The 71854-nt window shown below is 42.5% G+C and overlaps 2 protein-coding genes across 2 annotated transcripts; one reads left to right on the top strand and one right to left on the bottom strand.

The window, feature by feature from the left end:
* Positions 1-17024: 17024 nt before the first annotated feature.
* On the top strand, positions 17025-21945 carry CT47C1 (cancer/testis antigen family 47 member C1). The gene is made up of 6 exons (XM_074391586.1): positions 17025-17159; positions 17253-17447; positions 17481-17880; positions 18997-19152; positions 19991-20135; positions 21574-21945. The coding sequence occupies exons 1-6, from the start codon at positions 17025-17027 to the stop codon at positions 21581-21583; spliced, it is 1041 nt and encodes a 346-aa protein (XP_074247687.1). The 3' UTR covers positions 21584-21945.
* Positions 21946-25808: 3863 nt separating this feature from the next.
* On the bottom strand, positions 25809-68751 carry KIAA1210 (KIAA1210 ortholog). Its single transcript, XM_074392133.1, has 13 exons — positions 68691-68751; positions 62069-62237; positions 54757-54883; positions 53993-54127; positions 49761-49916; positions 41216-41416; positions 38373-38481; positions 33653-35001; positions 32923-33331; positions 30919-32376; positions 29751-29914; positions 27449-27554; positions 25809-25984 (listed from the first exon to the last, which is right to left on the bottom strand). The coding sequence occupies exons 1-13, from the start codon at positions 68749-68751 to the stop codon at positions 25809-25811; spliced, it is 4620 nt and encodes a 1539-aa protein (XP_074248234.1).
* Positions 68752-71854: the final 3103 nt, after the last annotated feature.

Genomic DNA, 71854 nt, shown 5'->3' with positions numbered 1-71854 from the left:
AGAGATTACACAACTGCACTCCAGCCTGGACGACGGGCCTTTTTTTTTTTATCTCAAAAAATAAACAAGTTAAAAAAGATCACTCTTGTCACTGTATAGAGAATGGAATGTGTGTGTTGGGGGGTGGGGAGTGTATGTGAAAATTAAAGCAAAGGGACTAGTTTGGAGGCCATTGTAGTCACCTGGCAAAGAAATAATAGAATACATTTTAATAACAGATTCATCTTAGGGTTGGCCTAAGGTGGTGGTGGTTGAGATGGGTGGATTTGAGATATATTTTGGAACTACAGGAAATACTACTTGTTAGGATATTGCAGGTGAGTGGTAAAATAATAAAAACAATTAAAGATGACCTTTAGGTTTTTGGCTTGAGCAACTAGGAACTAAGGTGGGAAACACTGTAATTAGAGGTGAAAAGAATCAAGAGTACTGTTTGGGATATATTAAATTTAAGATGCCATGCAAGTGGAGAGCTGGATATATGTTTGGAGTTCTTGGAAAAAGTCAGGCCTGGAGATGAAAATTAGCATGTCAACATAATTGACAATATTTAAAGCCATGGGACTGGATAGGATTGCTAGAGAGAGAGGGGATGGAGAACAAGAGTCCCAGGGCAGAGCCATAGTCATTCTAAGACTTAAAGATTAAGCAGAGTGGTAGGATCCAGCAAAGGAAACTTAGAAGAGGTTGGTGAAATAGGAAGAAAAATCCCTCGAGTGGTTTCCCAGAAGTCTAGAGAGGAAAGTGTTTCATGAAGGAGAGTGTGGTAAAGCATCTTGAATGTTGCTAAAAAGTAAAGGAAAAATATAGAGAAATGGACACTATTTTTTCTTTCTCTTTAGCTCTAACCTCTCACTTTTGCTTCAAACTTATGGAGCAAAATTTTGCTCCAAACTTATGGAGCAAAATCTGTAAATGACAACCATTTACAGATTTTGCAACATATCAGATCTATGTTCAAAAGATCACTCTAATAACAGCATGGATAAAGGGTTTGGGTGGGAGGGAGATGGTGGCAAGAATGGTAAGAGGGTGATAACAGTTAAAAGATCAGAGTTAATGCAACCACAAGAGAAAGATCACAAGGACCTGGATTGAGGTAGTGATAGTGATGGTGGAGAGAAGATACACACAGAAAAATCTCTAAAATATAAAACCAAAGTTCTCTCATAAACACTTCTTCCTTTATATTTCAATTGTTCCTATTTCAGGACCTCATTATCTCTAAAAGCACAGGGCTTGGAAAAAACAAACAAACAAACAAAAAACCTAAAGATTACCCAGACTAAGCTCTAATGTAATGATTCCTCAATTAAATATTAAGCAAATCATGCCCTAGTGAAAAACCTTCCATGGCAAAAATAAGATTAATACACAAAAAGCAGCTATATTTATCTATACTAGCAATGAACATTTCAAAAATGAAATTAAGAAAACAATTCTATTTATAATAGTATAACAAATATTATTAATACTTAGGGGTAAATTTAGCCAAGGAGGCACATGACTTATACACTGAAAATTACAAAACATTGCTGAAATTAATTAAGGAAGACCTAACTAAATGGACAGACATATCATATTTATGGATTGGAAGACTTAATGTTGTTTGATGGTATACTCCTTAAATTGGTTTACAGATTCAGTGTGATCCCTGTCAAAATTCCAGCTGGAATTTTTGAAGAAACAGACAATTTGATCCTAAAATTCATACAGAAGGACAAGGAATCCTGACTAGCCAAGATAAATTTTTAAAAGAACATAGTTGGGGCCGGGTGCAGTGGCTCATACCTGTAATCCCAGCACTTTGGGAGGCCAAGGTGGGTGGATCACCTGAGACCGGGAGTTCAAGACCAGCCTGACCAACATGGAGAAACCCCATCTCCACTAGAAAAACAAAATTAGCCGGTCATGGTGGTGCATACTTGTAATCCCAGCTACTCGGGAGGCTGAGGCAGGAGAATCACTTGAACTCAGGAAGTGGAGGTTGCAGTGAGCCAAGATTGCACCATTGCACTCCAGCCTGGGCAACAAGAGCAAAACTCCATCTCAAAAAAACTAAAGCAAAAACAAAAAAGAACATAGTTGGAAAACTCCAATAGGTTAAGTGTTGCATGTGTTTTTGTGTTTATATACGTATAAAAATAAACCTATAAAAACACACCAAAGGGTTGACAACAACAATCTCTGAATGATGGGATCATAAACTATTTTTTTTTTGAGATAGGGTCTCACTCTGTTACCCAGGTTGGAGTACAGTGGCACGGTCTTGGCTCACCACAGCCTCAACTTCCTCAGCACAAGTCATCCTCCCACCTCAGCCTCCCAAGTAGCTGGGATTACAGGCACATGCCACCACATCCAGCTAATTTTTGTGTTTTTTTTTTTAGAGATAGTGTCTCCCCATGTTGTCCAGGCTGGTCTCAGACTCCTGGGCTGAAGTGATCTGCCTAACTCAGACTCTCAAAATGCTGGGATTGCAGACACAAGCCACTGTGGCCAGTCATACACTAATTTTATTTGTATTATTTAATCATGTGAAGCTTTAAATTTTCTACATTGAACATGGATGGATTGTGTAATTAAAGAAAATCTCTCTTCCATTGAGCATTCTTGTCCAGAAAATATTACCTTGTCTAATTTATGCTCTACATCATTAAAAAGGAATAATCAAGAAATCCTCATTGTGTTAACGTACTAAGAAAAAGATGAGTGTGACAGTGGAATGGTACAAGACCCCTCTGTTCAGGCATAACTCTTATTCTAAGGTCATCTATTCTCCGTTCATGAAAGGAGCATGGCCTGCTCAATGGTTACAGTTGACCCTGCAACATTAAGATGAGAAAAACTGGTGAGCAAGCCAGGAAGAGCAAGTGCCACATCTCAGAAGAATCAGGGCCAGGTCTGAGAAAACTATGAAATAGGCCCACAAGTGACCCCAGCTCTGTATGATTCCATTTTGCTCTTCTATACCATCCTCATTTCTAGCCCCCTTCAAGAGGGTGGAAGTGAGAAGGTGGGAAAAGTGAAGGTGTTACTGGGAAGTGCAGGAATCCTTGGTTCTTGTCTCACTTAGGAGAAAGAATTCAGCCAAGAGACAATTAGGAATGCAAGTCAGAGGTTTATTAAAGAGATAAGAGTACAACCCAAGAGAGGAGACAGTTGACTTGGCTGCAAAACAGCTCTGGGCTGGTCTTGCTGAAAAGTAGCAGCAGCAGCAGCAGCAAGGTTTGTTTAAACAGACAGTACACTCTAAAGCAGGTGTCAAAGCAGACCACTCGAAAGAATGGGCTAGCAGAAGCTGGTGCTGGGGGACTCTAAGAGAATCTTACATGATTATTCATAAAAGAAAGTAACGGGGTGTCACTTGCAATCATGTTTTAGGCGGTCCCCTTGGGCACACATGCTGGATGATTGCACATGTTAGTACACGTGACACATGTCTCAGCATTTAAAATCCCCACTCAAGGGTCTGTTTTTTACTATTAGAATAAACAAAAGGGTACTCTAGGGCAAGCTGTTGCAGGAGTGTGCACACACATGTGCCTGGGAAGTCCCTACCATTGTTATCTCCCTCTAGGGCCTGATAAGTGCCCTGCAGGGCTGGAGGAGCCCAACCACAAGGCCAGAAGTAGCCAATGTAGCCATTGTCTTTTTTGCTATCAGTGGGCAGTGTCTCTGGGACTTCTTTTCCAAGGATCTCCTTTGTCCACTCATTCCTGGCTATCTGCCTACTCTAACAAAGGCACTTTGTAGAGGGTTAGGAATGGAGGTAAAGTGACAGAAGACTCTCTAGCCTAGTCTGAATAAGGGGTTTGCCACAGCTTTCTCTCTCACACGTAGAAGTGGCTTCTAAGGGTAAGAGCATCGGACACAGGAGTCAAACAAGGAGGACAATGGAGAGAAATTCCAAATCCATTGCTTAAATAAGCTTTGTTAGAGGCAAATGGAAATCCTGCAGCTCTGTATTCCATGACATGAGTAGTTTATTGTAAAGATTAAAATATTACTGAGGCAAAATGCCAATTGGATTTGTCAAGTTGTGTGACAAGCTTGCTTCTGTTTCTGAAAAAAAAAAATATTGTTACAAAAGCTGACTGAGTTATGGCCAAAAAAGATAAAGTGTAATAACTTATCCTTCACCTATTACTTCTTGTTTTAAAACTTTCTTGGTGGGAAAAATTCATTATGTCCGCTATGAAGAAACCCCCTGGAGGTCTTCTATTTTTCAAAAGGCTTGAGAATTCTGCAAATGAAACTGCAGCACGTATGTGTTCATAAACTTTAGGTTGTTTTAACATAACATTGTCTTTGTTATCTCAAACTTAGCCCACCAAGTCTAGAAACACTTGCTGTGTAACCTTTACATGTTAATAATCCTAACAGGTTTTTCAGTACTTCTAAGGCTATTGGGTCTCTATTGATTGGTGCTTCACTTGGAAAGAAAGTCTCCATTTGATGGAGTAGGAAAGATACACGTTACCAAGTGACAGTTTCCCACCTATATTGTGTCATCCAGAGCTACTCATCAAAGGACAAGACTATGGGAGAAAAAAAACAAAACAAAACAAACAACAACAACAACAACAAAAAAAAAAACATGAGAAACAATGTTAAGTAATTGAAAAGGGTGCACAGCCAGAGATGGAAGTCCTTCAGAACTGGCTTCCATTAATAACTCATTTGATGAGACAAAGATAATGGGATTGAACATTTTACTAAGAACACTGTAAGTATTTCAAAAGTGTCTAAAATTGTGGCACACAGTCTCCATATTGTTATTCTCTATGTTAGTGAGTGCTAGTAGAAATTTAAATTTAAACTTTCTGAGATAATTGCCACGGAAGTATGAATTTGAGTTTGTTACTGTGGATCTGATTCATTCATAACCAAAGAAACAAGATCATCTGTAAAATGTGGATGAAAAAAGAAGAAAAAAGAAATACCTTTTTACATTTTAGAAAAAATGTGGCCAGCAAGTTTTTCATTGAAAAGGTGATGTATCAGAAAGCTAAAATCATTTTTTAAAAGAAAATATGGTTGGACGCCAGTGGCTCACGCTTGTAATCCCAGCACTTCAGGAGGCCGGGGCGGTCGGAGCACCTGAGGTCAGGTGATAAGGGGTTAATATCCACGGTATATAAGGAACTCAAACACTCAATGGCAAGAAACAAATAACCCAATAAAAAATGAGCAAGGGACCTAATAGACATTTCTCAAAAGAAGACATCAATATGGCCAACAGATATATTAAAAAATGCTCAACCTGCTTAATTACCAGGGAAATACAAATTAATGCTACAATGAGACCACTTCATACTTGTTAGAACGGCTATTATCAGAAATATGAAAGAAAAGTGCTGACAAGGATCTGAAGAGAAAGGAACCCTTGTATATTGTTTGTTGGAATGTAAATTGGTTTAGCCGCTGCAGAAAATAATGTAGAGGTTCCTCAAAAAATTAAAAATAGAACTACCATATGATCTAGCATCTTGCTTCTGGGTAGATATCCAAAAGAAATGAAATCAGGGTGTCAAAGAGATATCTGAAATCCGATATTCTTCACAGCATTATTCACAGTAGCTATGAAATTAAGTGTCCACTGATGAATGAATGGATAAAGCAAATGTGGTATATATACAAAATGGAATACTATTCAGCCTTAAGAAACAATGAGATTCTGTCATTTGTGACAATGTAGATGAACCTGGAGGACATTATGCTAAATGAAACAAGCCAGGCAGATACAGAAAGACCAATACTGCATGGTCTCACTTATATGTGAAATCTAAAAAAGTTGAACTCATAGAGGCAGAGAGTAGAATGATGGTGGCCAGGGGCTGGGAGTAGGGGTGGTGGGGAGATGTTGGTAAAATGGTACAAAGTTTCAGTTATGTAGGATGAATAAATTCTGGAAATTTACTGTACAACATGGTGAGTACAGTTACTGTATTGTATACCCGAAAATTGCTAAAAGACTAGATCTTAGGTATTCTTACCATGACAAAATAATGAGTTGATGGGTACATTAGCTAGCTTGATTTAATCCTTTCACAATATGTATATATATTACAACATCATGTTGTATGCTGTAAATATATACAATTATTTTATTTGTCAATTATACCTTAATAATAAAGCTGGGAAATAAATGAGTATATGACTATGTACCTATCAGAATGGCTAAAATAAGAAATAATGATAACAACGCATTCTGGTGAGGATATATATTTGAAACTTGTGACAGATGGGGGTTTGCTAATGGTGGTGGTTCAGGAATTCTCCCTGGAGACTCTTCAAATCAGAGGTAGCAGAACTTTATACACTTGTAATTCTATGATTTTTCCATGTGTGGGAAAATTTATATTTGGCTAAATATGCAGCCAGCTGCTTGGCAACATTTCCCAGGAGAGCTGGGAGTGCAGTAAAAAGTGACCGTTTCTGGCACTGTTTTTGGAACACCCTAGATTGGCTTCAATGGTTTCAAATGAACATTACACAATTTCCTCAAAATTAATTATCTCAATTCATTTTATACCAAAGATAATTTAAGGCATGAAATATCCCCCTGAAAACTCTTCTATCTAAATTGTATTTTATCCCCGGATCTTCCTCCACAAAGCCTTCCTAGACTCACTTGGCCCACAGTGAGCTCTTCCTGTGAGAATTCCTCCTGCATTTATGATTTAAGTTCAGGTGGCCTTTCAGAGGGCCATGTAATTTAGCACATTCTTCTGGGTCTGTGTTCTTGCTTTGTTTGTCAGTGATTGGCTCTCTCCCCAGTCAGGCTGTCTACTCCTTGAGAATAAGGTTGGTGTCAGATACCTTAGTCATACTGTCTCCCGCAGCCCGTTCAGTGGGTTAGCATAATTTAGAATGAAATGTGTGTTCAAAAGCCTGCAATTGAGAATGTGTATGGGGATCACATAAAGTCCGTGTCCCTGTAAAGCATTTAAAAAATAGCTTCAAGAGAGCTTCTTGCACAAACACCAATTGCAATGTTCTCCTGGATGCTAAAACCATACATACATGATGCTGGACTCTGTATTTAATCAGCCTGAAGTCTGGATCTATCTTCCCTGGGCCCTCAGCCAGAGATCACAGAGAAAAAGCAGCCTTGGGTGAATGTCTCATTTGGAAGCGGAAAGGTCTTGTTCAAATGTTGGTGTAGGAACAGCAGCACACAGAAGCTGAGCTATCTCCCTAACTGAAGGGTGATCAGGAAAAAAAGGAAATTACTGTGCACAGTAGATTGTGAGATTGTGCTTTATTGGCAGCTGCTGAGTGGCAAAGCTGAGATAGAAACCAAGGCAGGGTGGATCCACAAGCTGTGCTTTCAACCAGTAGGTTACATTGCCTCTGATGAGGGTCCTTTGTTAATAAATATACTTGCTATTTCTGGTTTTAAAACATTTGCTGTATTCTTCTTTTGTTCATGTGAGCAGGGACTCTCTCTCTCTCTCTGCCTATGTGTCCTATCTATCTTTTATCTGTCTATCATCTATCTATCCATCTATCTTTTTTTCTTTTTTTGAGAGTTTCGTTCTTGTCACCCAGGCTGGAGTGCAATGGCACGCTCTCTGCTCACTGCAACCTCTGCCTCCCAGGTTCAAGCAATCCTCCTGCTTCAGCCTCCCGAGTATCTGAGATTACAGGCGTGCATCACCACACCCGGCCAATTTTGTATGTTTTAGTAGAGACAGGGTTTTACCATGTTGGCCAGGCTGGTCTCGAACTCCTGACCTCGGGTGATCCTCCTGCCTTGGTCTCCCAAAGTGCTGGGATTACAGGCATGAGTCACTGCTCCCGGCCTTTTTCTTTCTTTTATCTGTCTATCTTGTTCCCTGTTGTATCCCCGGTGCCTGACAATGGTTAAGGAAAAGTTGCTGAAAGAAGTCCGTCTTCTATCCCTACAGTGCCCTGTGATGACCTCTGTCATTTTACTTACCATGCTGTGTAGTATGAGATGGGGCTGCTCTTATTTCAGATATTTCTTTCTTTCTTGGAATTTTTGAAATGAACCCTGGTAAGAGGCTGTATACCATACCCCTCAATCATTTTAGTGATATTGTCAATGTCCTTTGGCCGAAGATCACTGGGCAGACACATGTTGATCAACCTGGGTTTATCACTTGTGGAAGGGAGGGGGCAGGTACACCATGAAGAACTGGGAGGCATCTCAAGAACAGTGTATTAGGAAAGATTTGTTATAGGATTGGGGCAGTGGCTAGATGACTTAGGGGAAGGTTAAAAAAAGCTATGGTTCGCTCTAAATTGGATGCTGTCAGACAGTGGAACAATTCTGTGATCAAGTATTTTAATAAGTTTTATGCAGAGGGAGGGCAGAGGAGAGTGAAGCTACAGCTGTAGTTAGTAAGGAGTAGCAGTCATTCATTCTAGCTAGGAGAGGGATGTTTGGGTCATTTCTGTAAACCACAGCTATTAGTGATCTTGCCTCTGTCTTGATCCATCACAGTCACAGAGTTGCCTTATCTGACACTGGCATTCTGTGGATTTGTTTACGTTCACCAGAACAAGACCTAGTTTGGTGTTGCTACTAGTGCGAGGCCAGCTCCTAGCAACAGCAAGGCGTAGCTGATAGCACTTGTCAAACTCCTGGATATTAGGAGATGCTTCCATCTTTCTCATATCAGTATTTTACCAGAAAGTTATGCACAGGGAGCTACCCTAAGTGCATTTCAAATAGACTCCTGAACACCTCTGTCCATCCCACAGTTGTTCGACCTCCAAATCCCTGTTCTCTTGACACCACTGCATTGCTCTGTTTCCATCGATTCAACCCCTGCTCTATTTCTGGGCCTATTTCAAGTCCTATCTCTTCTACAAAGACATCTCTGACCGCTCCACACCAAAAGACTTCCTCACTACTCTAATCTCGGAGCCTTTATTGTTTGCTTTGTTTGCCATTTTCTGGTTATACCAAGACTGTCTGGCTCACTACTATATCCTAAGGCCTAACACTACATATAGTCTAGTGAAATGGTAGCATGTACTGCTACTTAATCTTTAATGCATGGGTTGTATCCCTCCAACTGAATTCTAAGCTACTTGAGGGCAGGAATTATATGCTGAGGACCCATAAGTTACTTATGTGCCAGGCTTTGTTCTAAGATTTTACATATATTAGCTCATTTAACACTCACAACAAGCCTATGAGGTAAGTGCTCCTATTATTTACATTTTTCATATTTTAAAAAACCCACTGAAGTGCAGGGAGGCTAAATAACTACCCAAGATCATGCAGGTACTAAGTGGCAGAGCTTGGGTTCAAATCCAGGAAGTTCGGCCCCCGAGTTTGACAAATTATTTTTCTATATTTATAGCAGGATCATCTGGAATTAAAAAGTACCATATTCTGGAGAAAGGCTTCCTTATTCTTTTTTTTTCCCTGGACCTCAAGTGTCTCCCAAGGAGTTGGAGAAATCAGAATCTCCCTAATAGCGATGAACTCAAAGGTTAAAAAAAAAAAAAAATGTGATGGAAAAGATCTAAGCTTACCACACAGAGAAATGACTGCATATTACCCACATACCAAAGCAGTTGCTCCTTTACAAAACCTTTCCCTACAAATTCCTTCAAAGAGAAAGCACCCTAATGCATTTCAAACAAGCTCCTTGTCCACAACATTTCCCTGTGCAGCCCTTGCCCATCTCTCCCCACCCCCTCCAACTGTCAGTGGAGTGGCTTGAGTGGGAACTTCTATAGGGTTTTAGAACTTACGGTAGTGAGTGTGTGTCCCTTTAACTTCCAGGAGGCTCTGGAGGTCAGTTGGCTGGTGAGGCGACCTGTTGCCAAACAGTGCCAAATGGTCATTTGAAGCTTAACTAGCCCAGAGGATGAGGCTGTGGGCTGTACTGCAAAGGGTGTTGTTTGGTTGTTGGCATGGGGCTTCCTGAACTAGACTGGTCAAACATCCCATGGGGCTATCTTGAAATTTTCTTTAGTTACAGTCATTTACAGTAGCTCCTTCAATGGCCCCATTGGTAGCCCTTCCATGAAAAACATGAGCCCTTCTGCAAACCACTTGGAATATAGAGGAATGGGAAATCTGACATATATATATATATATATATATATATATATATATATATATGTACATATATAAATCAATATGGCCAAGAGTGACCAGATTTTTGTTCTCATTTCTTTGAACTGAGGTCTGCTCAGTTGTAACCTTGCCTGGTTCTTTCCTAGTCCTAGACTGCCATAGATAATGGGCTTGCAGCTTTGTATAGAGGCATTCATGGGGCACCAGTGCACTGACAGCCTCTGAAGAATTACTAGGTCAGCTGGTTCCAAAGCATTTCAGGCTGATTAAGACCCTGGAAGAATCTTTTTCCTAGCCCCTTCTGTCACTTCTTCCATGCCTTCACCTCTGGTTCACTCAGAGGCTGGTTCATGACCAATTGCAAACAGCAGGGTAGTAGTGCATACGGATCTTCTCTCCAAATAGTCTTCAGACGTATTTCACTTTGTATAATACATGTTCTTGAAAATACACATTAATAAAATTGTGCTTGCTTGAATAGAGCAGCTACCATCCTGTGTGGATTAGAATGGCATTGCTGTAAAAATCTATGAAGATACTACATGCCAAGTTAGATCAATGCAATTTAGTATGTGGTATCTCCTCAGATCTTCACAATGCCACCCTTGTCCTCATGTTACAAGTAAGGAAACTGAGGCAGAGCGATTCCCAGAAAAAGAAGAGGAAGACAAGATAGATAGGTAAAAGTTAAGAGAATAAAAGTACAGGAAGTGTTGGGCAGAAGCTAATAGGATGATGGTGGAGCTTTGTTGGGGTGGGTTAGGAGAGGTGAGGGGAAGCTTTTAGGTAAGGGCAGGTGTCCTTGTTGTGAATCTTGAAAGGCACAGAAAAGAAAACAAAACATAAACCTTTCTGGAGGCAATGCCTGGACTACCCTCCTGGAATGAGAAGATCTGAGGTCAGAGTAGCTGGGGAAAAAAAAAAAAATCCTTCTAGAACTTTTGCCTTTTCTTGCCCGACCTCTACTCTGAAACAGTCTTACACTTCCACCCAGTGGCAGTCTCTAGGTAGTGCACTAAGAGTGTCTGCAGCAGCCACCCAGACCCAATGAATCAGAACCTTGAAAGACAGAGGCTGTTGTATTATTTTATTTAATCCCCATGGGGTTTTGATGTGATGCCACATTTGAGAATTTCTGGCCAAGCTTGTGCTTTCTCTATGACATGAAGGTTTTTCCTGATGTCAATCAGTGTGGCAGGAGGCACCTGGGCAAAGCAGTAACCTGGACCCTCTCTTTGCTTTTTGAATTCTCTTCTCAGGAGTTTCATTCTTTCTCATCAACTATAACTTCTCAGTGTGTGATTGTATATTGGGTGCTGTGGGGATACAGCATGGCAGAAGACGAACAAGATGTCTGTTCTCATGGAGCTTACAGGGAGACAGATAGCAAATCTATACTTACAGATGGTGATAGGTTGTGTGAAGGTAGCAGATAGATATGGCACTGAGACAGAAAATAACTGAGGTCAGAGAAGGCCTCTTTGAGGAGGTGACATTGAAGCCAAGACTTGAAGGTTGAGAAGAAGCCAGCCATGGGAAGAGTAGAAGCAAGGTCTTGCAAACCAGGGAGCACAGCTTGGCAAACAGACTGCAGGCTAGATTTCGGCCCACCCTATCCCTCAGCTGGATACCTCTGTGTAGAGAACAATCCGCACGATCTTATATAAGAGTAGTGGGTAAGGGGATTGTTCCAGCAGATGGAATTTCCAGTGTAGGAAAGAACAAGTATTCTAGAAATTATGAGACCAGTGCTAGGCAGACTAGATCACACAGGGTCTTATGGGGTAAGATAAGGGTTGGTATCTTATTTAATTCACAAGAAGCCACTGAAGGTAAACAGGAAGACTGAAAGGATATGAATTATATTCTTTAAAAATCTCTCCAGTTTTACAGAGAATCCACTGAAAGGGGAAAAACCCATTAGGAGCCTATTGAGTAGTCAAATCAGAAATGCTAATGGTTTGTATTATGATGATAGTATTAATAGCTGAAGAGGTGAGAAATTGATAGATTTAAGAGACATTTAGGAGATGATAAACAGATGGAATGGATGTAGAAAGGAATTAAAGAGGGCAACCAGGTTTCCAATTAAAGCAACTTGGTGGGTAGAAGTACCATTTCCTAAGATGGAAGAACAAGCAGAGAGGAGGAGCAAATCGAGAATGACATTTTAGCTACCTCAAGTTGGAGATATCTATGAGATGCTCAAGAGGAGATGCCAAGTCAAATTTGTTATAAACTTGGAAGAGGGTTTGAGACAGAGATATCAATTTGGAAATTATAATCATTGGGTTATTTTTCAAGGCCATGAAACAAAGATTAGATTACTGAGGGAAGGGAATATAGAGAGGCTAAGTCCCACAACAGAGCCCAGAGAAACTCCAGTTTGGGGGAATGAGGTAGAGAGTGGCCAAAGAGGAGAAAAATCAAGAAACCGTAATCCCACAGAAATCTTGAAAGGGACTGTTTAAGGAATGTGGGTAGGAATGGTTAAGCAATGTTTAGCATGGGTATGGGTGTGTTTAGAATGTGGGTAGGAATGTTAAGGAATGTTTAAGTAATGTGGGTAGCTGCTGCTGAAGGATCAAGAAAACCAGGAATAGAAAGTGACTAATGGTTTTAACCACATGGTAGTCATTGTGGGCCATAATTGGAGCAAGGGCACCAAACCGGAAAAATAAGAGGTGCTGGTCAGAGTATGGAGATCTTCAGATTTTTCAATCTTGAGATTTTGGAAATGATGTATATTTTCATTGAGAAAGGTCTAGGATCCTTGGCATGGTCCTGAGAGTAAGTGGATGAGGCAGGGTAGATGGCAAATCATTGGAAATGTAAAAGCTAAGAAACAGAAATGTTTGGGTCTTCAATGGCAAAACTGTCAAAGATTTGGGGTGGAGAGAAAGTGTAGTAAAACTGTGGTTACCAAGCAGTCTTTTTTTTTTTTTTTTTTTTTTTTTTTTTTTTTTTTTTTTTTTTTTTGAGATGGAGTCTTGCTCTGGCACCAAGGCTGGAGTACAGTGGCTGCGATCTTGGCTCACTGCAACCTCCGCCTCCTGGGTCCAAGCAATTCTTCTGCCTCGGCCTCCCAAAGAGCTGGGATTATAGGTGCCTGCCACCAGGCCCTGCTAATTTTTGTATTTTTAGTAGAGACAGGGTTTCATCATATTGGTCAGGCTGGTCTCGAACTCCTGACCTCATACTCTGCCCGCCTCAGCCTCTCAAAGTGCTGGGATTACAGGCGTGAGCCACCACACCCAGCCTAAACAGTCTTGAGCATGCTGATGCTCACAAATTTGTAGTGAACTTAGACAACCAATTTTGAATATTCCTATCTGCTTCATTTAGTGGCAAGGAAAAAGTAATATAATGCAGTTCAACCAGAGTTGGGGTTTTGCCTAGTGGATACGATAGACAGCTAAGAGGAGAAAGGGAGTGGAGTGACTTTAACAGTGAGTAGATATTGGTTTCCTATTGGTGCTGTAACAAATTACCACAAACTTTATTGCTTAAAATACAGATTTATAATATTAGAATTTCAGAGGCCAGAAGTGTCATTGAGCTGAAATCAAGGCGTAGGCAGAGCTGTATTCTTTCTGGAGATTCTAGGGGAGAATTTGTTTAACTTTTCCAGCTTCTAGAGCCTGCCCACATTCACTGGCTTATAGTTCCCTCCGTCCATCTTTAAAGCCAGCAACATCAGGCCAAGTCTTTCTCATGCTGCCATATCTTTGATTCCCTCTTCTAATTCCCTCTCCCACTTTTAAGGACCCTTGTGATTGTATTGGGCCTATCTGGCTAGTCCAGAATAATCTTCCTATCCTAAAGTCAATTGATTAGCAACACTAATTTCATCTGCAACCTTAATTCCCCTCTGCCAGGTAAGCTAACAAATCCACAGGGTTCTGGGGATTAGGACACAGGCATCCTTGAGGAGGCCAGCATTCTGCCTGTGATGATAACAACGCATCATGGATGGAATTTAAGCTGGATAAGGAGGTAAATGAAGAATATAGTAGGAAGGCAGAGTGAAAAGGTAGTTAGGTCAGCAGATTGGGGAAATAATCTGATGGGATTGAAACACTGTAGCAGTAGAGAAGAAATTTTCTAAATGGTGCCATTTCTGGTAATGGAAAAGGCTAGTGTAGGATCATGGGGGTAAGTATCTGATGTAAGGCTGTAAAAAAGATCAAGTGGAATTCCAGGATGTGGTATGAGTCATCCCTGTGGATGTTAAAGTCACCAAGAGTGATGAACAAAATTCAGCGTAGGAAGGAAGACTGAGCATGCAATGAAAGGCATAAACCCCACAAGCTAGGTGAGCCTGCAAGTGAAAGGAGTCTGTGGTGGTACAGACTTGCCCAGAATCAGGGCCCAGTGGGGCTGCAGTTCCTGCTCAACAGGAAGGATGGAGCCTGACATGCAACTCCGTTCCCAGGGGCTGAGCTCAAGGTCACAGAGGCTGTGCAGTGACTGACCCCTTGGGATGTGGAAGTCAAGATCAAATTCCAAGAGAGACCAGCATTCCAGACTGTCCCCTGCTCCTCCCGTGGCTTCCACAATCAGCAGGAAGTTCTGGGCTTGAGGACAGTGGGCTCTACCCCGCCTGGAGGGAGATGGCACTCCTGCGCTGGTGTTTCTCTTCGGTGAGCACCTGCAGCCTGCTGTGGCCCTGACACAGTAGACTAGGAGGCCAGCAAGGGACCAAGTCACTCCCTGTATGTCGGGGGTGGGGGCAGGGTCTCCCCTGAGGGGTGAGATCCCTCATTGTCCCCAGCCTCACAGGAGAATCACACTAGACCGTAAGAGCAGAAATCTCACGCAAGGCGGAGGAGAGGATCCCAAGAAAGAAAGGAAGAGGGGATTGCAAGGCCCTTTGTAGACAGTCAAGCCCTACACAGGTAGAAGAGAAACACCGTTCACGGTGATAGTGATTCCAAAGCCCTTTGATTCATTCAGCAAACGTTTACCAAACACTGACTTAGTGCAGAGCCCTGTGGCAGCCACCGTGGGTGTTAGAAACCTGAAGCAGGCCTGGACCTTCCCCCTAAAGGGCCTGTGCTTTCTCAGAGGAGCTAAACCATGTCTACACATATCACTGCCATTCAGGATGGCCTCTGATGAGGGTGGTGGGGGGCAGATATAGAAAAGGAGGCTGCCTGGAGGTGTTGAGTTTTGAGCCAGGCTGTGAAGGAGCTCTTTGGGCTGGTCTTCCAGGGGTGTTCCCTGTCATCCCAACATTAAGTGGAAACCTCTGCAGATTATTGTGGCTTTAGGTCTCTCCCTCTGTCCCACCCTGACCCTGATGGTGGGTCTGCAAATGGAAAGGGCTTGGTCACTTCTGTTGACTCTTAGAGGGAAGTAGAATGGGGAAAGAGAACACCTTTCCCTAAGAAAACCTGAAGTCCTGTGTTGTGCCAACTACCTGGCTTGGCAAAGATCGGATGTCATGGGAGATAAAGGAAAGGCAGCAACTACACACCAGAGATAAGGGAGTGTGACATCCCGGATCAGTCTGCATCTACGGGCAGCAGGCTCAGGCAGATAGCCAAGGCTATGGAGATTGTTCCATGGACTTCTGGCTCATGTACTTGCCATGAAGAGAGCTCCAGTGTGGGAGCTGAGAGGATAGTTTCCCTCAGTTTCACTTCAGGTAGTTTCACTTCACTTACGGAAAGCACACCTGCTCAACTTTTTCCTTTCTCCTTTATTTGCTGGTGCTAACCAGTTCCCCCTCCCGGGGACTTGGAAACAACTGGTAAGATACCTTACTGCCACTACAACAGAACCATCTCCCCCAGGATCTGCCTCACTCCTTGACAACAACTTACTCCATACTGATGTGCACTTCTTTGCCTTAGAAACTTCAAGATTCACAGCAGTTATCACATTGCATTTCACACTCACTGACAAGTGGACAAGGCAACTGAAGAGGAAATGATGGAGTATACACTGGAGTTTCAGCAAATATATCAGAACATTGACACTGTATGCAGCTGGGAGGCCTCAGCTTCCAGAGATCTTAGCTAACCTCCACCCCAAAGAGGGGCACAGGAATGATGGGGAAAGAGGTACTAGGATGTAAACCATGAGCAGTCTGCTTTGGATTTCATCAGCCAAACAAGCAAGAGTTACAAATGACAGTTGTAAGGAGGCATGGCATTGGTACGTGAAAGGCACTCAATAAATTTGGTAAATGAATAAATAAATTGCTTAATGAATAAAGTTGATCACTTTAGGTAGGAGGTGAAGAAGATCGGATGGCACTGACCAGGCAAATACAGAAAACAATGGTGGTGCAAAGACAATTACGTGTTCCTGTGGAAGGCAGGAAACCTACTTAGTAATAGTAATTATATAGTAGCCTTGATATTGCTTCTGGGCCTTGCAGAACCTAAAATGTTTCCTCTCTGGCCTTTACAGAAGAAGTTTCCCCAACCCAGAGTGCCTCCCCATCGGACCGCTAGAGTGTTGGTAATAATCGTAAAATTAAAATGGCAGGACTTGTGTGGGCCTAAACGGTAGCCCGGGACACTAAAGCCTCAAAGAACAGGTAGAGTTCTGAATTCGGAGTTGTCATAAAGGTTAAGGGCCTGGATCGTTCATTGGGTGCAGAGCATGTCAATCTGAAGTTTTCAGCAAATGAGCTTAGAGCGCACTGAAAAAGCTGAGAGGCCCTTGGAAACACTTCCGGTTCCGCCCCCTGTCGCCTGCCTACGGGAATCTTTCCCGCGTTGTCTAAGTCCTCTCAGGCCAGCCTTGGCGGGAGGCTTCTTGGGGTTGGTTCCCTGCCCTTCCCACCTTAGGGTGACCTCAGAGACAGACTTTTATTCCCTCAATAAGGAGACAGACTCGTATTCCCTCAGCAGCCAGCCTCTCGCCTCTCCTCAGCCGCAGCCACCGTCTTCACCGTCGTCACGTCAGCCTGGTCGGCACCCCAGTTGAGGCGCTGACCGTCATGTCTGCCACAGGGGATCCAGACCTAACCCAAGGGGACCAGGAGGCCCCAGTGAGCCAGGAGGGAGTGCAAGTTGAGATGGGTGGAGCTGGTGATGGGGAGGGTGGCGACTCTGGCCCCAACAGTGGCGACGTGGTGCCCACAGCTGAGGCTGAGGAGGCCGGAGCTGGTGACGGGGAGGGTGGCGACTCCGGCCCCAACAGTAGCGACATGGTGCCCACAGCTGAGGCGGCCGGAGATGCAGGGCCCATGGGAGGCCTTAGGGAGGAGGAGGGTGAGCAGGTGGCAGACATGGCTGCAGCCCTCGGGAGCTGGAGCGTCGAGGAGGAATCCTACTTTGGGCTGGTAGAGGTGGAGGTGGAGATGGAAGAGGAGTCGGAGTCAGATGAGGAGGAGGAGGAAGAGGAGGAGGAGGAGGAAGAGGTGGAGGGAGAGGAGGACGAGGAAGAGGAAGAGGAGGAGGACAACTTCCACTTGGCCGCGGGTGCCCGTCGCTACCCCATAGGAGGCTTTCGCGTGGAGTTCCTGGACATGGTCCACAACCTTCTCCACCGCATCTATCACAACGACCACATCCTGATCGGGATCCGTGGTGGCCGCCTGATGGAAGGGCCCTGCCCTGTGATGCCCAGCTCTGATGAGCCCCCGCTGCTGGTGTCCGAGAGGCTGGGTGCAGGGGCCGGGGCCCCAGAAGGCGATGACCTGGGCCTGATCGAGGAGGCCGAGTTGGTCCCAGAGCCTGAGGTGCCAGCAGACCCGGCCGAGACGGCCAGGGAACCCGCAGAAGAGCCCGCGGAGGAAGCTGAGGAGGAGAAGCCTGCAGGGGAGGAGCCCGCAGAGGAAGCAGTGCCCAAGGGTGAGGAACAGGCTAGCCGCACTGGCGGGGAGGCGGGGATCTGTACGCCCGAGGTCTCTGGGCAAGGTCACAGTGCGGGCACAGCTGGTAAAGTTGGTGGCCAAGCGGGGGTCGGGGCCTCAGGTGGTGAAGTGGGGGTCAGGGCCCTCCTAAAAGTTAAGGCCGAATGTGTCCCAATGAGTTGAAGTCCAATTCTCTAACGACCTCTATGGTTTTGAGAAAACATGCTGCCCTCTACCAAACTTTTTGATAGGAGATCTGAGCTCATCGATCTCAGAGCAACCAGTGGTGGAGGAACCAGCCACAGAAGAGAAGCTGAAAGTGGCTGCAGAGGAGGAACCCTCTGCACAGGAACCGGCCGCAGAGGAACCAGCCTCAAAGGAGACCGTGGCTCCTGAGGGTGAGGAACTGGCTAGCCGCAGCCACGGGGGCCGGGGCGGTGCGGTGGGGAGGCAAGAACAGGTGTGCCCAAGGGCTCTGGGCCAGCGCTGTGGTGGTGGGCACAGCTGGTGAAGCAGGTAGTGAAGTGGGGGTTGGGACCTTCCTGAAACTTAAGGCCGAATGTGTCCCAATGAGTCAAAGTCCAGTTCTCTAATGACCTCTATAGTTTTGAGAAAACATGCCATCCTCTACCAAACTGTTTTTGATAGGAGATCTGAGATCTGAGATCTCGCAGGAACCAGCCACAGAGAAGGAGCAGGAAGAGAAACGAGCTGCAAAGGAGGAGCCCGCAGAGGAGGAGCCCGCAGAGGAACTGGCCACAGAGGAAGCCGCGGCCCCCGAGGGTGAGGAACAGACTAGCGGCAGCGGCCAGGAGGCAGGGAGGCGGGACCGTGCACCAGAGGGCTCTGTGCAGGGCCGCGGTGCAGGCACAGTTGGTGAAGCGGGTAGTAAAGCGGAGGTCGAAGCCCTCCTGAAAGTTAAGGCCGAAATGTGTCCCAATGAGTTGAAGCCCATTTCTCTAACGACCTCTATAGTTTTGAGAAAACATGCTGCCCTCTACCAACCTGTGTTTGATAGGAGATCTGAGATCATTGGTCTCAGAGGAAGCAGCCGCAGAGGAACCGGCGGCGAAGAAACTTGCCACGGAGGAAGCGGAAGATAAACCAGCTGCAGAGGAGGAGCCTGCTGCAGAGGAACCCGCCGCAGAGAAATCGGCCGCAGAGGAACCGGCGGCGGAGGAACCGTCCACAGAGGAGGAGCGGGAAGAGAAACCCGCTGCAGAGGAGTCTGCAGAGGAACCAGTCACCCAGGAGGCCGCGGCCCCCAAGGGTGAGGAACTGGCAAATGGCAGTGGTGACGACGAAGGAACACGGGCGCCCAAGGGCTCTGGGCAGGACCGCAGTGCGGGCACAGCTGGTGAAGCGGGTGGTGGTGAAGTGGGGGTCGGGGCCCTCCTGAAACTTAAGGCCGAATGTGTCCCAATGAGTCAAAGCCCAATTCTCTAACGACCTCTATGGTTTTGAGAAAACATGCCACCCTCTACCAAACTGTGTTTGACAGGAGATCTGAGATCATCGATTCCATTTGCAAGCCTACAGATGAATGGCCAAGTAGATAGGGGTTTAGGAGGGAGCTTGGCAGGAAATAGAAGGGATGCCCAAAAGAAAAGAACAGGCAAATGGCACACATCCTTTTTGGTTCGTGGCTTTTCTTAGAAAGTTGATCTCACAAATAATTAAGTGATACAGGAGCCCTTGGTAAAAATGAAACATTCAGGGGGTTGAGGAACCAATGAGCTTCACCATAGAATTTGTCTTTTGAGGCAACAAATATTTTCCCAACAAAGTTCTGACCAAAACACTTAGAATATGATCAGACCTGATGATTCTGATCTCTTTTTCTTTAAAGAACTAGAAATAATCAGCAGTTTTGGGTGGAAGATTTACTGGAAAAAAGGGAAATAGTGTCACTATGGAAATGATCAAGTGGCAGCAATGTGAGAGCCATGGAACTGTTGTGAAAACCAGTAGGAAGATGCCTAGCTATTCCTTTCTTAGTTAAATCTATCCTCCTGCTCCTGAGGCTGGAGTACTGCATGCTAGTTATAAATTAGGCTATATTTTCTGTGAATGTCTAGTCCCAACATCTGTATTATTCTTTACTAAAGAAGTCACTAAATATCAATACGAAAAGTGGGATGAAGAGGTCCAAGGTGCGGCAGGCGAGGAAAAAAAAGAGCAACAAAAAGAGGATGCACAAGACAAGAGGAAGAGCTCCAAAGGCGCAGCAGAGGGGAAGCCGAGGAAATCCAGGTGTGTGTGTATAGCTTTCAGAGTCACTCCACTATTCCTGGCATTTACCTGTTACTGACAGTTTTATTATTATTTTTTAGATTCCCAGTAAACTAAGAAAAAGTTTTAAATTAGTTTAAAAATTCAATTTAACTTACTTAAATATGAACTGCAATGTGGTCTGAAATATACTTCATGGCTACTCATTTGTTCATGTTGAGGTCTTTTTTCCTCTAGCTGCAAGACTATTAACAAGTGGCCAATGTATCAGACCTACTACCTAAGACCAATATTTGTGTACAAAACAGTTGCCAGACACAGCAGTCGCCAGACGCAGCAGCTAACTTGGCTGGGCCACACATTAGTTGGGCCTTCATTACTTAGCCACAGAAATGCAGGCTCCCATGGTAACTAGGAGACAACTCAATGCCCTTTACAAAGTGACTAGTTACAAATAGCAAAGAGCTAAGAATCGGCCAGGCGCGGTGGCTCAAGCCTGTAATCCCAGCACTTTAGGAGGCCGAGGCGGGTGGATCACGAGGTCGAGAGATCGAGACCATCCTGGTCAACATGGTGAAACCCCGTCTCTACTAAAAAAAAAAAAAAAAAAAAAAAAAAATACAAAAAATTAGCTGGGCATGGTGGCACGTGCCTGTAATCCCAGCTACTCAGGAGGCTGAGGCAGGAGAATTGCTTGAACCCAGGAGGCAGAGGTTGCGGTGAGCCGAGATCGCGCCATTGCACTCCAGCCTGGGTAACAAGAGCAAAACCTCCGTCTCAAAAAAAAAAAAAAAAAAAAAAAGCTAAGAATTTCAAGTAGGACCACATTTAATGACTAATACCTAAATATTTGTTTAGCTCTATATTTTTGTATTTTATGTGACGAAAAGAATGTATGTAATTAAGTCAAAGTATATCTGTCTTTGAGTATATTTCAATGGTTAACAATTTTTCTTTTCCTTTTTGCATTTTCACAGTTGTATATTTCATAACAGCTTCTTTCCCATGTGGTAGATATGGAAACCAAGGGTCTGGGAGGGTAAAGGAGTATCATTTGTGGAACTAGCACAGGCTGTTAAAGCTCGAGAGATTTATTTAAATCCCAGAATTGCTTCTCACATAAAAACAACAACAACAAGCTTTTCTGGTGCTAGGCAGACAAGGTTGGTGTGATCATTTGACTGGAACCAGTTCCACAAGCACCCTAATAACTAAGCTTGCGAGTTACAAAAAAAAAAAAAAAAAAATGGTGTTCTTCTCTATTTGTTTAAGACACAGCACATAAATGTTGCAGATATACACAGAGTTGACCATTTTCTTCTATTTAGAAAGTCGGTGCTGGTTAATGTTATACCATTGTTTATTTTTTTTTTTTTTCATTTCATCCTGAAGTTGGGAGGAATAGAAAGATGAAAAAAGAAAACTCTGTTGTTCATTGTTTTTATTTTATTTTTTTCAGATCCCTGTGAGAATTCATAACACGTATTATTCCAAAGTTCGTTACCTCAAAAGTAATATGTAGTGACATCTAAGTTTTATCTTTCACGAATGTATTTGACAATATTTGTTCAAGTTAAAAATAAAAGTTTGTTTCAAATGAATAAACTGAAACATGGCCAAAAATAATTAAAATGTCAAGTTTAAAACAATTTTTGAAAGGAGAGAGATGGGGCTCAAGTCTTTAGAGCTGTGTTGTCTACTACTTTAGGCACTAGTAATGTTGTGGCTAGTAAGCACTTGTAATATGGCTAGTCTGATTTAATATGTGCTGTAAGTGTGAAAATAATATTGCATATCTTACTAATGATTGTTACACTGGTTACATATTGAAATGACAATACTTGAAATAAAATGAAATATTAAAGTTTGTGTTGGTTTCTTTTTGTTTTTTAATGTGGCTACTAGAACATTTAGAATTACCCATGTAGATCACATTATATGTTTATTGGACAGTGCTGCTCTAGAGCATGGTTTTGAAGAAAACTTCACGGATGGCCCAGGTTGCCTGGAGGCCACATGGTATTGCTGAGCTTGGGCCCAGACTTTGATCTGGAGCAGTGGTTCTCCACGTTTGGTCCCCCAAACAGCGTCATCAGCATTTCCTGGGAATTCTCAGACTCCACCCAAGACCTATGGAATCTGAAAATCTGGGGTGGGGTCAGCAAGCTGTGTTTTAACAAGTCCCCCAGGGGCTTCTGATGAACACTAAGGTTGGAGACCCACTGGTTTCAAGCAACAGAGGAAGAAGCTGTGCTTCACCTCCTGTCAGACCGGCCTTAATTCACTGGCTAGGGGCTGTTTCAGGTCAACCGAAAGGGACAGCAAGGGCTGGGCTGAGGAGGAGACTAGAACTCACGGGGGCTGAGGCCTAGAGAGGAAAATGCATAAAGGAAAAAGTCGGTCCAAAAGGACACAAACTTGATACCATGCATATGACTTCTAAGAAAACATACTAATGATCGCCATAAATTCATTGTGGGTATATAGAGAGAGACCAAAAAGTGTGCATGCAAGAGATGGATACAAATGAAGCATACAGAAAGGTGTGCATTTGAAAGACAAGCAAGCACTTTTGAGACTGTGGTTACCTCTCAGGGAAAGAAAGGGAGGGGCATTCAGGAAGAGAAGGCTCCCCACAGGCATCAACTGTATTTGTGGTTACATTGCTTAAGCTGAATAGTAGATACATGGATGTTTGTTTATAGTAAAGTTTTCTACAACTTTGTGTAGGTCTGAAATATTTCTAAAGCGGGAGGGGGAAGGGGAGCAGTTCTTCCCACATCACTGGGGCAGGAGTCAGAATTCTAGAACCCAACCTGGCCTGTGAGGTCATTATGAAGGTATGGTTGTCATAATGATAACTGTAGATAAACCATTAAATAAAACATGCTGTATTCGTTGATTTAAACATTTCAAATATTTAGACATATGGTATGAGGATCCCAAGTTGAACTCTTGTTCTGAAACCTGAAAATGTTACAGGTGGGACAGGCTCAATATCTAGCTGATAAATCCTTTCCCTTCCTCCCTCCATGCCGCTTTGTTACCTGAGTACAGTGGGGGCCCTTGTTTCTGAAACGTGCTTGTTTCAGTAGCCCATCTTGCTATAGAACTTGGACTTAGTCCCTGACCCAGGCTAGACTGCAACCACCAACCACTGTGTCCCTTCTACTCACCCCCAACTGCACCCCTCTCCATTCGCTCTCTTTGCTCTCCAGGCGTTCATACACGAAACCTAATCGCACTTCTCCCCCATACCAAATATCAGTGCCCACCTGGAGGCCATCAGCTTGGTCAGGCACACCTGTGTGGAGGCCCTTTATTCGCAGCACCACCTCTTAAGAACATTTTACTTCTCTGACAACCTTCAGCTTTGAATTGTCAATATCCTATTTGATTTCCTGCCCCATGTCACAGACAGAGATGGACTACAGAATAGGCTTTATTGAATTTATTTGCTTTGCATACATCACAAATCAAGAAAGCTAAAGAAGTAGAAAACTTGTCAGAATTTGCTCTTAGCATTTAAAAAGATCTTAATCTTTTCATTTAAAAACAGAGCTTTGTTGTTAACTGTGGAAAAGAAATTGTTATTGGAGAGTTCTCAAGAGTGAGAATAACTGAATACAGGTTCACTGTGAAAAAGGGAAGGGAGGTATAACAGCTAATCTACCAGGAGTACTGGGATAAAGGGCATCTACCTTAATATATCGTTCACTATGGGAATACAAAATAAGTGAAATTCACTCAGTCAGAAACCTAGCATTATCCAAATGGCAAAAGCACAGTATCAGGAAAAATAGATGTTATATAAAGAAAATGCAAAATCTAGCATGTAATTGTACCGTGTCATGTTATACCAGCATCAACAAAATCCAGCACCAAGTGTTTAGCTCTGATACCTCAGTGCCTCTCTGGATTTTTTTTTTTTGTATGGGGCCGCACCCCACTCAGAATATAAAGGCACAGTCAGGTGCCCAGGCCTGCATCTCTGTTTAGCAAAGCAGCACAGTGTCACAGAGGCAGACACAGTCATAACTATACTGAGAAGTTACTTCTGGGTCTCCTAGAAAAAATGAGCTAGATTTACTGCCCAGGCATCCAAAGGGAGCTCTCCTTTAGTGTTTGGTGGGTTTGGGGGATGGGATGAAGGGGAAGACATAAAAAGGAAGATTTAACTAACTTCTAGTGAACCTAGATGAGATTCTGGGGTGGTCTGCATATCAGAAAGCCAGCCAATTAAGGAACCGGCTCTGGGGTGAAAGGTGCCTGCATCTTCACCCTCAGGAGCTGTTAATGGAGGCAGTGCTGCAAAAGAAAAAGGCTGCGTGGCAAGATGGAAAGGGAGGCATCAACATGTGCTGGGCTACTTGCCCCCTGCCCTCATGGCTGACCATCCCTCTCATCCTCTTTCTCACTCCTCCTTTTTGGCCTTCCCTCTTCTCCGTGGCTGAGGGATGAGTGGGTCACTGGAAGGTAGGGTCTCTCCAGCCTAGTAACTTTTGAGGTGTGTGCCTCTAGGAATGAGAGTGGGAAAAAACAGATTTACTCAAAGCTTCCAGTTAGCAGAAAGTTCATTTCTCTGTGGCTTTTGGATTACACTCTTGCTTTGGGCTAAAACCTTGTGAAGCAAAGACAGCTGAGGAGAAAGGACAAAAAGCTCCATGGAGTTCTACACCTTAAGGCTGGAACCAGAGAGGAAAGAGCTCCAGTGGCCCAGATGTGCATCAAGGTGGTAAGCTTGCCATCTGCTTGATGGAAAGTACAGCTTTTGGCATCTGTAGAACTCTAATTTCAATAGGGTCTTCAGTGCTTAACAGGATATATATGACAGGCAGTGATTTCTGTGCAATCAGAGGGGGTCACAGTAGTATTGGGATGAGAAGCAAAACACTGATGGACTAACCATCCAGAAGAGTAAGATAATTTCCAAGAAGCATTCTGCCTCATAGGGAGGTGCTGCAGCCAGGCCTGTGACAGGTCGACATGGGCATGTGCCAAGAGGGAGCTTTGTGTAGGTGTTCTGTATGTTACTATCACTCAAGGTGAAAGCATCAGGGGCCCCCAGGGACACAGGGAAGGTGTTTCAAGGGGTGGTAGGCTGATTGGAGAACTGGCTATGCAGAAATTTTCTTGGAGACCCAGAATTTTCACTTCCACCACCTCTTCTAGGAGCCTTTGCAAAGCTTAGAGCAACAACCAAATAATTGCAGCATCCATCTAGGCTCATAAATCCTAAAGGCCAATCTTTGCGTCAAATCATCTGAATGTTTCCGTTAGAATCACTTTATTTGGCTGAGAGAAACGACAATTTTTTAGTTGCTCCAACAAAATGTTTTTGCTTTATCCTTTCTAAAGCACATTGTCCAAAGTTAAAGACTTTGCAATTCTACAGCAGTGCAAATGTTTCCCATAGTTTTAATAGAGAAAATGCTGGGTTTCTGGATGCTGGCAGTGACTATATGGAAGGCGAAGCATTCATGGCATTTATTTCATTCAAATGATTATGCTTTAATTCGCATTTCTAAGGCTATGTTGCTTAATAAATTCTTATTTTGCTTAATAAATTCATACTTTGCTTAATACTTATTTTGCTTAATAAAAGTGGCCACACGGTGAAAAGATCACTACATAGAATTAATACGGTTATTAGCAATTATCATTTAAAATGCTGATGCTCCATACAAGAGCTCTTTATTCTGTGGTCTCTGCCAGATGGCTCCACGCTTTGGCTTTCTTCCTGGCCAGGGAGAACCAGACAGGCTCAACTGGCTCACCTGGCTTTTGGAACTTGGCCGGGAGAGTTGAAGATCGTTTAGTTTCTTTTTCCATGGCAGGCATTTGCAGTGTCTTCTGAGCCTCAAATCCAGCTGGAACCAAAGAAAATAACACACAAGCAATAAAGAACCCCAGAGATACTTGGGTATGTTGTTTATGGAATGACCTAAAACGTTTCTTCCTTTAGGTTTCCTCTGATTCCCCTGCTCTAGTGCTTTATAGACTCTTCTCCCTTTGGTGCCAGACTTCTAAAAGTTAGTGCCTATGTGATGCCAAGATATGTCAAAGGGGTAACATCAACATGGCTATGGCCACAGGGCCCTGGGTATCAGAAGGCCTGGGAGGTAGTACTTATGGCTGTAACTGCCAATCTTCGTGTGGTTATTAATGGATTGTCTTACATCTTCGAACTGAGACCAGAGGGAAACATATCTTACCTGCTCAGTTTCGAAAATTTCACATAAGGTAATGTTATTTGTGTTTTGCATGAAGCGAATTGATTGATGACTCAATAGATGCAAGCAGTAAAATTTGATGGTAAATAATACTGTACTAACCCAACTACCCCATCCAAGCAGACTATTTTCCCTATTCCTAATTCCACTCCCTCCCTCATCCTGCTTATGGTCAATTTACCTAGCGATTTAGACTCAACCAGTGGTTCTCAATCCTGGCTACACATTAGAATCACCTAGGGCTTTTTAAAAAAATACCAATGCCCATGGTGTTTCCAGAAGCAAATGAACTAGAATCTCTAAGGATAGAGCCAGGATGATCTGCAACTTTTTAAAAAGCTCACCAGGTGATTCTGATGCAGAGTGACAGTTGTCAAACACCTGATAGTAGTATAGTACCCATGAAGCCATTAATAGCTATGAGCAAGTCAACTGCTGCTATTTCATGGCCAGACAGTGGGTTCCTGAATTCCTAGTCTAATTTCTTAAAGATGGTTCAATATAAATCCATCCTCCCCTCCCCTGCTCCTGCTGAAAAAAAAATTCTCTCTAGCACACAACTCTTTCTGGTGAGATCACATTCTATTATATCCCAGCGGAGTATTCCTCTCAGCTGTCAACATTTCCTCAACACTTACACATCCCTGCTCAGAATACAGAGAAGCTGAAACAAGCCTACTAAATAATTTAAAACAATTTAATACCATTGAGCCTTTAGAGTGAATTATTTTCAACAGTTTCATTGGAGATGTAGAAAGTGAGAAAATACCACTTTGCTATGAACTGAAAAGTGACTCGGTACTTTCCTCTTGCATACCCAGCCAGAAGAATGTTTCAGTGAGTGACCACAGTTTTGTGCCTAGACAGCTTCTTTGATGAGCCAAAATACTGGAAGACCCTATACACTGGGACTTGAGTAAGTCAAAATAATTAGATTTTCCTAAAATAAGCTAATATCTCTATCTAATTAAAGAGCCATGCGAGAAATCATTAAGCTGACTTGGGAGATAAGAGACAAGTATTATCTGAGCTTAAAATTGCAAAAGTTTCAAAACATTCTGCCAGGGCTGTTTTTTGAGAGATCGGAATGTATGCTTTTACCTGATTTTATAGGCTTAAGTGGCTTCATCTGTGCTTTCTTCTCCTGTTTGTAGACATTGGAAGTGAAAATCTTTTTAGCTTGGTTTTCATTTGCAGGGGCAGCTCCCTTTAACACAAAAATGAAAACAGAAAGCTTGTTAAGTTTTGACATTAAAATGGCAGATTGCTTATTCAGAGGGCCATCAAGTGCAAGCCCTGTCCTGGGTACTATGAGTTCAACAGTATCCAAAAGGAAAGATTAGAGATATAGAGATAGATACGGAGAGAAGCAGCATTGAGCATTTTTGCTTAACATTTACATTCACAAAACCTAAACTGGCTCAAGTTTACCACCTTTCAGACTAGAAAAAAAGAACTGTCTAACTTTACAAATAGTGTAAGCAGGTTAACAGGAGAATTATTTAACTTGAGAACAACCTTTTCCTTAACACTTTACTAGCACTTAACAGCACGCTAAGTTGCAAACTTAATAGCTTAATAATAGTTGCAAACAAATCTGATCAACTCATTGAAGTGAGTTCCATAAGATTTCTACTTTTCAAAACTAGCTGACATATGACTTGAAGGACTCCTCACATTAGAAAGCAATATAATTGTAGGTCTTTCGAAAATTTTGCAGTTTGTTCTTTTCAAATTAACCTCTTCATAATTGGTCTAAATTAATGAATTTATAAACACTAACTTATCCCTCATGACAAAAGCTTTAACCAGGCTGAGAGCAATTGCCTATAATCCCAACACTTAGTGAGGCCCAGGTGGGAGGATCACTGGAGCCCAGGAGTTCAAGACTGGCCTGGGCAACATAGTGAGCCCCATCTCTACAAAAAATTTAAAAATTAGCTGGACATGGTGGCACACGTCTATAGTGCCTATGGTCACAGCTACTGTGGCGGGGATGAAGGGGAAAGATTGTTTGAGCCTAGGAGGTTGACACTACAGTGGGCTGTGATTGCGCCACTGAGCTTTAATAAAGCTGGGCTTTACCCCCATATGATCCTGCCCCCATGTAAATACTAATGATGAAAAAGAAAAGACCTTTAAAGCAAAGAGTTAAACAGGTCCTCGCATGGTCATTCAACAAATTTAGTAAGCACTTAAAAGTATAGGAACTTAAACATATCTCTTGATATGTGAATTTAGTATGTTTCCTTAAGTCAGTTTTCTGCAGTTTTGATGAGTGGGGAGAAAGGCATCCCATCATGTCTTATCCACATGTGGTAGTTACCTTAGTTCACTACGTCACATTTTTTAACTTACAGGTAGGTGCCACACCAAACCAAATCAATATATAGAAATCCAAACATCAAACACAGAAAGGGAACTTGTGTACTGATATGGAAAAGGGCCTAGAAATAAAATGTTAAATGTAAAAAATAGTATTTATAGTTTGATTCCGTATATATACCGATAGGCATAACATATCTGTAAAGATAGTCAACTCTTACCCCAGTGATTACCTTTAGGTATTTTTTAAGCTATGAGGATGCAAAGGCATATGATACAATGGACTTTGGGAACGCCAGGAGAAAGGGTGGGAAGGGGGCGAAGGATAAAAGACTATGAATTGGGTTACAGTGTATACTTCTCGGGTGATGAGTGCACCAAAATCTCACAAATCACCACTAAATAACTTACTGATGTAAACAAATACTACCTGTTCTCCCAAAACCTATGGAAATAAAAAATTAAAAATATAGTAAAATGACTTACTCCTTATTTCTCAACCAATTTGTGGAACCTTGCTTTAGAATATTGAGGGCAGGACTTGTTTTGTAGATTCTCTCTATATTCATGACTTTGCACAACCTCTCCCCTACTTTTGAGACAGAGTCTCTCTCTGTCATCCAGGCTAGCGTGTAGTGGCGTGATCATGACTCACTACAGCCTCCATCCCTGGGCTCAAGCAATCCTCGCACCTCAGCCTCCCCAGTACCTGGGAATATCAGGGCATGCCATCACACCTGGCTATTTTTTTGTATTTTTAGTAAAGACAGAGTTTTATCATGTTGCCCAGGCCGATCTTGAACTCCTGAGCTCGAGCAATTCACCTGCCTTGGCCTCCCAGAGTGCTGGGATTAAGCAGGAGCCACTGCACCTGGCCTGCACAAACCCTTTAAGAGCGTAAAAGCAGGGCACGTTTGTATAAATGCAAAGCAAGTCTTTTTCCCCGAAGAGTCTCCCTGTCTTGATTAATGCTCCCAAAGAGATGGGGAGCTGCATGTCAGCAAAGTTCCCAAAGGAAGCCTAATCAGTGATTCCAGTGACCTTTTTGGAGTGTTTCCTAGGCTGCCCCAGTTCCTACCCCATATTTAGGCTCCTTAGTTTCAGCCTTGGCTCCAGCTCCGCTCTTGGTTTTCAGCTCTTTCATAGGAATCTGAGCCTTGAAACCCATCTGCTTCTGCTTTGCCATAGTTACCCAAGCTGGCTCTGAGACGGCATAATCTGACTGTTGACCAGCAGGCTTTCCTGAGAAAGGAATGAAAGAAGTTAGAACTGAAGCAAGGCAGGCAGGGTCCTGAACCTGGCTAGGACTTACCCACAATCATATTCCAAATGGGAACTTGTTGCTTGCCAAAGGAAAATAAACAGATATCAAGCAGAGAAGCCCCCCCACTCCACCATTTTGGGCCCACCCTACAGCTTGGCAAGGCAGAAATTCCTTGGGTAGTAAAGAAGCTGACTTAAAAGTGGGCATACTGTCCCTTTATTGGACCTTTCCCTTCCCTTGTCCGTCCCTCTTCCCATCTGCAAATCAGGGCAAGACAACATTTGCCAGGTGGGTTGGGAAAATTCCAAGGAGGCCAGAGGCTCTGGCCATTGATGGCTTTCCTCTAACTCCAAGAAAAATCTTTGAGTATTTATTACTTCATAGTCCCTCGCACAACTGTGTGGTTACATGAGTGTGGTTACAGGAATATAAAAGAGTTCCCCAAGGACAGAGTGTAAAAGTCCAAAGGTTTTGGGAGAATTAGTGCCCCAAAGATTACCTAGTTCTGGATTCTTAGATATTTCAGGTGAGTGAAGAAACATTTGTGGCAAATTAAGATTTCAGGCTGAAAGACTGAACATAATGCTCTGCTAATGAGCTGGCTTCAAAAATCCACATGATGTCAGGGAGGGGCTTAACACATATAAAAGTATTTTAAGAAAAGCATAAAATTCCATCCAAATATAAGGTGTACAGAGGGTGTGGAAGAGAGAATGGGGAGATGGTCATGTGTTTATTATGGAATGTACATGAATGTCCAGAGGGGAACCGTATTGGGAAAGGGAAGACTCACAATTACCTCTGAATCTATTAAACCTAGGATGGGGTGGTATTATGCTCCCAAACCCATAAGCAAGCGCTGTCAAAGCCACAGTTCAGCAAGCAAGGCTGTAACAGACTTTAATGCCTATTCAAGTCTTTGCTTTCCAGTTCTTCTTTCCACTTGGTATCTACTCGCCATCTGGAGAGATAAAAGCCTTACCTGGGGTCTTGCAAGCAGGTTGCTTCTTGGCCATGCTTTCAGATTTTGGCCTGCTCTGTTGCTTCTCTGCAATGTTAGATATTTTGGTGAGGCTCCCTGCAGCATTCAGGAGCCCCTCGGAAGTGCTTCTTCTGATCCTATGCCCCTTACCTACAAAGGATGAAGCTGGGCCCGAGGGCACTGAAGCAAGCTGGGTGAAGTAATCTTGTTTCTCACTCTCACGCTTCTGCAAGGAAGGGACTCTTCTCAGTCGAACTCCAAAAAGGTTTTCAACATGAGCCTGGTTGGATAGGCTTAAATGCTGGTTATTATTTCCATCACCACTCTCATGAACTTCTTCCTTGGAGTAAATGCCCGTAGAAGTGGATGTTTGCCCAGCAGGGGGAATGGTGAACTTCCCAGGTTTGGTAGCAGGGGCCAGGATGCTCTTTATGCGGTTTTTGGAACCTTGGCTGAACTTCCTGGTTTTGTTTGCAAAAGCTTGATCTCTTTGTAGGAACCAGTTGTCAGAATTGCTCTCAAAAATAGATCGCCCAGCACCAGCATCCACAGAACTTGAATGAACCTGTCGCTGGAAAGGGCTACTTGGAGGCAGGTGCTTCTCACTGCTGCTCTGCTTTATAGGTACATTCACTGGGCCCATTAATGACATCCGTGGCTGGACTTGAGACCTATCTGAGACTGGGGAAGAATGTTTGGGAGGCAGCTGCTTTTTAGAATTCCTCCAGTCTTCAGGAGAGCTGGCAGAAACAGAAGAGACTTCTTGCTTACGCTCAAGTTTCCCCAAGGCCTGGGAAAGCTGTCTGGGAGGCAGCTGCTCTTTAGAACTGCTGCACTTCCCAGGAGCACTCCCTGAATATGAGAAAACTTTTTGAACTTCTTGTGGGTCTTCAGGTCTCCCCAAGGACTGTAAAGGGTGCTTCATAGGCAGCATCTTCGAAGCAATGCCTCCCTTAGGATTAGCATTCCCCCAATCTGAAAAAACTTGGTGCTTGACTTTAGGCTTTAACGAAGATTTGGAAGGAAGTTTTGGAGGCAAAGGTGCCACATCACCACCCCTCTTAAGAGCAGAGCTCTCTGAAAAGATCTGCTGTGCCATAAACTTCACGAATGACTGGGTAGGACGCCTGGGAATCAGTGATTTCTTAGAAATGCCTTCAGCAGCTGTGTTCTCTAAACGGAAGGCCATTTCTTGAACTTTAGACCTCGTTAAGTACTGGGTAGGATATTTTGGAGGCAGTGCCGCCCTAGAAATGCCTGCCTCAACAGCAGTGCTCTTGAAATTTGAGGACAGTTGCTGGATTTTATCCCTCACAGTAAACTGGGAAAGAGGTCTGGGAAGCAGCGGCTCCTTAGAAATGTTCCCTTCAACAGGAGTGCTTTCTGGATCTGCAGAGAGTTGATACAGTTGCTCAAATTTAGGGGTCACCCATGGCTGGAAGGTGTATTTGGAAGGTGCCACAGGACTGCTCCATTCTGCAGGAGTGCTCATTGAACCGGAGGAGACTTCTTGCTCTACTGCTGGTCTCAGCAGGGGCTGAGAAGGCTGTCTGGGAGGCCTCAGCTCGGTAGAAGCAGTCCCTTCAGCTGCAGTGCTCTCTGGAGCTGCGGAGACTGGTTGCTCAAATGTAGGGCTCACCTGTGGCTGGAAAGGGCGTCTGGGAGATGTTGGCTCCACAGAGCTGCACATTTCTGCAGAAATGCTCATTGAATCCAAGGAAATTGCTTGCTTGGCTCTTGATCTCATCCTGCGTTGAGAAGGCACTCTGGGAGGCAGTGGATCTGTACAAATGCCCCAGTCAGCAGCAGCAGTCTCTGGACCTGCAAAGACTTCTGCAAAGACTTGTTGCTCAAATGTAGGGATATCGCATGGCTGCAAAGGATGTCTGGGAGGCATCGACTCCATAGAAATGCTCCCATCAGCTGCAGTGCTCTCTGGACCTTCAGATACTTGCCGCTCAAATTTAGGACTCACCCGTGGTTGGAAGGTGTGTCCAGCAGGCATTGGCTCCACAGGACCGCTCCATTCTGCGGAAGTACTCATTGATTCTAGGAACTTAGGCCTCCCGGAGGGCTGGGAAACGCATCTGGGAGGCAGCGGCTCCGCATAAGTGCCTTCCTCAACAGCTGTGCTTTCTGAGACTTGCTGGATTTGAGGATCTGTCAAGGACTGAGGAGAACATCTGGGGAGCAGTGGCTCCGCAGAGATGACTTTCTCAACAGCAATGTCCTCTGAACCGGAGACCATGTTCTGTTGAAATTTAGGGTTCATCAAGGGCTGGGAAAGAAGTTTAGGAGGCAGAGGCTTCCTAGAAACGCTTTCTTCAACAGCCATGCTCTTTGGAGATGAGGCAACTTCCTGCCCCATTTTCGGATTCATCCATAGCTGGAAAGGATGTTTGGGAGGCCTTTGCTCCACAGAAATGCTCCCCTCAACAGCAGCAGTCTCTGGACCTGCAGAGACTTCTTGCTGGACTCCCGGGCTCAGCAGGGGCTGAGAAGACTGGCTGGGTGGCAGGGCCTCCACAGAAGCAGCCTCCTCCATGCTTGTCATTTCTGGACTCGAGGAGCCTTGTTGCTCTGCTTTAGGCCTCATCCGGTGCTTAGAAGGAATTTTGGGAGGCAGAGGTTGCAGAAAAATGCCCCACTCAACAGCAGCACTCTCTGGACCTGTGGAGACATTTTGCTCAGATTTAGGACCCGCCCATGCCTCGAAAGGGCGTCTCGGAGAGACTGGCTCCACGGAACTGCTCCATTTTGTAGAAGTGCCCACTGAACTGGTGCGAACTTGTTGCTGAACAGCAGGACTCATAATGGGCTGAGAAGGGCGTCTGGGAGGCAGCTGCGGCACAGAAGCACTCTGCTCTTCAGGAGTATTCTTTGAAGCTGAGGTGACTTCTCGTTGGTCTTTGGGCTTCTCCAAGGCCTGAGCAGGGTGTCTGAGAGGCAGGTCTTCCTCCGAGCTGCTGCTGCAATCCTCAGAACTGTTATACTTCTCAACATAACTGCTTGAGTCTGTGAAGACTTCATCTTCAGGCTCCTCTAAAGCCTGGGAAGGGCATCTGGGGTCCAGCTCCTCCTCGGAGCTGCTCCAGTCCTCAGCCAAACTTTTTGACTCTGAGGAGACTTTTTGTTCATCTTCAAACTTCCAAGAGGACTGGGAAGAGTGACCACAAGCCGGTTCTTCAGAACCATCCCCCTCCTCAGGAATATTCTCTGAATCTGAGGAGACTTCTTCAGCATCAGGTTTCCTTGAGGACTGAAAAAGGCTTTCGGGAGGCAGACTCTTGGCATAAACATCTCCTTTGGCTGGAGTACCTGTCGTACCCAAAACACTTGCTGTAAAGTCCTGGTGAACATCTCCAGAAGGCTTTTCTTTGCAGATAGTTTGAACACCCTGGGCTGACTCCGTTTGGGATTGGGCCTTTTGTGACTCAGAGCTGAAAGCTTCTTTCTCTTGTGACTGGATACGAGAAGGATCTGTAAACACTTGAGCCTCTGCTGCCACTGAGAGAATGGCCTCCTCTTGGCTTGTAGAAGGGCTTTCCACCATCAATGAAAGAGGAGCTCTGGCTTCTGTCTTCTCAGCTGCAGGAGCCCCATCTTCATGGTATGGTTGTGGATCAATAACCATGGGATCTTTCATGTGTTCAGGTATAGGCTGCGTTGCTGATGCTTTTCTGGATCCGAAATCTATGCCAGCATTTCTCTTTCCCATGTCATCTTTATCTGAAAGCAACCCCTGAGGGGTAGTGGTTTCTGGTTGTGGAGTTGTAGGCTGCTCCATGTTCTCCTTCTCCAAGGATAAGTGCCAGAAAGGCACACTCCCGGCAGTCTTAGCAGTAGGTGAGGATGCAGCTCTATCGCCCAGGCCATGCTCTTCACTGGACTGTTTAAGACTTCTTCCTTTGAATTCACACTCACTCAATCCTGAAACACTTGCTCCTTTTTTTCTCCGTCTTCTTCGAGATGCTGCTGGCAGTGGATGGCCCTGACTCCCAGTAGTGTCAGAGTTTGGAGCCTGGTCTGTTGTCTTCTTGTCATATATCTCAATTTTGTTGCTCTGTTCCTTGCTTGAGGAACCTGCACCCAAAAGAAATAAGAAAAAGAGAAATATGTGTGATTTCAGCTTCCTGAAATAAGAACACTGTGCCCTGGCCCAATGGTACCTAGTTGCTAATGAATTCTCTAGTATGAGGAAGCAGGTATTTGGAAGACAGGGGGCAACTTGGTCACTATTAGGTTTCTGCAGTTGGACATTTTTAAGCCAAAGGGAAATCCTAGTTCCAGGAACTGAGTGCAGGGTTGGCTTATCACATTTTTACCAATAGTCTGGTCCACCATTCGGTGTGAGACACATCAGAAGGCAAATTTTGAACCTGTAACAATGATTGCTTTTGGGGAAACTGACGGGAAAGAGGAATGGAATTTTTTACTTTCTAACTAGCATTTCTATTTTCTACATAATATTTATCTGAACTACTTGAAATTTCATATCATGTGCATGTCTTGCTTTTTTATTTTTAGAAAGATGTCAATGGGAATTATCTGGGAGGCAAGATTATGGCCCCCTTTTCTTCTTTTTTTCTATTCTCTCATATTAAAATAATCCTAGTTGTTTTTATTTCCAAGATGCAGATTGGAGGCATTGTTGGCATGTCTCTCCCACTTAGAAAGACAAAATAACATGTAGAGATTCATGTTGTGAGCTTTTTCCAAGAAGCAAGACAGGAACTTAACAGAAAGACTGAAAGAAACCACAGACCCTTTGAAAGAAGTGTCGGGCAGCAGCCTACACTGTGAACCAGATGAAAACTCCCTGTAGGAGACAGTGCACCTGCCCACAGACCCAGCATATCACTACTACAAACAGCATCTGCGAAAGCCATCACACAAAGATACTCTACAACCAAGGAACTCATACAGAGGGTTCAAAACTGAAAGCACCCAGAGCTGAAACCGGGTGACAATAAACTATAATAATCCATTAAAAAGCAGGCAAAAGACATGAATAAACAATTCTCAAAGATATTCAAATGAACCACAAACATATGAAAACATGCTCAATATCACTAATCATGAGGAAAATGCAAATTGAAACACAATGTGATATCACCTTACCCCAGCCAGAATGGCCATTACTAAAAAGTCAGAAAACAATAGATGTTGGGATGGATGTGATAAAAAGGGAATACTTACACACTGCTGCTGGAAATGCAAATTAGTACAACCTCTATGGAAAACAGTATGGAGATTCCCCAAAGAACTAAAAATGGATCTATGACTCAATCCAGTCATCTCACTACTGGGTATCTACCCAATGGAAAAGAAGTCATTATATCAAAAAGACACCTGCACACGTATGTTTATAAGATATGGAATCAACCTAAGTGCCCATCAACCTATGAGTAGATAAAGAAAATGCGATATATATATATATATATATATATATATATATATACACACACACACACACACACACACACAAACACACACACATATATATATACACACGCATATATATATATATATATATATATATATATATATATATACACATACATACAATGAAATACTAACCAGGCATAAAAAAGAATGAAATAATGTCTTTTGCAGCAACTTGGATGAAACTGGAGGCCAGTATTCTAAGTGAGGTAACCCAGGAATCGAAAACCAAATACCACAGGTTCTCTTTTATAAATGGGAGCTAAGCTATAAGTAAACAAAGGCATACGTGAGTGGTATAATGGACATTGGAGACTCGGACAGGGAGGAGGGCGTGAGAGAGATGAGGGATGAAAAACTACATACTGGGAACAACATACATTACTAGGGTGACAGGTACACTAAAATTCTAAACTTCACCACTATACAATTCATTCATGTAACCAAAATCCACTTGTATCCCAAAAGCTATTGAAAGAAAAATTTTTTAAAAATCAAGTATGTAATACGCATGCAAAGAAATTCTCGGAATGCCTTAGCAATTGCATTGGTCCATCGGCTTCAGGTCAAGCACAAGGTCATAGTTGTACAGATTGCTCCCCTCCTTTCTTGTAGTACTTTTCTAAGAAACTCAATTTGGCCCCTTGCTGCCTTTCTTTACTCACTATCTGCTACATCCCTAGCTCCATCTAATGGTTTCATATCCAGCATACAGCGCTGAGCATAAATGATTGTGCTCCAAACCACCTCCATGATATGGAAAATCAACTAAAGTATCTGCCCCCACGGATACTGGCTCAGTTCTATCCTCTGTGTGTAAAAAAGACAACCATTAAAACATAAATCTCAAAAAGATAAAAGAGTACTAATTTGATCTTTTTTTTTTCTGGAGAGTTTTGTGGTTTTCTTAGTTTTCAAGGGAAAATGTGCTTAGGAATATCCTGTCTTTGAACCTACATGTGAAATCCTTTGTGGCAAAAAAACGTGACATAACTTTCAACTTAATTTGAGGAACTGGAATTTTTATCAAATATTGCTTGAAATTAGCTTGCCATCAGTTGGAGCCAACATTGACATATGCACACACATAAACAGAGAGCTTTTCACTCTGGTGGTATTTTTTGTTTGGGAATTTGATAGGTGTTGGCTGCCAAGGACATCTGTCTGCAGCTGCCCAAACCCTCTTTGTCCGTGGATGTGGGCAATAGTCTCATTATTAACACGGACATTTTCGCTCTACAGGAAGAGAAAGACAACTTTTTAAAAATGATTTTTTGGCCAATTCTGTTATTCCTTTCTGGTTCTGTTGCTGAGGGGGATTGCTAAAGGGGAAATCACTGGCTGTCCTCTCACATCTGGGCTCACTGAGGAACTCAGCATGTACATTACCCCCAGAGAAGATGAAATAAATTTATAAACAAAACACCTCTCTTGTTGGAAATTCATTTAGATAAAATAAGAATCCAGGTATGCTGACACAAGAGCAGAAAATCAAACACTGCATGTTCTCACTCATAGGCGGGTGTTGAACAATGAGAACACATGGACACAGGGAGGGGAGCACTACACACTGGGGTCTGTTGAGGGGAAACGGGGGAGGGACGGGGGGATGGGGAGGTGGGAAGAGATAGCATGGGGAGAAATGACAGATACAGGTGAGGGGACAGAAGACAGCAAACCACACTGCCATATGTGTGTACCTATGCAACAATCTTGCATGTTCTTCACATGTACCCCAAAACCTAAAATGCAATAAAAAAAAATAAAAAATAAAAAAAAAAGAATCCGGGTATGATCCTTTACCTGAACCCCACACAAGTGGCAATTATATTACTTTGGCAGTTTAGAGGGAGAAGCCTGGACCATATTATCTGCATCTTAAATTGAAAGCTCTCTGAGGACCAAGGACAGCAGTCTCGGGTAATTCTTGGGTATAGCTCCTATCAACATAGCACTGTGTGATGTAGTCTGTCATACATGTTTCTGGGTGAGGGTAAAAATATGCTAACCTGCACTGTCCGTACCCAGCTTCTTTTGGTCAGTTTCTTTTGGTTTGGTTACACTCTTTTCTTCTCCAGAAACCAATGGAAGGTTTGGCTCCTCCTGATTTGGTTTTACCTGAAACAGGAAAAGAACGAGCTTGAATCCTACTGAAGTGCTTTCCAACCACTCCTATATGGTTGCCAAAAAAAAAAAAAAAAAAATCAGGAAAAAATTTCTTGATGCTGAGCATGTAACAATACCTTAAAAGATGGAAGTTATTTCAGTGGAGATATTTCCAGCAATTTCTTAATGGAATAGTTTCCACGAAGAGATTCCTGGGGATCATTTTACCTATTGGAAGTGGTTCATCCAGGTTTGGAGTTTCTAATCTCTGAATGACACACTACAGGGATCTCTCTAAAACACCCTGGAAACTACTGAACCACACTAGAAGGCCTGGAATCCGAAAATGGGGTCGTTGGGGCTGACAATGATCATGCCCTTGGCCATAATGGGATTCTCAGATTTGCTTCACCAGACCTGTGAGCCAAATTCAAATCCTGTTTTGCTTCTTTTCAGGGAATTTAATGAAAGCATGAATTATCTCTTTCCAGATCAAACGAAGAAAGAGAATTAGGGTTTTGTTGGGAGGAAAAGGAGAAAAAGCTGAAGGGTTCAGCCCTTACATTGGATGGGGTGAAGTTGGTTTAGTATAAATAAGGTTTCCTGATAATTAGAATACAGCTCTGGAAATGTCAGCATAGCACTGCACTGAACAGTGTATGGAATTTGCTTAGTGTAAGCCTTTATGGCATGCATGAAAAGACAAACATACAACTCTTGACACTCCCACTCAAAGCGCCTGTGCAAACAGACACAGCTCATAATTATTTATTTTTGAGCCAATGTGGTCAGATTGGCCTGGATTCAGGATCTCTTCATCATTTACTTGCTGCGTGACCTTGGGCAAGTTATTCTCTGAATCACTGTGTCTACATCAATAAATAAGAGACTAGGAAAAACCTCCTGTGGGATTTGCAGATCTAATAAATTCCAGAGCAGGGAGAAAGTGGTAGTAGTCCCTGTATCATAAATGATCTTGGATCTTTTTATATTCATCCACATGTCAGGGAGAGCGTCACAGGGAAGAAGTGGATGTCCTGGCCTTCTCAGAGGGTGATGCCCAGGCCTTTTCTCAACTAGGCTATACAGAAAGAAGAAACTTAGAAGGATCATACCGTTTCCCTCAGCCAAACTTCCCCATCTCCCAGGTCTGTGGTGAGGTATTCAGGGGATAATGCATGTATGGGGTTTGGCACCTAGTAGTTGGTCACCCCTTATTTGACACCAAACTAAGAAGATACTCTCAAGGCCACCAGAGGGCTTCCCTCTGCCCGCTCCCCCTGCTCCTCCACCTGTCCTTTCAACTCATATTTTGTGTACTACCTAAAGTGAAATTGAAATGCCTAAGCTAGAGGCAAGATGGTGGGATGAAAAATGTGCTCAGCTAGAAGTCAGAAGACCGGATTCTGGCCCCAGCTCTCCCACCACATGGGTGTTTGACTGTGGGTAAGTATCTGAAATTATTTGTGCTTTAATGTCCTTCCCTGTAAAATGTTTGTACTATACAATCTGTTAGTCTCTTTACCTTTGATTTACAGTCTCTTACTTTCAGACCAGAATCACTGGCAAATTCAGTTTTTGATAAAAGTGAATTTTGTAGCCAACGGACACATCCCTTTAAACACTGACATTTTTTAATCCTTAACTTTTTTTTTTTGAGTCGGAGTTTTGCTTGTTGCCCATACTATAGTGCAATGGTGTAATCTTAGCTCACTGCAACCTCCACCTCCCAGGTTCAAGCGATTCTCCTGCCTCAGCCTCCTGAGTAGCTGGGGCTACAGGCGTGCACCACCACTCCTGGCTAATTTTGTATTTTTAGTAGATATAGGGTTTCTCCATGTTGGTCAGGCCAGTCTCGAACTCCTGACCTCACATGATCAGCCCACCTCGGCCTCCCAAAGTGCTGGGATTGCAGGCATGAGCCATCATGCCCAGCCCTAATCCTTAACCTTTACTAAAAGCCTTTTCTAAAAGCATTATTTCTCTCTGTTTTTAATTAAACAGGGATCACAAAACATAATCTACTTTTTCTAGATGACTTGGACAAATAATTAAATGATCTATTACCCTGGACTGTGACATAGCGTGGCCCTGAAGGACCTATTGAAGTGGGCAAGGTTCTTGAGCTCCTATATTAAATGGCCCCAGATTGTTTCTGTCATTCTCTCTGCTCTCAGCTGTCGCTCTCGTTGCTGTCAGGTGTGAGTCTAATCTGTGGCCATGTTTTTTACACAGTAGGTCTGCTTTTTAGAAAGTCACATGACATCTATTCGGAGATCTTTGGAGGGGTTAACAACTAAGTTCTGGATGTTTGGAGTTGCTGAAAGCTTGACCTCCAAATAAGTGGAATGGTGCTGCAATTTGTAACTCATGGATCTTATCCGATTAATAACTGAAAGAATCCTGATCTGGGGTAGGGTTGAATATTCTCTACAAATAGAGCTGAGTGAACTTTCGGATGCTAAGCCAATAAGCAGTTGATGGGGGTTTAAATCATTCACTGTTTCTGCTTCCTTTTAGTCCCTTCTAATATAAAGTTCCACATGGATAGGAAACACACCCAATAGATGCAAGCTTGCTCACCCTGCTGGGGTTGTCAAGCTTAGGACAGTGCCCTTGACCTTGCCAATCTTACTTAGGGCATGGGTCTCCTACACCATACTCTTTTCCTAGTAGTAGTTTGCAAAAATTGGAACTTATATTTTCTTATACAGGGGTTTAGTGCCCTGTCTCTTGAACGACTTACAATCGCTTGAAGGTTCTTCTTCTTTTGCTTGCGGGGATTTAAAGCCATCTTGTGGCGAGCAGCTGAAGAATCCAAACAGCCCTCGGTGGTGGCTGGGGTGCTGAAACCAACGGGCAGCGGGGTGCTGCTGGTAGAGGAAACTGTGGCAAATGCAGTCAAGGACTGTGAGCAGTCAGGTCCAGGTAGTAACTCAGAGAAGCTCTGAAGAAGGTGAGAGAAAACAGACGAGTCAACCATATGCTGTTACTGGTCTCAAAAGTTGGAAATTCTTCTGACTGAAGAATTCCTAAAGAAGAAATTCCTCATGAACTATTGTCCCCCTTTCCTACATTTCCGGTCAATAGGCTTATTCATTATTGGTAAGCTGGTTTCCTTGCAGATAAAAACAAGAAACAGGAAGAAGTTTGGGTTACTCCCCTGCTTAGAAAGCTTTCAGGGGCACCCCACTGTCCTCGAGAGCAGAACACAACCACTTAATTGCGTTTGCAAGATCAGAGGGGTTGCATGTTCTCTTGTCCTAGATCCCCTTCTTATCAACAGGACATCGGGCTGGGGTGAGAGGCGCAACTGGTATCAGTGAAACCCAGCAGAGCTCTGGGATTTCTACATTGGAGGGTTGGGTTGAGGGAGAAAAATCAGGTTGGAAGAAGGCCTGTCTGCAAGCTGCGTTTTCAAAGCGAGCGCACTACCTTTTATTTATATTGACAGTTCATGGGTGCAAGACTGATGGGAGGACCCTCAGGAATTGAATGCTCCAACCTCCAGTGGGATAGGTATGGAGCCCGTAACCCTGTCCTCATTATGGCTGCCCTCCATATCACCATACTGTTTGGTTCTGGGACACTTAGTTGAATTCCTCTGTAGGACCTTCAAAACAGTCTCCTCTGGGCTTCTGGACATAGTATTTTCCATACCTCGAAGAGCCTCCCCAGCGCTCTTTCCGTTTCTAAGAAGATTCCGATTTCTGTTAGCAGAAGACCCTTTGAAGATCAGCTGATAAACTGTCTCTGCTAGATACTAGTAGCAAATTATATAATTTAGCAAGTAGACAGAATTTCCATTTGTGTTTACCCACTATGTTCTCTTCAGACTAGTTTTGCACACTGCCAGGGATCCCCTTGGTACTTGGATGTTGCACATGTCTTTACGATTCCCACCACTGTTGTACGCTGATGCAGTGATAACCTGAGCTACTATCTTGGTTATGAAGATGGCAGTGTAATTCCAGTGCCTGGGGACTTAACACAGAGCTAATGGGCCAGGCAGATGACAAATCCCGCAGACCATTCTGCTTGGGATTCAGGGAGAAGACAGAGAAATAGTACAGTTGCCTTTTATGGGATCAATCAAAATTAAGATTGATCCGAAGATTTCTTTAACTTCTTTATGCCATTTTCATCCATGAATTTATATACTGCCTCTTCCTGATATTGTCTAGTTAGATTATGTTATCTACTGGAAAAATAAATTTAATATCAGTGTATAGAGTAAAAGCTCTTCTTTTATTGTTCTGGATGTCTTCCCTACTTCAGAGCAGTGTCAGAGGTCTGGTCTTTTAAGGCTGGAGGATAACATCGATGCTCCCGAGAGCCTCACATGATCTGTGTTCCTTTTGTCCCTGACCAAATTACCAGCCGTTTCCTGCTGCAGACACACTGCTGGCCTGCTGTTCTTCAAGTACTTCAGGCATGCTCTGCCCTCAGGGCCATTGTGCCTGCTGTTCCCTCTGCTGGGCATGCTCTTTCCCCGTGTTCGTGTGGCTAGCTCCCCTACTTCTTTCAGGTTTTGATTCAAAAGCCACCTTTTCATGGCCGGGTGTGGTGGCTCACACCTGTAATCTCAGCACTTTGGGAGGCTGAGGTACACAGAGCACCTGAGATCAGGAGTTTGAGACCAGCCTGGCCAGCATGGTGAAATTCTGTCTCTACAAAAAATACAAAAATTAGCTTGGTTTGGTGGTGGACACCTGTAATCTCAACTACTCAGGAGGCTGAGACAGGAGAATCACTTGAACCTGGGAGGCAGAGGTCACAGTGAGCCGAGATTGCCCCACTGCACTCCAGTCTGGGCAACAGAGCAAGAAACTGGAGTCTCGGCAAATACGTTGGAACACTGACACTCTGCAGCTGGGAGGGCGCAGCTTCCAGAGGTCTTAGCTAACCTCCACCTTTTCAGTTATGTCTTCCATGGCCAATCTATTTAAAATGTCTCAGCCACTTCATATTCTCTTCCCTGCATTGTTTTTCTCCTTGTCACTTTTCTCGGTGGCTGACATATTATGTTTTCCTTATTTAGCTTGCTTATTGTCCATGTCCCCCATTACCATATAAACTTTATGAAGAAGGTTTGTATCTGTTCTATGTATTACTGTATTGATGACACAGTACCTCCAACTGTGCTTAGTACATAGTAGTTGCTCAAAACATGTTTTTTTTTTTTTTTTTTAACTTGGGACTTGATTATGTTAAAGGCTTCCACCAGAAGTTGCCTTTTTGAGATGTCATCAGAGCAAGCTCCTCTGTTGCCTGTATCGCTTTAGTTATTCTTTCTGAGGCCTCACTAGCTCCAGTCAAAGATAGAAGGAGAAAGACAAGGTGATCTATGAATCAGCAAACCTTAAAAAAACACCCTACAACTTGCTTTGCATGAAAGCCAACTTACAATGCCCATGTGGCAAGTAAATACACATTTAATAAATATAAAAACTTTTCAATTCAGTTGGCATCCCAGACCTTGTGGCATAAACACTACAGATAAAGCATTGTTTACTTTCGTGAAGCTAATTATATAGCGTAACAGAAAAATCAGGCTCAGCAAAACTCTGGCAGTTTCTAGATTGGATATGTGCAGGACAGTTTATCTGTTCCCAATCACAGCCTAAGCCAAGAGTCCACCAAACTTAATAGCAGCCAATGATCTCCCAGTGTTAGCTTGACTCTCATTAAGCAATCTGTATCTGTAGACATCAGTCTAAACACAGACCCACATCTATTCTCAAACCGGGGCTGAAAATTGAAGAGCAAAGCCATCAAGCATTCTCCTCATCTTACTATGGAGCTCAAGATCAGACACGTGATTTAAAACAGTCTGAAGAGGATCTCTGTTGTTAGGTTTAGAGTATGTTATGTGGGTATAGATTATGTGTATATGTTATGACTTCTCTTAACTCACCAGTGAATTAAATGAACTATTTATACACTCTGGAAGTCTATGCAGTATTCCTCAATGTATGGTCTGGAATCCCCCAGTACCAAAATCACCTGGAATGAGTGTTGGAAAAGCGCATTTGGGGGACATATCAAGACCTAATGAGTAAGAATATCAGAGGAAAGGCTTTGGAATAGCCTTAACAGGGTTTCCAAATGAGTCTTCCAGGAGCCAAAATTGAAAACCACTGCCTAGTCCTCTCGCGTGAAGAGAAAGGCTCCTATTTTCAAATATGACTACAGCAAGTCCAGGAATAATCCCAGCAGCTGCCTTAGAACAGGAGTCAGAAATATCTTTTGGGAAGTGTGGTTCCTTCTTAGGCCTTCTTAGGGCCTCTTTCCCTCAGCTCTACTGGTTAACAGCAACCTAGAAAAGTTACCACAGGAGCCAACCACAGGATTCTATGAGTTGCCCAGGAAAAGCAAATAGAATCCCTTCCTGGCGGAATTCTGAAAGAAAACTGGATGGACAAAGTGGGACAGCGCTCTTGCCTTTTCCTTCCTTGCTCCCCCCACAACGCCATTCCTCCTTTTATGCACTCTGACAGCCGACATACCAACATGCCCTGTCTGAACCCAATATGCGTATTAATTTTTCGTTTGTATACATTTAAGGGGTATAAGCGTAGCTGGTTACACGGATATATTGCGTAGAAGTGAAGTCTGAGCTTTTACCATAACCATCACCCAAATAATATACATTGTACTCATGAAGTGATTTGACATCCCTCACGCTTCTCCCTCCTTCCCTCCCTTTCAAAGCTCTAATGCTCATTTTCCACACTCTCTGTCCACTGTGTACACATTATTTAGCTCCCACTTTTAAGGGAGAACATGTGGTCAATTATGCATATTATTAAGTAAGGCTGAGATGTTTCCATTTCTTCTCCTATGTTTTAGAGGGAGTTTAACACAGACATCTTCAGATTAATATCTGGAATTAATGGGCTCCTCGTGCCTCAACATCTGGAAGATGTGCCTGGCCAGGTACCTATTAATCCAGAATCTTCTTAGAGAAGGAATCTGGGTTAGACCTTGGGCCAGGGAAAAGGATTCTTCAGCACTGGTCGGTAGGGAGCTGAATACTCTTTTGCTGTTAGCTGGGATAAGGGCAGCTCTTTGGAAAATAAAAACATATTTTCACTTCTTTTTTGCCTTCTGTCAAGTTTCTAGACCCAGTGCAAAGCAGTTTAGTCAATAACGCACATTTTGGTAGTCCTTTTAATGGTTTCTTTTTCTGTTGTGTGATGCTAGGGTTTTCTCCTTTTGAGCAGGGAGAGAGAGCAGTTTGACTGTCTTCTTGGAACAAAGGAAAGCTCTGATTGTAATGTCTGAAATAAGAGGATTACCAGGGGGCTGTGGAGGTCCAGGTTCCATCAAGCATTTGGTCCATAAAGCTGTCACTCTGGGAAAAAAATACACTCAGACTGACACTAGGATGCCGGGGAGCTGGGTTCTATGTGAGTCAAAAGCTAAAAGAAAGTTGTCTTTGGAATAGCTCCACAAGAAGCAACTTTTGTTGGGAAAAGTGGTTCTTGGTGGGAGACTTCTGCACCAAGAGGTACTGGCACAGGGTGAGACCCAATAATGGCTAAGATTTTAATTCCCTGGGTGTGGCAAAGTGGCTTCTGTGCCCATTCCTGAGATTTCCTGCACAGCTGCTGCTTAACTCAAAATCTCTGTTACTTAAAAGCTGTCGCGGTCAATATTTTTGCCAACTTGAAAGTTCTTGGAGGTGGAATTTCTGATATTCCCTGTACCCCTCTTCTATCGCAATCTCTTCAGTTTCTTGAATGAGAGAGACTTTCTCTTCATTTCTAGTATAGAGAATAAGAACATGGACTTTGAAACCAAACAGGCCTGAATATGACATCCTAGCTATACCATTTATTGGCTGTCTGACCTTGAGCAAGTTCCCTAACCCTTTTGAGCCTCAGTTTTCATGTCTGTAAAATGGGAATAATCATAATGCATACCTTGGCTCGTTGTTGTAAAGATTAAATAAAATGATACATGGAAAGTGCTTAACACACTGCCTGTTACATAAGAAAGTTTTGATAAATGTTAGCTGCTGTTGCTATTGCTGAGCATTGGTTATACAAAGTCAGAGGACTGCTAGAAGCCACGTAGTTCAGTGAAAGTGCTATAGATTTGATCAGGAGTCCTGGAATCAAGCTCCAGCTCTATCTTTGATTGGCTCTCTGGCTTTGGCCAAGTCACTTCACTGCTCTGAACCTCAACTTTTTTCATCTATAATGGGAATCTTTCCTAGCTGCTTTACAGAGTTATTGAGAGAATCAAATGTAACTATACATGGAAAATCACTTTGAAAGTTGTACATTTGTATACAGTCATGGGGAGGGAGCATATGTTCTCCTTTGATGTATGAGAAGATTTTAAAATTTAAATTTTCTGTTATTTTAGAGACAGAGTCTCACTACATTGCCCAGGTGGAAGTATGGTGGCTACACACAGGCATGATCATGGTGCACCACAGCCTCGAGTTCCCAACCTCAAGTGATCCTCCTGCCTCAGCCTCCCAAGTAGCTGGGACTACAGGCTTATGCAGCAGAGGATTGCTTTAAAAAAATTGTTCTGGGCTTTGGAGACTTATTTGTATTTCATGCTGGGGAATTACAGAGTAGCCACCCAGATAAAGCATGAGATATTATAAAAAGAGGCAAACTTGCAGCACTCTAAATTAACTCTTTGTTAGCCAATTCAATGGAATAACTTAACCCCCAATATGTTAAATACCAGCATTTATCCTGCAATGTGACTGAGGCCAGGGAATTTAATCAGCTCAAACTTTAAGCTTTAAGAATTTTATCCTGACAATGTATATTGATAGCTTATCTTCACAGGTGTGGGACAAAGGACAAAACTCAAACTCATCCCTCTGCTCACCTGAGACAAATGCATATTTGTTTGCTTCTGCTGATGTAAAAATGCAGATTCACTGAGGAAGATGAAGGCATAAGTGACCATTCCTTTATCCCTTCTCACATGTAAATTGTGTATTGAGTGAAAGGCTGATCAAAGACTCAAAAAAATGCAACCATTTGTCTCTTATCTTCCCACAACTTTTAAAAATGTGTTCCTCTCTCCCCAATATCCACCTTTTCCCCTTTAAATATCGAAGCCCTCAAAATCATCTTTGGAGAAAGGCACAGAACTGTTTCCCAGGTGCGCATCCTTAACCTTGGCAAAATAAAATTTCCAAATTGATTCTGACCTGTCTCAGACACTTTTCTGGTTTACAAACTCAACAGCAAAAAGACAAGTAACTCAATTAATAAATGGATAAAGGAGAAATAGATATTTCTCCAAAGAAGATACACAAATGGCTAATAAGCACATGAAAAGATATTTAACATCATTATTTACTAGAGAAATGCAAATCAAAACCACAATGAGATACTACTTCACACCCACAAACATGACTATAATTTTTTTTTTTTTTTTTTTTTTTTGAGATGGAGTCTTGCTCTGTTGCCAGGCTGGAGCACAGTGGCACAATCTCGGCTCACTGTAACCTCCACCTCCCGGGTTCAAGTGATTCTTCCGCCTTAGCCTCCCGAGTAGCTGGGACTACAGGCTCGTGCTACCACACCCAGCTAATTTTTTTGTATTTTTAGTAGAGACAGGGTTTCACCATGTTGGCCAGGATGGTCTCGATCTCTTGACCTCATGATCTGCCCACCTCGGCCTCCCAAAATGCTGGGATTACAGGCGTGAGCCACCACGCCTGGTCAACTATAATTTTTTTAAAAACGAACCTAAGAAGTGTTGGCCAGGATGTGGAGAGATTGGAACTCTCATAAATTGCTAGTGGGAATGTAATGTAAGATGGTGTAGCTGTTGAGGAAAACAGTTTGGTAGTTCCTCAAAAAGTTAAACATAGAATTACCATATGACCCAGCAATTCCACTCCTAGGTATATACCCAAAAGAATGGAAAACAGGTGTTCAAACAAAAATGTGTATGCGAATGTTCATAGCAGCACCATTCACAATATCCAAAAGGTAGATAGTACACAAGTGTCCATCAATGGATGAATAGCTAAACAAAATGTGGTACATCCATATAATGAAGTATTATTCAGCCATAAATTGAAATGAAGTACCGATAAATGTCACAACATGGATGACCCTCAAACACATTGTGCTAAGTGAAAGAAGCCAGCACAAAGGCCACATAACATATTGTATGATTCCATTTATATGAAATATCCAGAGTAGGCAAGTACAGAGATAGAAAGCAGAATAGTTGTCGTCAGGGGCTGATGGGCGATACAAATGGTGAATGACTGCTTAAAAGGAACTGGGCTTCCATTTGGGATAACCAAACAGGTTCTGATCCTTGATAGTGGTGATGATTGCATAACATTGTGAATGTATGTAGTGTCACTGAATTGTATACTTTAAGATGGCTAACATGGTAAATTTTACATGATCTGTATTTTAGTACAATAAAAAATGCCATCTAATTCAATCCTTCCACTAATTCAGACTATACATCCCAATTCATCTGATTTAGTGGCATTCTGCAGAAAATCCTTGTAGTCACAGCCCAGATTCATAAAACAATAAGCATTCACCCACCTACTACCAGTCTGTGCTTTAACTTTGGTTTTAACCTAATTTGTTTCTTTGTGGACATATCTAACCGAGCGCTGATTCACTTCATAGGATCTTTTAACAACAAAATGGAGTTTTGTTCTGACTGGCCAATTCTCTTCATTATAAATTAGGTTTCTGTTTACTTTTTATTTCCAAAGGTTAATCATTCTAAACTTTACTTCACTCTAAGAGCCCTTTCAAGTTCACAAACAACCAATTCAATTAAACACACATTAGTTTAAGAATGGAAGTGTTTATATGGGCACATGCTACTAATTTGCTGATTGATATTATCTGGTTGACAAACTTAGACATATGAAATAGACACATTGCCCTCTCATGTGTCAACTGATTCTTCACGTGAATATGTTATCAAATAATATTATATGCCCTAACCACTAATATTTTTTGGATTTCAAAGTGTAGAGACTATGCTTCAGTAAAAACCTCTATTTTTATCTTCATGAAATACTCAAAACATCTGCAAACTATTACTGCTTCCAAAATACTATCTTCCATTGTTTATACGTTAAAGTTATGATTATTTGGTTTGTAGAATTGGATGGAAAACCACCATGCAAATCAAAAGCTAAGAATGTCAGCTCCTTCCCCAATCATCCCCCTAGTGGTGAGCTCCAGCGAGAATGAAGAACACAAGAAGAAATTATGCTTCTGATCTGTGAGCCCCCCTCCTTACCTGCCCCTTAATATACTCACCTGAGTCGCTGTCAAAATCTCATGTGGTAAAGCCTTCTTTTGTGGATTCTTAGGTGACTCATCATCGATAGAAATTTCTACCAAGTCCTTAGAAGTTGGGTCAGATCGGATAACAGGTGGGATGACGCTGAGTCGGCGTCGGCGCGATGGTGGGTTCTGTCAAGAGGGAGAATAGAAGGAACAAGTTAAAACTTGTGCATTCGCTCCCAAATTAGTGGTTTTCTCTTATTCTTTAATAAGAGAAAGAAGGCCGGGTGTGGTGGTGCACACCTGTAATCCCATCACTTTGGGAGGCTGAGGTGGGCAGATTATGATGTCAAGTGATCAAGACCATCCTGGCCAACATGATGAAACCCTGTTTCTATTCAAAATACAAAAATTAGCTGGGTGTGGTGGTGCGTGCCTGTAGTCCCAGCTGCTCGGGAGGCTGAGGCAGGAGAATCGCTTGAATCCGGGAGGTGGAGATTGCAGTGAGCCGAGATCACACCACTGCACTCCAGTCTGGTGACAGAGCGAGACTCCATCTCAAAATAAAATAAAATAAGAGAAAGGAATCAAAAGTTTTTTGAAGACTAAGAATCCAAAGTGGAAAAAAATAAACCCAGGGAAGAATTTTCTACCTCCTTGCCTTTATTTCTGGTACATATTCAAACCAAAGACTAGTAGCTTTGATTTCCTCTCTGGGGTGCGCACACTTTTGCTAATCCCCAAACAAAGACAGAAACTTCAAATTACTTGCTCATGCAAAATCAGAATCCTGATGTTATCTCCTTACTGGTGTTAAATACAAATCTTATTTAATTCTGATCTTTGTTTTAATTTTGGTCATGTCTTTGGAAGTCCAGTTCTCATAGAGGTGAGTCTTTTAGTTATGACCTGGATTGGAATTGGCATCCAAACTACACTCTTTGCTCATAGTATTCCAGGAATTATCTGGATTGAATCTTGACTGTGTTAGTTGCTTATCTTAATCCTGTCAAGATTGATTTTCTGGGATTTTTAAAGAAAATCTATGGAACTAGTCCTGGTTTCCTAAAGGGAAAAAAAAATTGATCATTTGGGCTTTCCTTGCAATTCAGCCGGCAATTTAGTTGTTTCCATTTTGAAGAAAATGGTACACTTGACTTGGAAGCACTGGTCCCTGCCATGGTACTCTTGATGTTGATCAGAATCCCTGCTTTTTATCTTTAACAAATACTGGCTAAGCATTTACAATGCATTATATCCCACTCCAGGAACTGGGCCTGCAACAATAAACAAATTCTTGCTGTCATGAAGCTGACATGCGTGCTTCTGTTGTAGACTCTCCTCAGCTCAAAGCAGATAGCTTTCAGACACTGTAGCCAAAGAAGGCACCACAGTGGAAGCTTGCTAAGGTTATGTTCCTGGGGTGCTCCTGGCCAGGTTCTCCAGGGCTTCCTTATTACTACTAGGCTCCATTGGGAGCTCTTGGGAAGAGGCCAGATCAACCAGCCCCAAGCCCAGCTTGATTAATAATAACTACAATAATGGCAAATAACTTTTACTAAGGGCTTACAATGTGCTAAGCAGGGAGTGCTCTCCGTAATACATCTCATTGAAGACTCAACAAAAATTCTTTGAAGCATTTGCTATTGTGGGCTCTGTTTTACAGATGGAAAAAACAAAGTTTGAGAGATGATGTAACCTGCCATAATTCTCCCAGTGGCAGAGAAAGCATTTGAGAGGTCTGTCCAGCTTAATTGCCCTTGTTCTTGAGCACTATGAACTCCTGTCTCCTAATTATAAGGGCCAGAAAAGGGAAAGCCCATACTACAGGCCAAGTTCAAGAAGTTTAAAGTCAACAACCAGAGCAGATGGTGTGACTGCTTCCTTAAGAAGGGCCGAGGGACAGTCAAGCCTGTAAGCAATAAGAAAAACTGTTTTGAAGTCTCAGTTCCTTAAATGAATAAATTCAATTTGATTCAACAACAGCAAGATGTTAATAATCTGCTGTTGTATCTTCTTAACTATTTGTGCTCAAATAAAGGGAACAGAGAATGTCTTGGAGAGTAATGTAGGCATCTACATTCTTAACACTTCAGATTGGACATCAGGTGAAAATCTGGCAGGAAATAAAATTGTCTCAGTGTCAGTATTTCTGACATAACTGTATACCTGGATTTCTTCTTTCACAATCTCCTAGTTGTTCTGAATGCCACTTCATCCATTAGAATCCTGCCCCTTCAAAGGAATTGACCCCACTGGCCAATTCCATATTTGCACCAGCTTCTATGTAGCACTGGGTGTCAGGACTCTTGACTTAATGCTGTCAACCACCCTTCCATTTGGGGTTGTCATTTTGGTACTTAAGGGAAGTTTCCCATGCAAAGGTCAGGCTGGTTGTTGATGACTTAGGTCTATTAATACCTTGCTGTCTTCAACCCTGTTTTCCAGGGTATGAACTAAGGGGTCTGGTCAAAAGTATGAGGTGTAGGCCCAAGCCAAACATTTAAGAAAACTTGCCTTTAGACGATTGTGGCCTTCCCCAGCCACTTCCTTGTGAGAAGCAATGCCCCTAGAATATTTTCCTTTCGTTTTCACAAAAATTAATTTTTTAAAAAATGGGACTAGGCACAGTGGCTCACACCTGTAATCCCAGGATTTTGGGAATCCGAGGCGGATGGATCACCTGAGGTTGGGAGTTCAAGGCCAGCCTGACCAACACGGAGAAACTCTGTCTCTACTAAAAATACAAAATTAGCTAGGTGTGGTGGTGCATGCCTGCAATCCCAGCTACTCAAGAAGCTGAGGCAGGAGAATCACTTGAACCCAGGAGGCAGAAGTTGTGGTGAGCCAAGCTCATGCCATTTCACTCCAGCCTGGGCAACAGGAGCAAGACTCCGCCCCTCCAAAAAAGAAAAAGAGTATCTCTGCTATGTGAGTCTCTCTGTTGCTGGGACTAAGAGAAGAGGGGAGAGAAGGAGGAGTCCAAGAAACCAGTTTCCTCTTTCTGAATGTGAGAACCCTGTGGCACTTGGTCATGGTTGTGAGGCTGCAGGAAGTGTAACTATGGAGGTGAGTGAAAGCTAGTATTGATGTTTAAAACTGAAGATTGAATAGTTCATGGAAATGACTTTTCCTGCTGTAGTACAAGACAGCAACAGTCTTCTGACTCTAAGGGTTGCTTAACAACCTTAGGGTCAACACAATTAGTGTCTATCTCAGTGTTTTCTCCTCTACCCTTCATAGCTAATGGATCCAGAAGAAAGGAAGCCAGAGTGAGAGATGTGGGGTCTTAGCAGACATGTCAGAAATAAACCCCACTTACCTTTTGCCAAATGGAAAATAATCATCTCTCCAGTGGAGAAGGGTCTCCTCCTTGTGTGGTCTTCCCACTTACACAGGGACCTTTGGACATAATCCCACCCACAGGCTGAGAGGGGGAAAGTGGCTATTAAGGGTTGTCTCCTTGACAATATCTCCAGCTCTCCCTGGAGCATTTCTAAATCAGAGCTATAGTCTGACTGAGCAATGGATCCCTACCATATGTTCAGGATTAGCTGGAGGCAAGAAGCCACATAAATGCTACATTACATAGGGGCTAAGGTGTACCCTTCTTTCTGTCCAGGCAGGTATAAAGAACATGAGCATTACGGGATAATGGAAAGATCAAGGGTTTTGAGGTTAACACACCGGGGTCAGAGTTCCAAGTCTACAGTTTACTGCCTGGGTAAGCTTGAGCAATGTCTTTAACTTCTCTAAGTCTTCATTCAATTCTCACAAACAACCTTTTGAAGTAGATGTTAATATTATATCCACTGTAGATGAGAAAAAGAAGGCTCAGGCCAGGCATGGTGGCTCACGACTGTAATCCCAGCACTTTGGGAGGCTGAGGTGGGTCGATCACAAGGTCAGGATATCGAGACCATCCTGGCCAACATGGTGAAACCCTGTCTCTACTAAAAACACAAAAATTAGCCTAGTGTGGTGGTGCACGCCTGTAGTCTCAGCTACTCGGGAGGCTGAGGCAGGAGACTCGCTTGAACCCAGGAGGCAGAGGTTGCAGTGAGCCGAGATTGCACCACTGCACTCCAGCCTGGTGTCAGAGCAAGACTCTGTCTCAAAAAAAAAAAAAAAAAAAAAGAAGACTCAGAGAAGTTAAGCAACTAGCCCATGGGTCACACAGCCAGTAAGTAGCACAGTAAGAATTCAAGCATAGATCTGTCTTTCTGACTCAGCTGCCCATGCTCTGAATGATTCCACTTTGTTACCTCAGTGATCTTGGGGCTCGTAACCCAGACTGCACTTGCAGGCACATCTTGAGGCACAGCTCCTGACATTGCTCCAAACACAGTTACACGCACATTACTCTTAGGTTTAGGCAGAGTTCTGGAAATATGGGATCTCTGTATAAGAGAGAGAGAAAAACGAGGGTTGGTATGCCAGCACATAAACAGTAGAATGCCACTGCCAAAATAGTTATTCTTATTGTATGTTAAGAAAAGTAAATATAGGCCAGGGATGGTGGCTCACGCATGTAATCCCAGCACTTTGGGAGGCCAAGGTAGGAGGGTTGCTTGAGCCCAGGAGTTTGAGACCAGCCTGGGCAACATGGTGAAACCCTGTCTCCACTAAAAGCACCAAAAAAATCATCTGGGCGTGGTGATACAGGACTGTAGCCCCAGCTTCTCGGGAAGCTGAGGTGTGAGGATCACTTGAGCCTGGGAAATTGAGGTCTCAGTGAGCTATGATCATGCCACTGCACTCTAGCCTAGGTGACAGAGTGAGACCTATCTCAAAAATAAATAAATAAATAAATAGAAGTGAATATGGAAATACTAATCAATACTGTGTGCCAGGTAATATGCACATTATATATTTATACATCCTCTCATTCAAGGCTTACAACAGCCCTGTGGGGGTAGGATCAGCTGAGAAGCGGAAACAAGTTCTCACTCCTTTTAATTTTTGCAGGGTTAGAGTAGGGAACAGAAGAGTAGTCCAATTAGATACTGATGCTCGAGTCCATTATTACCTGTCGAGGTCTGCCTCTCTGAGAATCTGTAGAAGGACTCATTTTACTTGCTGATCTTTCAGGCTTAGGATCCAAGAAGAAGATGCTATCATGGGATAGGGCTTTGCTCCCCATGCCACTCTTGGCCCTGGACAGAAAGGAAAGGTCTTGTAAAATCAACCCAAGGGTCATGAGAACTGAAGACAAATGTATTTTCATAATATGGCCTACCATAGATACCTCAGAAGGAAAGCAGGGATGCATATGCATTGACATAGAAAGCTGCTTATGAGGTTATAGGTGAAAAAAATAGTAGTATGATCCCATTTAATATATACACATATATTACACACATATATAGTTCATACTCAAAGGAAAAAATCTAGAAGGATATCCACAAATTGTTAGAGGTGGTTCCCTCTGAGGAATGGTGCACTAGGGACAAGAAGGAAATTTTCATTTTCTACTTCTTGTCCTTCTATATAATTTTAATTTTTACATTATGAGCATATATCCTTTTTATGTAACAGTCTTACTGAGATATGGTTTACATACCATACAATTCACCCATTTAAAGTATGTAATTCAATAGTAGCAATTCTAGGGAATGGGAGGAAAGGCCATGAGTTTTGCTATTATTACAATGAGAATTATAAAAGATCTTTCACACCCAAATTTCTCTCTAGCATTTTTTTTAAGTGTATCAAAGATCTTCTCAGATATGGCAGGCTTTCATTCATCAGATCCTTTCCTCCTTCACACAGAAGCCCTACACTATATCTATCCTATTTTCAAAGTCATCTTATGTACCACCTGCCCCTCCCTTCCCCAAGCTTGCTAAATCCAGATGAGAATACCTTCTGATTTGGAATGGTGCCATGTTGGTGACAATTACGTGTTAAGAAAATTTAGAAGAAAGACAGAAACAAATGAAAGGCTAAAGACATGAAAGATGACTTTTTGGAGTGTGGTAATGTATTTTACCTTTAAAAAAATTCAACCAAAGACATCACAGGAAGAGCAAACTACAGACCAATATCGCTTATGAATATAGATGCAAAAATTCTCAATAAAAAACTCACAAACTCAATTCAGCAGCATATAAAAAGAATTATATACCATGACAAAGTAGGATTTGCAAGGAACAATTGGCTTAACATATGAAAATCAATGAATGTCAAACACTATATTAATAGAATAAAAACAAAAACTATATGACCATTTCAATAGATGCAGAAAAAAGATTTGTAAAATTCAACACCTTTCCATGATACATTCACTCAACCTTGATAGAAGACATCTGTGACAAACCACAGCTAATATCATGGTGAAAGGCTGGATGTATTCCCCCTAAGATCGGGAACAAGACAAGAATGACTGCCCTTATCATTTCTATTCAACAGTGTACGGGAGTTTACAGATAGGGAAATTAGGTAAGAAAATGAAATTAATGGCATCCAGAATGGAAAGGAAGAAGTGAAATTATCTCTATTCACAGATGACATAATTCTGTATATAAAAACTCCTAATGAATCCACTAAAAATGACTAGAACTAATAAATGAATTCATCAAAGTTGAAGGATACAAGAACAATATACAAAAATTGTATTTCTATACACTTGCAATGAACAATCTGAAAATGAAAATATGAAAACCCTTCCATTTACAATAGCAACAAAAGAATAAAAACTTAAAAATAAATTTAACAAAAGATGTGCAAAGCTTATACTCTGAACACCATATGACACTGATGAGAAAAATGCCAAAGGCCTGAATAAATGAAAGGAAATCTCATGTTCATTCATTGGAAGACTTGAACTTGTCAAGATGTCAATACTTCACAAAATGATCTACAGATTCAATGCAATCCTTATTGAAATTCCAGCTGGCTTTTTTTCCATAAAATTGTTCTTAAAATTCACAGTTAAATGCAAGGGACCACGAATAGCCAAAATAATCTTGAACAAGAAGTACAAAGTTGGATAACTTATACTTCAATGTCAAAACTTACTAGAAAACTACAGTAATCAAGAGAGTGTAGCACTAGCATAAAGGTAGACATATAGATCAATGGAATAGAGTTAAGAGTTCAGAAATGAACCTATACATCTATGGCTGATTTTCAGCAAGGGTGCCAAGACTATTCAACGAAAAAAGAATAGTCTCTTCAACAGATGGTGCTGGGGCAACTGGGTAACCACATGCAAAAGAATTAAGTTGGACCTTTATTTCACACCAGATAAAAAAATTAACTCAAAATGCATTAAACGCCTGAATATGAGAGCTAAAACTATAAAATTCTTAGAAGAAAACATAGGAGTAAATCTTTGTGATCTTGGATTTGGCAATGGATTTTTAGATATGACACCAAAAGCTCAAGCAACAAAAGAAAAAAAAATAGATAAATGGTGATATGGTTTGGCTCTGTGTCCCCACCTAAATTTCATGTCAAATTGTAATCCCCACATGTTGAGGGAGGGACCTGGTGGGAGGTGATTGTATCATGGGGGCACTTTCCCCCATGCTATTCTTGTGATAGTGAGTTCTCATGAGATCTGATAGCTTAAAAGCATGTGGGAGTTCCCTGCTTGCACTCTCTCTACTGCCACCATGTAAGACGTGCCTTGCTTTCCCTTACCCTCTGCCATGATTGAACTGTGAGTCAATTAAACCTCTTTTCTTTATAAAGTGCCCAGTCTCAGGTAGTTCTTTATAGCAGTGAGAACAGACGAATACAAATGGATTTCATCAAAATTAAAAATGTTTGTGCATCAAAGGTTACTAGTAAGAAAATGAAAAGATGACCTACATAATGGAAGAATATAATTGCAAATTATATATCTGATAAGAGTCTTGGATCTGAAATATATAAAGAACTCTCTCACTAATAGGAATTCTTATTATTGAATTCTTAAGAAATTCAATAATAAAATGCTAACCCAATTAGAAAATGAAAAAAGAATGTGAATAGACATTTCTCCAAAGAAGAAAGCTATACAAATATCTTTTCCAAAGATATACAAATGGCCAATAAGTACATGAAAAGATCCTCAACATCACTAGTTGGCAAGGAAATGCAAATCAAAACCATAATGAGATGCCATTTCACACCCATTTAAATGGCTAGAATAAAAAATTCAATTCAAATAATAACAAGCATTGGCAAGGTTGTGGAGAAATTGGAACACCCATACACTACTGGTTCCTCCATACATTGCTGGTGTTAAAATGGTGCAGCCACTTTGGAAAACGGTCTAGCAGTGCCTCAAAAGGTTAAATATGTAACAGCCATTTGATCCAACAATTCCACTCTTAGGTATATACCCCAGAGAAATAAAAACATATATCTGGCCAAAGCTTGTACACAAATGTTCACAGCAGTATTATTCACAATAGCCAAAAGGTGGAAAAAAGCCAAATATCCATTAACTGATAAATAAATAAAATATGGTAGAGTCATGCAATGAACTACTATTCAGTTGCAAGAATGATAAAATTCTGATACATGCTACAACATGAATGAACCTTGAAAACATACTGAGTACAAGAACCAGTAAGAAAAGATCACATTCCATTCATGTGAAATGTCCAGAATAGATAAATCCACAGAGACAGAAAGCAGATTAGTGATTTCTAGGGCGTGGTGGGCATGGGGCGGAGGTTGAATAGGGAGGACTGGTCAATGGGATCAGGAGTTTCTTTTTGAGGTGAGAAAAAGTTCTAAAATTTATCATGATGATGATTGTACAACTCTGAGGATTTACAAAAAAATTGAATTTTACTATTTAAGTGGTTTAATTGTATAATATATGAATTATATCTCAATAAAACTGCTACCTACCAAAAAAGAAATCAAGTTCTTGATGCATGATTTTAAATGAATGACCCTTGAAAACATACTAAGTAAAAGACCCAGTCAAAAATAGCCACATATTATATAATTGCATTCATGTGAAATATTCACAATAGGCAAATCCATAGAGGCAGAAAGCAGATCAGTAGTTTGAAAGAGGAGAGGGGAAATGGAGAATGACTGCTACTGGATGCAGGGTTTCTTTTTAGGGTGATGAAATGTCCTAAAATTGAGTAATAGTGTTAGCTGCACACCCTAAAAGGTAGAATTTTGTAGTATGTGAATTATATTTCAATAAAGCTGTTATATAGAGACATAAAAATTTTAAGTGATAAAGAAAGTTATTCCCGTTAGGTAGGAAAAAATGTGTATGTGTATATAAAAGATGAGATTAGACATGAAAAAAGAAAGGAAGAAAAGAAGGAAAAAAGCAAGCAAGCTGATACATGCTATAACATGGATGACTCTTGAAAACACGCTAAGTCAAACAAGCATGCTAAGTCAAAACATGCTGAGTGAAACAACCTTTGTATCATTCTACTTACATCAAATATCCAGAATAAGCAAATTTATAGAGGCAGAAAGTAGATTAGTGGTTATTTAGGGGGAAAATTGTTCATTAGTACATGGTTTCTCTTAAGGAGTAATAGAAATGTTTAAAAATAGATAAAATAAATTTAAAAATGTTTAAATACACTTTTGGTACTTATTACCTTCATTACAAAACAATACATATATGTTGGCACTTTAAAAAATCTTCAGATGGTAACTAGAGTAGCAGCTTGAGCATTGTGGGGCTAGCACCCACCCTGTCATTATGAGCCTGTGGGGCCATCACATGGATATATTTGATAATGACACACCATAAGGACAATCTCATGTTATAGGGATTGAAACAGAACCTGCTCTCAGATGGCTTGTGGGCCAGCAAGAGAGGAGAGGAGAGAGATGTCTGCTACTTTGTACTAAACTCCTACTTACCTTTTCCCTATAAAACTCTGCTATCCAGGTGGCCCTGGTGTTGAAGGCAATGTAGTCTGCTTTATAAAACAGCAGTCCAGCAGAAAATTACTGTGACTCTCTAGAGAAACACTTAATGGGTATATGTGATTGACCCAACATTGAGAGAGTAATGTTTCCGGATATCTCTATATACACGCATATGCTCAGTATATGCACACATAATGCACTTTGGTTCTGCTGCTCTGTGATCTACTGACTCAAATCAGGTTCAGAACCAGTGTAGCATCTGTGACTACCTTGCCTCCCCTGCTTTGTGTGCAGAAAAACTGACAGGAAATCTTGGGCTATGAGTGGCCTTAAGAATGTCTCTCATTTCCATGCTGTGCATTAACCAGAGTGAAGCTGTTGAATTGACTCTATAGTGCCAAACCCTCCCTGATCAAAAGATTACATTAGCACCAGTTGTGACCAAGTTTGTCAAAAATCAAAACTCTTGTCCACTTAACATATCTAGTGCTCATTGATCTGTTCCCTGGAGGTGAAAAGAAAAAAAAAAAAATCCAAAATCTCAAACAAAATCTCAGCCTTAAATAAGGACAGTGAAGTACATTATTACAACAGCACTCATTAAGAAATCAAATGAAGGAACAGGATTTGTCCATTCCATCAGATACAGCTTAATACAATCTTGGAAGTAGATGCTGGTCCTGTGGTACAGGCCAGGGGAAGGCTGGTCATAAGTTTCATTACGATTGATTGCTTCAGTAAATGAAAAAAGCTGATCTCCCTTCTCTGGGGTGACATATTCCAGGGTTTCTTCCCCTAGCACATTAAGCAAAAGACTGAGATCAGGGATGATCTTCAGGCCCCCTAAGTTATATTGTTTTTTTTTTTTTTTTTAAGACAGAGTTTCGCTCTTATCCCCCAGACTGGAGTGCAATGGCACAATCTCGGCTCACTGCAACCTCCGCCTCCCGGGTTTAAGCGATTCTCCTGCCTCAGCCTCCCGAGCAGCTGGGATTTTAGGTGTCCACCACACCTGGCTACTTTTTTGGGTGTGTTTTTAGTAGAGATGGGCTTTCACCATGTTGGTCAGGCTTGTCTGGAACTCCTGAGCCAGGTGATCCGCCCCCCTCAGCCTCCCAAAGTGATGGGATTACAGGCATGAGCCACCGCACCCAGCCAAGTTACATTCTTTGAGTTAATTTATGTTCCTTGCATACAAAAAAATACCCCCCTTCCCTCTCTGTCTCTGTCTCTGTCTCTGTCTCTGTCTCTCAGGTTCATGTGTGCACACACTTCTGGAAAGGAAGGAACAGTAAGAGGGGGAAATGCAGAACTTTAGCAGAGATAGTAAATCTGAATGCCCCTCCCCGAACTCCCGCCTGCTTTTAGCAGGTTAGTCTTAGTCTTACTGAACACTATAAGGCGATGGGTTGTAATAGTATTACCTGTGAGGTATTGCATAAGCCCCTCTTCCAAAACCATCTCCCCTACTCCCAGCAAGACTATCTGAAATTCCTCACACTGGATGCACTCATGAAGGTTGTTCTTAAGGAGCCATATATGATAACTATCAGGCCATTATGTTATAGAATGTATTGGGGGAGGTATTGAGGACAGTATAAGATGTCAGCTAACTGCCCCATTCCCTTAAGAATGCATGGTTGGAATGGATAGCAGGACTGGTGAGCTCTGTGGGGAGTCCAGGTAAGTCTGGCGATTAAGGCCGGGAGAACAGGCCTAAGTAGAACTCCATAGAGGCGGTCTGATTGATCCAGAGACAGCTGGGGATCCTAGGTGTCCAGATAGCACAATAGGATGTGGAAATTTGGGCACTGCAGATGAATATCTGAATAGTGATGGCAGTGGTAGCTAGAAACAGTCTTTCCTATGCCCTCTGTGACTATAGCATTTCCCCTAGTATCCTGGGATGGAAGGATAGAGGGATTTGGGTTATTTGCTTGAGTGTGTGTTTTTATAGCAACATAGTGATTTCATGCTCACAACCCAATCCACTCCCAGTTGATAGCTTTACTATATGAGGCTTTCATCACTCGTTATGAGATCTTGGCCAGATCTGTAGTCTGAGAGCCAGGCAAGCAAACCAGACCAAGCCTCTCGAATGATGTAGGCCCTTCTTACCAGATCAAACAGGCCACCAGCTCCTCAATGGCTGCAGGCCCCACATCTCAACTTATTTTAGCTGTGACAGGAAGTGCTTCCCTGAATATCTGTACTCGCTCACTCAGTGCTCTTGGGAAATGGGGTATACATTTGCCCTGCTCTAACCCACTGAGCTGTGCAGCTCAGACGACAAACATGCATATGCACACAGAGAATAGCACTGTCGCTCCTCCCACCTCTGACATGGCTGCATTGGCAACAACTGCAAGCCTGGCCCCCATAGGTGGGACTCTCAGTGATCCCAGTGATTTAGCTGCCAAAAGATGACCTAGATCCAACTGTCTGCCTCTTCCCCTGTCACCATCACTCTCCACCCCATCTGAGCTTACCTGGCCCCAGTTGGTTGCTTTTCCCGAACGGGCTCCAGAGAAGAGACATTAATGTTGCTTCTGGACAAACTCGGTTCTAGAATTTCTTCTTCCTGGCTATCCTCAGCCTCTTTTTTCTTCTTCTTACCAAAAAAGCTCTTAAGGGCTTTAAATTTGGATTTCTTCTTTCCTGGAAGTGAAAAGTGAAAATGAATCAGAGTGTGATGGTAGAAGGGAAGACGAGAGGAAACAGGGCCTTCATGACAGGAACAAGGACCATGATCCCACCCAGGTGGCCTGCAGAGCTTGGCCTCAACCCCAATGCTCACAGCACCATTCAACATTCATTTAATTAGTTGTCCCCTTAGTAACTCAGTAACAAAGTGTCTCAGTTACTGGTGAAAGCAGAAGCTTAGGCCACAGCTTGCGATCTTTGGGCAGCCTCTATTAAGGCCAAACTCACTAGGAATTAATTTGCCTCTCAATTTCAGCTATAAACATACACACTTCCTTCTTTGTCCTAAGAAGTTCACTCATGTGAAGCAATGATTGAGCCCATGAAAGCACTTGATACTCCCGTAATTTTACCCCAGTGGCTGGAGTCATTGCAATCCAATAGGAGAGCCAAGCTTCCACAGGTGAAAACCACTTCGGAACCCTTAGAAATCCCAGTCCAGGTGGGAGGTGTTACTTCCCAGCCTGCATGCTCAAAGGATGCAGACCCAAAGAGTGAGTGTGGTTGGTTGGTGCAGTCCAGGAACACTTCCTTGAGGAAGGAATTTATGAGCAAAGGAGATGGCCGGGAATCAAAAAGAAGAAAGGGCTACCCAGGCAAAGAAGCTGCCTGTGTAAAAGGCATGTCAAAATCAGATACTAAAGAATTTTTCAACGAGAGAGAGAGAGAGAGAGAGAGAGAGTGTGTGTGTGTGCGTGTGTGTGTGATGATGATCATTGTGTGTGTTCTTCAACTCTTGCCAATTGGTTTGGATTATCTACAGGGCTGCTGCCTTTTTTTGCACATGTAGCTAAATGTTAGTTTATTCCATCTATAATAATCACCAGGGCAGCAGTGAAGAATGTGAGCTTTAAATGCTTTTAAGGTGCTGTCTGTTTGGGATTTAGTTTCTTTTTCTTTTCTTTTCTTTTCTTTTTTTTTTTTTTTTTTTTTTTTTTTTCTTGAGGCAGAGCCTCACTCTATCACCCAGGCTGGAGTGCAATGGTTTGATCACAGCCCACTGCAACTTCCATCTCCTGGGCTCAAGCGAAACTTGCACCTCAGCGTCCCCAGTAGCTGGGACTATAGGCATAAACCACCACACCTGGCTAGTTTTTGTAACTTTTTGTAGAGATGAGGCTTCACCATGTTGCCCAGACTGTTCTCAAACTCGAACTCTTGGCCTTAAGTGATCCACCCACCTTGGCCTACCAAAGTGCTATGATTACAGGCATGAGCCACCATGCCAGGCCTCTTTAGTTTCTTAATAAGCACATATATCTTTATTGTGCTTATTAAGAAACTAAAGGGGAGAAGGGGGAGAAGGCTTGTGATACATTCTTCAGAGGGAAGGAATTAGCAATTAGTCATTTCATATGCAATAAGTACCAACTAAGGTATCTCACTCCAAGTCTCAACTGTCTGGTCTCCATAAGGCCTCATCAGCACAGCAATTCTGTGCTGGCAATGAAGGGCCCAGACAAGGGAGTTGGCAACGCAGCAGCCATCATGAAAGGCTTGATGGTATAATGGAAAGCACCACCCCAAGAGTCAGAAAATTCTGGAACCCTAGGCTTGAATCCACTATCAATTAGCTCTGTGACCTTGAGTAGGTCACTCAGCCTCTCTGGTACTCAGCAGGAAAATGAGAGAATTGCACCTGATCAGCATCTCCCAACATGTGTTCAGAGGGATGCTCATAAGGTTTGTTGCATGAAAAAGGGATTTGTAGTCCAGTTAATCTGGAAAATTCTGGATTAGACAAAGTTCAGTAGTCTGCTTTCCAACAAAACTTCTGTGAAACTCCAAAACGCTTATGTACATGGTGAAGTTCCAAGAAACCAGGCAACAATATTATTTTCCAATGTGTGTAAGCAGAATGTCTGGCCAAACACACTTTGGGAAATGCTGAACTAGAATTCCTTTAGCTCGGAAATGCTGTGACCTATTTGTGCACTGATTAATCCTGAGCCTGCCAGGCTAAAAGTTCCTAAACTTCAAGACCTGCCTTAAGTCCAGTTTCTCACCAATCAATGCAACTAATGCTTCTCTCTGTTCTCCGAACAACTAAAACTTGGCTGTTGGCATCACAAGTTCTGCATCTGAATGTTCTTAAGCCTGCTCACTCATTCATTTGTTCATTCATCTACTCAACAAATATTTATGAAGGTTAAGAACTTATCATGTTCTGGGTATCAGTGAGAGAACTAAGATACAGTTCCCTATGTCTTAGCTACTGCCCCCACCTTAAGGCTGTAGGCAGGCCCCTCTTAGCATCCCCCCTTAGCAACTAGCACAGTGCAAGGTGTGCAGTAATAGCTGTGTCCACTGGGGGATGAAGAATACCAACACAGCTTGTCACTTCCTTTGACTTGAGACGACTGAGCAGAGTCATCCTTCAGCAACCTATAATTTAAACACTGGCCCTTTTAGGGGTTGATGCAAATTATAAATGACATAGGTGAAGAGCTTAGCATGTGACCTGGCATTTAGTAAGTGCTCGATAAATGTGAACTAGTGTCAGCGATTCAATAATTACTTGCTTATTAGGGCCGGATTCAATTCTATCTGTGGTCATCAGAAGCAGCCCCGTATCTATAACTGAATAGTGAACTGTACAATATGCATAATTGGAGGCAGAAGCCAGCATGGAGTAGAGCAATGAAAGATCATAGGACTGTTTGCTTGGTAATTGCTGCTTAACTAATTTCTGTTTTGGATGACTTGGGCAATTTCTTGTCTACTAGAATGCACCTATATAGGGGCATGGTTGGGAAAACATGGCAATTCTACCTAAAGAGAGAAAGAATAAAAAATGAAAAAGCAATAGGAAACATATCTTTTCCCCAAAATCCCTTTTAAAATTTTTTCAGAAAAAAAAATTATTTCTATAATAATAAAATAATTAAGGCTGAGCACAGTGGCTCACATCTGTAATCCCAGCACTTTGGGAAGCCAAGGCAGGAGGATTGTTTGAGCTCATGAGTTCGAGGCCAGCCTGATCAATATAGCCAGACCTCATCTCTATCGAAAATTAAAAAAAAAAATTAGCTGGGGATGGTGGTGAGTGCCTGTACTCCCAGCTACTCAGGAGGCTGAGACAAGGGGGATTGCTTGAGCCCAGGAAGTTGAAGCTGGAGTGAGCTATGACAATACTCCCACCTGGGCAATAGAGCGACATCCTTCCACCTCTGCCTCCCAAAGTGCTAGGATTACAGGTGTGAGCTACTGTGCCTAGATGATTTATTGATTCTTGACAGGTGGATCTCATTCTGGCCTTCTGAAAGGGGAAGAACTTTATGCTCAGAAGATTTAGAAACACAGCAATTGTTACCTCTCTTGCTTCAAAATCCCTTAGCGGAAGGGAGGAAAGCACAGCTAGGGAATTTGGAGTTGCAAACCTGCTTCTCATAATCCAGCAAAGACAGAGAAGAGAGTCAGCAGCTAGTAGCTCCGTTTGCGATACAATCTATAAACACTGAATAACTGCATGAAAACATGTCTAATAAACTCTTTAGGTTGTAATAATGAATTCAACAAACATAATCATTATATGAGCAGAAAATTCTACATTAACACATTTTTATGTTCCTAAATTAGCAAAATGACTAGTGATGTTGGAACTATAACAGGTGCTAAAAGTTACCTATGCTTATGGTCCAATTTCTCCCCAATTTTCCATTCTTTTCTGGCCAGAATCAACAATTATTTTCCCACAAAGATTTAAAAATAGCTAAAGCAACACGTGTCTCTTTTAACCTTGGGCCCTAGAAGGAAAAGAATGTTTCCGTTCCATCCTGTAGGGCGGCTCTGAGTGTGGCGGTGCTTTGTTAGCTTCGTTAGCAGGGAGCTGGGGAGGCACAAAGAGATGATAATTGCCAAACATGGTGGGTTGGCTGCTATTGCTCGAGGTCAGCTGGATACGACCTTTGTGACAACCCACTGCCAGACATACAATGTCAGTAGCAAGGGTCTATGTCTTCAGCCAGCTTTCCATTAGGAGACCTCCCTAACCCAACTGCATCCAACACCCCCACCCCATCGCCCCAACTATCCCATGTATGGAGACAAGCCCTGGTCTCAGCCCTGGGAACGAGATACAAAGCTGGGTACTGTCCACATGCTGCGTTACTTTTGAAACGCTAATGGAACCTGAGATGGTTGCCATATATTCAAGTCCAAAAATTGGCCATTCAAGCTTTCTTTTTTAAAGTTGGGGGAGCACCTTTAAATTGCTGGCAGCTGAGCCCTCCACAGGCTGGTTTTCAAAAGCTACAGAAAGCACCAAGGGTAGAGAGAGCTAGACAACAGGTATGGTCAAAACTCACATTTGTATCCAGCAATGTTTATGTAGGTCACCTATACATTGGGTAATAATTCAAATTGGCCGAGTATGGTGGCAGGCACCTGCAGTTCCAGCTACTCGTGGGTAATAATTCAAATTGGCCGAGTATGGTGGCAGGCACCTGCAGTTCCAGCTACTCGGGAGGCTGAGGCAAAAGCCTATACATATGGCACCACAGGGGACAGCAGTTGCAGTCAGTGAGCTGCCAGCTGTCTGGACTTCTCCTATAACAAAGCTATTGATTTCCCTGTCCGATCCTAAAGACTGTGCACTCCCAAACAGCAAGTGGCTTTCAACATCCTCATCCAGTCAGGGTCTGCAGTGTGTCACGTGCCAGGAAACAGCTCATTGAAGCAGTTTCCCCCCCCCCCACCCAGAGAAGAAAACACAGCTAAATCTAATAAAGAAATGTTTGCCTCTGGGTTGTATATTTACTTATCCACCATCCATGCAGGCAGCCCATCTGAAGTAATCTGAATGAGCTTTAAAAATGCATCACATAATGATGACCTTGTTCTCTTGCATTGCTGCTTGGAAAGAAAACATTTTCTTTGTTTTTCGAGATGGACTCTTGCTCTGTCACCCAGGCTGGAGTGCAGTGGTGTGATCTCAGCTCACTGCAACCTCCACCTCCCGGGTTCAAGTGATTCTTTTGCCTCAGCCTCCCGAGTAGCTGGAACTGCAGGTGCCTGCCACCATACTCGGCTAATTTTAAAAAATATTTTTAGTAGAGACAGGGGTTCCCCATGTTGGCCAGGCTGGTCTCGAATTCCTGATCTCAACTGATCCACCCACCTTAGCCTCCCAAAGTGCTGGGATTACAGGTGTGAACCACCACGCCCAGCTGGAAAGAAAACATTTCTAAACTTTCTTCCCTTTAACCTCCCAACACTCACTTTATTCTCCGGCCAGCCCTGACTAGTTCTAAAACCATACTCAAATATTCAGTTTTACCAAAAAAGCCCTTGAGAACAGAGAAAAGGCATTTCCTTACCACAATTCTTCATCAAAATGTACTGCACTGCCACCTTCTTTTGTAGGCATCTGCTTAGTTCATATCCAGAAAGATAGGTCAACTGGTTTGGTAGTTGGGTCTGCTTTGGTGAGGAGGCCTTTCACTAATTTATTTATTCATTCATTTATTAAATATTTTGGAGTGCCTAATCTCAATCTCTCTCTCTCTCTCTCTCTCTCTCTCTCTCTCACACACACACACACACACACACACACACACACCAGTGATAACAAAGAGATAAAGAAGACCCAAGCACTGCCATTAAGAATCCATGATCAGGTGTTCAGCATCCCCTGCCCCACATCATGTGTAAAGTCAGGCCCCTAGGAAGCCACAAGGAGGTTCCACTCTGTTTTTCCAAAGTTTTTTGTACCATACACCACGAAAGAAAACTCAGCAAAAGAGTGGAAGAACAACCCAATTAACTGTTAAATTCAATTCTGACTTCAAACTCAATGCTTCACATTCTATCCTATGATTTCTTATTTATTCATTTTAGTGTGTGTGTGTGTATATGTGTGTGTAAAGCTTATCATTGTTTAATGACGTTTGCCTCCCTTTCTAATTTTTCCATTCATAATCACCTATCACTCACAGATGGCGCCACAATTTAGGCAGTGGATACATGAGTAAGTTTTGCCAAAGAGAATTTCTGTAAACTGAATCCTATTTAACAGAAGCCTGTGGTGGCATCTTTTGTTTCTATCTCCTTTTACTCCTCAACAAATTAATCTCTTGCTTAGGTCTGAATTATTATCCACAGTAAAACCTCAGTTGAATTTGTCAGATCATGGTCTGTTCTGATTGTATTTTTCTCTAATGAGGCAGGAAAAGCCTTGGTAAGTAAAACCTGGTAGCCATTTTCAAGGAAGATTGCAGGACCTCAGACAAATCTTTGACTATCGGAGTTAGAAGTGACAAAGAAGAAATTAGAAAACTGAAAAGTAAACGTGACTGAGTTTAATGATCTGGGCTTGTTTTCTTATGTCTTGCTTCTTTGTCCTAAGAGCTAAATAAATACAGTAAACAAATCTAGTTCTGATTATCAAAGTTTTGTTGGGTTACTTACCCTCATCACCAGCCTCCAGAACATCCAGAGTGTCAGAAACTTCACTGAGTGATTCAGCCATAGTGGGATGACTAAAATAAAATACAAAGCAAAAAATCAGAAGATCATCATTTGATATTCAGGGTGTAATGCAATCCTATCACCCTACCCCTTATCCTTCAGTTATATTCTAAAAATAGTCTAGAAAACATATACAAATGGAATTGCCATTACAGAGAATTATCCTTCCTTTAAAAAAGACAATGATTTCATTTACATAAAATGTCCAGAATAGGCAAATACATAGACACAGAAAATGTCATGCTTAGGCCTGGGAGAATGGGTTTTATTTGAGGGGGGTGCGTAGTAAAGAGTACAAAGTTTCTTTTCTTTCTCTCTCTCTCTGTCTCTCTCTCTCTCTCTCTCTTTTTTTTTTTTTTTTTTTGAGACAGCGTATTGCTCTGTTACTCAGGCTGGAGTGCAGTGGTGTGATCACAGCTTACTGCAGCCTCCACCTCCCAGGCTCAGGCAAAACTCCCACCTCAGTCTCCTAAGTAGTTGAAACTACAGGTGCATGGCACCATGCCCAACTAATTTTTGAACTTTTAATAGAGATAGAGTCTTGCTATGTTGAACTAGAACTCCTGGGCCCAAGCAATCCTCCCACCTTGGCCTCCCGAAGTCCTGGGATTACAGGCATGAGCCACTGTGCCCTGATAGGGTTTCTTTTTGAGATGATGAAAATGTTCAAAATTGATTGTGGTGATGATTGCACAAATTTGTGACTATATTAAAAAGCATTGAATTGTATACCTTAAATAGGTGACTTATATAGTATGTGAATTATATCTCAATAAAGCTGCTACCAAAAAAAAAAGACAAATGCAAAAAACCTGATCTATTGTTTTGTGTTGGGTCCCATTAGCTTTGGATGCCTATTACTATTCATGAGTGTGCCCAGGGAGACAAAATTGTTTTGATAAATATGCAGAGACATAAAGAAAAGACTGAAACATTTAACTGCATAAAAATTTCAGGCCAGGTACAGTGGCTCATGCTTGTAATCCCAGCTCTTCGGGGAGCAAAGGCAGGAGGATCACTTGACCCCAGGAGCTGGAGTTGAGGCTGGGCAACATAGCAAGACCTCATTTCTTAAAAAAAAAAAAAAAAAAAAAAAAAAAAAAAAAAAAAAAAATTAATAGCTGGGAATGGTGGCATGTGTCTGTAGTCCCAGCTACTACTAGGGAGGCTGAAGTGGGAGGATCACTTGAACCCAGGAGACTGAGGCTGTAATCAGCCATGATCATGACATTGCACTCCAGTCTGAGTAACAGAGCTAGACTCTGTCTCAGAAAATAAAAAAAGTAAAACTTATGGCCAAAAAATAAGTCAATAAAAGAATGACAAACTAGGAAATAATACTAGCAACAAACATGACAGATACAGGGGCCAAATTTCTTAATTTATAAAGAGCTCATATAAATCAATAAAAGACAAACAACTTGGTCTAAAAGGGACAAAGAATACGAAACAGTTAACAGAAAAAGAAATACAAATAATCACATATGAACAGGCTCCATCCTTCTAATAATTAAAGACATAGAAATCAACATATCAAATGAATATTGTCATTTATCAGATTGTCAAAAACCTTAATTTGAATGATATCACATTGCTGACAAAGGTGGGAAAAATAGCGACTCTCATACACTCTGGAGTAAATAGTTCTAACTCTCTAAAGAGCAATTTGGTAGTATCTATCAAAATTTAAAATGCACATACCTTTTGATCCAGGAACATCACTTCTCAAACATTACCTTATAGATATTTAATGACACTTCACAGAACAATATACATACAAGAATGTGTATCAGCATTGTTTTAAATAGTTAAAAATGGGAAACACCCAAAGTGATCATGAAAAGGATAATTCTCCCATGACTCTATGTCATGCTTCTAAGGAAGCATGACGATTGATGATCAAACTTTTAGAAATCAATGCTGACATTATTTTTAGAGACAGGGCCTTTCTCTCTTGCCCAGGTTGGAGTGCAGTGGGACAATTATAGCTCACTGCAGCCTCAACCTCCTGGGCTGAAGCGATCCTCCCACCTCAGCCTCCATAGCAGCTGGGACTACAGGCACACTCTACCATGCCCAGCTAATTTTTTTTTTATTTTATTTTAATTTTTTATTTGGGGTCTCACTATGTCCCCAGGCTAGTCTTGGACTCAAGTGATCCTCCTGCCTTGGCCTCCCAAAGTGCTGGGATTACAGGCATGAGGCACTGTGCCTGGCCCAATGCCGACATTCTTGATGAAAGTTTGTGGGGGGTGGGGGGGGGAGCGCAGGGGAGATCTGATGAGTACCATAACCCAGAGAAAGAAAAAGTGTGCTATATTCATCCATGCCAGAAGGCTGTAGAAAGGCAAGCAGAGACTTTGCTCCTATGATTACTCTCCTTGAGGTCTTGCTGTAACTGAATGAACTATTGTAAAGTGGGGTTTAGTAGATTCTAGAGCCCCCTTGCCCGCTCCAGATTTGCACTCTTCCCAGACATAGCTATGTTGCCATTGCTGTTTCATGAGTGGGCTTTAGGCCCATCCTGTCCTGCTTTCTAGCTGTAAACCCCTGATGCATCTCCAGAGGTTGGGGGAGGGCGTGGGTAGTGACCACAGGCTCTAAGGCTAAGGAGAACTTGAGAGTTCACATAGCCAGATTGACTGTTCCAAACCACCATGAGAACTGACAAGGCTGTGCGATCAAGATTGCTTCAGACCCACTTACCAAGATGCCCTGTGGTTCCTCACAACATGTATTCTCCTTCACTGCCACAAGTAATAAATCCGATATGTTCAACTACAGGTATGTTCCTGGCTGGAAGGTTTTGATACTTTAAGTCACTCAACCTTTATGAGTTAATATTACAATTCTGCCTAAAGATGACTGAGTCCCAGGCCCTCACAGTGATCCGTAATTATCCCCCTCCGCACACACACAGGCACATGCATACACACACCCTCTCCACTCCATAACCATGCCGCCTTTCGAGAGCCCACATCAATGCATTTATACACCAATACATTGTCCTAGAATGAACGGCTTTCCCTCTGGCATTCCTGTCTCTGCTAGTTTTCCAAGATCTGGAGATCTGGCAGGAGCAGAGGTAGGAAAATTCAACATCT

This window comes from Saimiri boliviensis, chromosome X, assembly GCF_048565385.1.
Source record: "Saimiri boliviensis isolate mSaiBol1 chromosome X, mSaiBol1.pri, whole genome shotgun sequence".
NCBI lineage: Eukaryota > Metazoa > Chordata > Mammalia > Primates > Cebidae > Saimiri > Saimiri boliviensis.
Note: the sequence above shows the minus strand (reverse complement) of the source record. Positions and strands in the feature narration are given on the sequence as shown.

Coding starts and splice junctions, on each gene's coding strand:
- CT47C1 (XM_074391586.1), top strand. CDS start 17,025: ATGTCTGCCACAGGGGATCCAGACCTAACCCAAGGGGACCAGGAGGCC. Junction 17,448..17,480: donor AGGAGGAGGAGGAGGAAGAG/GTGGAGGGAGAG, acceptor GAAGAGGAAGAG/GAGGAGGACAACTTCCACTT. Junction 17,881..18,996: donor AGAGGAAGCAGTGCCCAAGG/GTGAGGAACAGG, acceptor AACCAGCTGCAG/AGGAGGAGCCTGCTGCAGAG.
- KIAA1210 (XM_074392133.1), bottom strand. CDS start 68,751: ATGGCTGAATCACTCAGTGAAGTTTCTGACACTCTGGATGTTCTGGAG. Junction 29,915..30,918: donor ACCTGCTTGCAAGACCCCAG/GTAAGGCTTTTA, acceptor TTCCTTTCTCAG/GAAAGCCTGCTGGTCAACAG. Junction 27,555..29,750: donor CTAAGGAGCCTAAATATGGG/GTAGGAACTGGG, acceptor TTTGTGTTAAAG/GGAGCTGCCCCTGCAAATGA.